The sequence below is a fragment of the Lissotriton helveticus genome, chromosome 2_2 (assembly GCF_964261635.1).
Source record: "Lissotriton helveticus chromosome 2_2, aLisHel1.1, whole genome shotgun sequence".
Lineage (NCBI taxonomy): Eukaryota > Metazoa > Chordata > Amphibia > Caudata > Salamandridae > Lissotriton > Lissotriton helveticus.
In genome coordinates, this window is record NC_136060.1 from 3,641,189 (window position 1) to 3,713,277 (window position 72,089).

Consider the following 72,089-nt stretch of genomic DNA (forward strand, 5'->3'; position numbering starts at 1 on the left):
GACCCCCTCTTCACAACAGGAAACTCCATCACCTTCAGCCACACCACCAAACTCCCATGGACCAACGATCAATGCGTCCACTTCACCTTCAGAACACCCACCAACTATAGGCACCAGCACCTACTCCCACGAAGAAAGTGGACCAGAATCACCGATGACCAGCTAACCTCATCACTCAGCAACTCCACCCCTACCATTGCGTCGTAATTTAGCAATGATTAGTTTAAGCATTAGCAGAAGACATCTTGTATTTAGAGACTATCTTGTCCGTTTACGGAATCCATTTTGTATTTCTGTCTGCCATTTTGTTTGCCATGTGCTCTGTTCTACCTTCCTGTTAACTGCTCTTGAAATCTGCCTAGAGACAAGATATATTTATCCTCTTCTGCTTAGCACATGCTCAGTTGAGCATGCAGCTGTCTCCAATTTGTAACTGTCAAGATGTGTCCACCAGAATTAGCTAACTGTCAGCCCTTCCCACTTGTTGCTAGCACACTCTCTGTATGACCTTATATGTATTTGAAACCAACACTCTGTGCCTTGTACCGCCTTCATTTCAGCCCCTGTGTGGGTATAAAAGGACCAAGCTCCTTCTAGTCAGTGTGCTACCTCATACTATACCGAAGGGTGTTGTGTGAATGTAGTTCCACCTCATGAGGTTTAATAAACTCTGTCTTTTCTATTCCAGTTTCTGTGCCAACTTCTTATTATTGGTCTTAAGACTCTAAGCAGAGAAGGGAGAATCCCTTGTACTAGTAGGCCTGGCTGGGCTTGCTACCACAATTGCGGAAAACGACGACCCCAACACCGCAGCCTGAACCTTGCACAGATGGATCATTGACAGCGCCAACACCCTAGCCCCCCTCAGGAAAAACAACAACATCCATGCCAAGAAAGCTAGATGACTTACCACTGAACTTCGAGAGTCCAGATGCACTTGCCGCCTGCTTGAAAAGGACTGGAGGAACACCAAATCAACAGAAGCCCACAACAACTTCAGAACCGCCACCGAAGTCCACCACCAACTCATCAGAAAAACGAGGAAGAAAGCGATCGAAGACAGAATCTCCACCCATGCCTAGAACAGCAAAGAACTCTTCAACATAATCAAGGAGTTCACCCAACCTACCAGCGAGTCCACCGACGTCCCCCCTCACAAGACTTCTGCAACAAACTAAGCACCTTTTTCACCACAAAATCAAGAGCATCTACAACAACTTTGATGAAGACAACCAACACACTCAACCCCCACCAACCACCCCGACACCATGAAGCCAGCAATCAACAACTAGACAGCCCTCACCACCAAAGACACAGTGAAGATGATGAATGCAATCCACTCCAGGGCCCCCACAGACCCTTGCCCCCACCACATTTTCAACAAAGCCACCGACACCATCATATCCATGCTCCGCCGCACCATCAACTGCTCCCCTGCAACCGCATTGTTCCCTGACGACTGGAAACACACAAAAATCAACCCCCTCCTCAATAAACCCTTGGCAGACCCCAGCAACCTCAAAAACGACAGACCGATATCCCTGCTCCCCTTCCCTGTGAAAGTCATCGAGAAATCCATCAACAGCCAACTCTCCACTTTTATCGAAGAACACAACATCCTCATCTGGCTTCAGAAAAAACCACAACACGAAAACCGCCATCCTTGCCACAACAGACGACATTCGCACCCTACTGGACAAAGGAGAAACAGCAGCCCTCATCCTCTTCGACCTCTCAGCGGCGTTTGACACAGTCTCTCACTGTACCCTAATACGCAGACTCCATGACACAGGAATTCAAGACAAGGCCCTCGACTGGATCCGCTCCTTCCTCTCCAGCAGAACGCAGCGGGTCAGACTCCCCCGTTTCCTCTCCGATACTACACCAACCACCTGCGTAGTCACCCAGGGGTCCTCCCTCAGCCCTACGCTCTTCAGTGTCTACATGGATCTGCTCGTCCACATCGTCAGAACATACGGACTCAACATTGTGTCATACGAAGACGACACCCAACTTTTGAGAAGGCTTGGAAGCTGTCGCCAAATGGATGAAAAACAGCAGCCTCGAAAAAAACACCAACAAAACAGAAGTACTCATCAAGAGCCCACACCCCGATGCCTGAAATGACACCTGGTGGCCCCCCGTTCTCGGAAGTCCGCCCACCCCACGGACCACACACCAACCTACGATTCATCCTGGACTCCGAACTCAAAATGGACCGCCAGATCAATGCTGTCTCGTCCTCCTGCTTCCACGCCCTCAGCCTCCTACGTAAGACCTTTAAATCAATCCCCCTCAAACACAGAAAGACGATCACTCACGCCCTGGTCACCAGCAGACTCGACTACGGTAACTCACTCTACGCTGGAATAAACAAAAACCTCACATGCAAGCTACAGAACATCCAGAACGCAGCCGCCAGACTGGTCCTCAACCTGCCAAGACACTGGCACATCTCCTAGCACCTGCTCACATGCCACTGGCTCCCCATTGAAGCTAGAATCACCTACAAGATGCTCACCTACACTCACAAGGCCCTCCATAACACCAGACCAGCATACCTGAACAGCCAACTCAAATTTCACGCACCCCAAAGGACCCTATGATCAGCCCAGCTCTCCTACGCCATGGTCCCCCGCATCAGAAAGACCAGATCAGGTGGCCGCTCCTTCTCCTTCCTCGCAGCCTAAGCCTGGACCGTCCTCCTGCTCCACCTCAGACAGACAACATCTCTCCCCATATTCACAAGAAACCTTAAAACCTGGTTCTTCGACAGACCCCCTCCTTAATGGACTGGAACCTGCGAAAACCCCTCCACCAGCGCCTTGAGACCCTTCCGGGTAAGTAGTAGCAAACGCATGATTGATTGATTGATTGATTCCCAGTGCACTTTGGGTAGGAGCCGCTGATGCCCTTTCACGTGCCAGGAGGTGCTTTTTAAACTGCTCAGGGATCCCGGAGCGCACGAGCCCATTAACACAACTACTGCCTGTGGGGGGCCAGCCAGCCAACCAGAGCTTCACAAGGGACTCCATCCCCCAACGCCCTTTGCGGCAGAAGTCGCTGATGCCCTTTAATGCACCAGGAGGTGCTTCTTTAACTGCTCAGGGCTCCCGCGCTGCGGGACGTGCGCAGGCTTGTCCGGGCCAAGGGCAGGCCCAACCATGCCCAGCGGAGCCCGGAGGTGGCCGGGCCACCCCTCTTTCATTAGGACTTTCTTGAGGACTCCTCTACTGTCCACAGGGTGAATGTGTTTGCTCTACCCTCTTTTGACAATTTACTGTTTACATCTGTCCTCAGGGCTCGGGTTTCACGTATCTTCCCCACTCCGTATTTTGGTAAAACTACATCGATTGTTGACAAGTTTAAGGAAAGAAAAGCAGGGCCAGCTCACTTTCCATTGCCAGCCTTCTCTACTGTATTACCTTGTTTACCTTGCTTGACTAATTGACCTTCCACAGTTGTTTGCTTGGAGTTGATTTATTGCTTCAGGCAGGAGCAACTACTACTAGTAGTACCCTGCCCTTTTCTTTGTGTATGAGAATTTGTAAGCTCGAGTGTTCACCAGTAATTGAAAGCATCTTCCAAGCCTAGAGTTTGCCCAGCCCCTAACAGCAGTACCCGCTGAGATTTGGGATTGATTCCCACAGTCCTGCTGTTATTCTTGTTGTTACTCAGTTAATATTCTGGGATTGATCTGTCACTGACTTGTTGCTTTTGGTTGTTAGTCTGGTATATTTGCTACCAACTTTGAGATTGAAAAGGCTACTTTGTTTGGTGCCTGCATCTATCCGTTTTATCACTCAAATCCCCCAAATATTTGTGTAACAGCTTAATAGCCAGACATCTGTGGGTATTTATTGATCTTAAATGTGATATTTTCCTCACACACCATTGCAGACACCATAATCCAAAATCTAGTTTGCTAATCATTATAATGGGGAAAGGAAAATTGTCTAACTTTGAGGGAGGAGGGGGGACCAAGGGGTCTCGTCAAAAATCGAGCTGGTGCAAGCAGGCTCGAAAGATCACAACTAACAACTGTGTATTGTATCAATCTAATAGTGGAATACCAGAAAATTTTAACTCCTGACTCTAATATAGCCATCTCGGCTAATCCACAACCACCAGAGGGACCCTTACATTCCCATAGTCCCACTCCATATCCTAAAAAACAGATTCCCACAATGTTTACCAAAATGAGGAGTAGGAAAACGTTGCCCCCTCGCGCAACCAGTCTACATATCCTACAGACAGCCATGGGATTCCAAAGACAGCTTTGTTCTCACTCCCCACTAAGGTTGCAGATAAATCTCGGAAAAACATTGACATTGACAGCTACACTAACATTTCCATATCAAACAGGTTCCAACTACTTCAAGATTAGCATAACATCCAGCAGGGGCAAATACCGGTGTTAGAGTCAGATCCTCTCCTGTTAAGCCGGACCATAGAACCCACAAGTAAAGATTCTATGGAATGGGGGCCCTCTGGAGAGATGGTGTCGCAGAGCGAGGACACTGCTAGGATTATTTTAGATTTGAGGGTAGAAATATCCTCATTAAAACCATTAATTTTAGCACTCAATGTACGAGTCAAACTTCTGATTATTAGAGGCTCTTCTGAAGAACGCTGCCTAGAACAGCCAAAGAGGCCTACGCAAGGGCCACCGATTACTTCAACTAGTATAGTACCGCTAATGTCCATTCCTACCTTTCCCTGCAGAATATTGACTATTAAAAATAGATACGGCACCACACATAACAGAGATTGTACAAATGAAGGTAGGGGCTGCCAACCAAGCTGCAGAAAATATCAGGTACAAAGTGGCGTTAGGCCCATCTTTATGGCAAATGTACCAATAGTTACCCCACGTACGAAACACGAGGGGAAAGACTCCCTGATAAATAAATCCATACACTGAATTAGCAAGGTGAGGGGGTGTAGATCCATCATTAGTGAGAATATTTTATAGGCAAAGAGAATACCACATCACAGTTTCTCCACTGATTCTATTGAACTACATTTCAGAGATGCAAACTTAGCCCATAACCTCATAGCCCTTGAGGCAAAATCATGTTCACCTACTCAAACGGCCATCAGACTAAAGTACAACCCCTCCAGCTCCCGCTTTGTCTCCTCATTAGCCAAAAATTGGCAAACGAAAACATTCAACTTTCCTCATCAGTCCCCTCAAATAGTAAGGGTAAGTACCTGGGGATCAAACCGAGCCAAGATATATATCCACCACCATCTTTCCTAAAGCCAGGTACTTTAGAGACTCCCATATTGCAGCAGCCCTCAATTGCTACCTCGAGAGAGGAGGCCTCAATATGGTCAGACAACATTGTAGACCAAGCACCGGGCTCTAGGCTAAACGCACCCCCTGTCCCCCAACCAGTACATGAAAGAACACCCTATTGACTTTGTATATTATCATGGAATGTTGCAGGGGTGAGGCCTAAGCTGGCATTACCACACTGGTCCCAGTATTACCACCCGGTCAACTAGGTCTGTCTTTATCCCTGGCTACGTCACCTATTGCTGTCCTGCAGCTCCCAGTAGATCCGGACGACCAGCTGATATGGGTAAAATGTACTCCCAATGTAATACCCATGAACTCAGGACTGAATGTTCGACATTCTAGCCATTCACATCAGGGGTAAGAATTGTACGGGACTTGATCTTTTTAACGTTTATGCCCTGGGTACCAAGGCTAGTTGTAGTTCTCCTACCATCATGGATCTGGAAAACAATCTAGAGGAAAGGGACCAAACTACACCGGTAATAGTAGTAGGTGACTTTAATACCACCTTTGAACCCCTGGATACTCATGATATAACTGATAGTGATAATGTGGATGAGATGTGGTTTGTTCCTCCTTTAGATTTGCCACCCATTAAAAAATGGACTTGTCCAGCCCTTCAGCTCCATGCTGTGACTCTTGAACACGGGCTTAGAGCAGCCAATTGTCGGACCATCTCCCATAGGAAAGGGGCCAATACTTTTAATAGAACCACCAACATGAGCTGTATTGATTATATTCTCTTAGATGTTAGACTGTGGCATGAGGTGATGGACATGGTTGTTGGGACAACTGTTGATAGTGACCACAATCCTCTCGAGCTGGACATGTCACCCTTGTGGGATAATAATTTAGGCCACCTGCATTCACGCCTTACCACCAAGGAGATAGACCTGACAAACAACAATAGGCAACTTAAGTGGGCAGGGGTAACCATTGACACATCAAAACTACAGGCTATGAAAGAACAATTGCTATAGAACACCAATGAGCTAATTATCCTGCTGGAGCAGCATGTGGGTTTTACATCAAGAATACATCACACCCACACCCTTTTTTAAACAGCTATTTACATTATTTAGTGCACCGCCAAGACCACACAGCAAATCTAAACTAGCCAGTTCTCATCCCTCCTGGTTTAACCAGGAATGTAGGAAATTAAGAACCCAACTGGCAATGGCTATTAGAGCCAACAATGTGGCAGATCTGAAAATAGCGAGGAGGTCCTATAAGAATGCACAGACCAAAGCACAAAAAGGGCTGGCAAGAGGACTGATGGCTCCGGATCAAGGATGCCTGCCAGAATATGAATGTGTGGAAGTTCTGGCTCCTGGTGACCAGGGGGGACTCAGATAGAGCAATCCCCCCCCCACTAATAACATCGCCCCCTCTTCCTGGTAAGAACATTTCTCTGCAGTCTACACTACCACTGACACCCTTGTCTCTGAAGTCTTGATTCCCATTTCGACTACTGTCAAGACCCCCATTTGTTTACCTTAGAGGAAATATTTTACAGCATACACTCAGTGATAAGTAATAAGGCTACGAGGCCTGATGGCATCCCTGGTGACATTTTCCCCGAAGGCACAGCTAATCAGCCCAAATATATATGGGCACTTGCAAATGGTATCGTAGCCAGTGCAACAATACTGCCTTCATGGAAGGAAGCAGAGGTCAAACCGGTATTAAAAAAGGGAGACCGCTCACTACCCTCCAATTATAGGCCCGTTTGCCTGATCGATGGTAACCAAAAGGTCTTCTTCTGTGCCCTTCTTACTAAGATCACAGATTGGATGGAGGAAACTAACATCTTATCTCCCTACCAAGCAGGGTTCTGAAAGAAAGTAAGCACCATTGACCAGGTTTTTCATTTTTTATTACTGGCCTGGGAGACAGTCACCACAGAGAGGGGTAATCTTTATATTGTGTTTATAGACTTGAAGTCGGCCTTTGATCTCATCCCCAGATATAAGCTATGGCAAGTCCTGCTAGAAATTGGCTTGCCACCACCACGCCTTTATTTTTATTTTTTTTATGAGTTTTATATTCGCTGGCTAGACCCAGACGTATGAGAGAGCTTTGCAGAAGAAACAGCTAGTTGCAAGTTACAAAATAAACAGTTAGTTACACAATGATTACATCGTAGGGAATTAAGAGGGGTGAAGAGTTCCAAAAAAGGGATCCACTGGGGCGTTAAAAAGACTTGAGGGAATAAGTTGAAGACCGGCGGCAGGATTCGAATTAAGAGTCAGTGGAGAATTCAAGATGGAGCATCCGGGTCCAGGACCCTCAAACACAACTTAGTGACAAAATGGCGGGAAAACGGATGAGAAAACAGTTAGTTCGAAAAACCAATAAGGGAACCTACCCTTGGAGCATGACTGGAAGGGAAGGACTGTCACAAGATCTGGCAGGGAAAGGTGTAGGAAGTCAACAGTTCTCGGGTCGACGCAGACCGGAGGCAGTCAAAGCATACCATGAAGCAGCAATCTCAGAGGCGGAAGGCAGCAGTCGGATCAGGAGGGCAAACCAGATCAGAGGAAGAAAGAAAAAAACGGCCCACAGACAATGGCAGGCAGCGATTTCTGCACCCTTGTAGTTGTTCTGTCGGGTGACAAGCATCCTGCATTCCCACCACAGTCCAGGAGAGGCGAAGGGAAAATGCTAGGCAGCCGCAGCTCAGGTCAGGAGGCAGGCAGCGACCAGAGTACTGCTCCCCAATGATCACACCAGAAGCATCCAGGGCAACCCCATCAGGCATCACAGCTATGAACAGGATTCGCCATCGGCAAACCCCCTGTAGTTAATTGGATGGAGAGGGGAAGAAGGAGAATGAATCAGAGGGGTGAGAAATGAGTGTCCAGTCCAGAGATAAGGTGAGTCAGAGCCGTGGAGGAAATGTAGGCAGCTGCGGGGACCAGTAGGGCACGCCTCCTAAGGCTCGGAAGGCAAAAGCAAGCTCGGGGCGCCACGCTGTATCTGGCTGCATAGACAGAAAATCATTGGTGATGAGGAAGGAAATAGGAGCGTAGAGACAATGACAACTGTGCCCCATGTCTGGCTTGGTAGGTGACAGTCCAAGCCAGTCTCCTCTATAGCCAAACGAGTAGCTCCACCGGACATCGGCCATAATGATCGACTCCCTGCCGTCAGGACTTCAAGACTTCAATCGGGGTACATCCGAAGGAAATCAAGACTCAGTTGGGGGAGTTAGAGAAGATGAAGACCGCAGTCCACATGTTCCAGGTGACTGGAAAGGGTCCAAGGAGGCAGTAAATTCGAGGGATTAGAGTCCATAAAGGTGATCCCTGGCCGGTACCTCCCGGCCGGATCTCATCACCTGTCAGCCATCTTGACAAGGCTTTGTGTTGGGACCTACCTTGTTCTCGCTCATCAATAATGGGAAGGTCCAAAATTTAGCAGAAGTTCCAGCTGATGCCCCCTTGTTGGGGAAGGTCAGAGGCACAACTCTGCAATTCGCTGATGACACTCTGCTGGTCTCAGAGATCCCCAAAGGCCTCCAGCAGTTGTTAGACCGCTTTGATTCATTTTGTGGGGCAAGAGGCCCGGAGGTCAACCCATTGAAAAGTAAGCTGTTATTGTTAAACCCTCACAAATCTTTCAAAGGAAAATAAACACTTGGTGGGATCCCCCCGCGAGAGAAAGTAGACAGCTTTGACTATCTGGGTGTTACTCTCTCTGAGGAAATGGCCTGGAAGCACCATATAGCAAAGCGGATTCTTCAGCAGAAACAGACCACTGGAGCCTTGCTGAAGGAGCATAGACGCTCCCAGTCAAGACCAATAGCAGTGCCACTACAGATTTATGACCTCAAAGTAGTAGGCTCCGCTCTGTATGGGGCTGCACTAAGGGGGTTCGAGAATATAGAAGGTCTATTAACAACTGAGAATACATTCTTGAGATCCCTCTGTTCACTACCCCAAAGTACCCCACTTCTTCCCCTCAGGTTTGATAAGGGTAGGCAAACCATTGAGAACAAGGCACATCTTTGCTCTTTACTTTTGTGGCTATGCCTGAAGCAAACCCCGAACTAGTTCATTATGTAGCCGTGGCCAATGAAGTTTGTAAACTCCACCGTTTTAATAAAATGCTCTGGTGCGCCAAAGTGAGATCCCTATTTGCAGAGATAGGTTTAGGGAATTCATGGAACACCAACAAACCCTGCCTTTTACCTAGTAAAAGGCTGCTTAAATTGCAATATTGGAGTTGGGTAGCCCAGACTAATACATTTCAGTCACACAGTGGTCGTCTCACAATTGAATTCATGGATTTATACCCCACAGTGGACACAAGCATTATCTGGAGGCCATCACAATTCCACAGGATAGAAAGCTGTACATGCAATTTAGGTTTGGGTCACTTCTAGTGAATTCTTTTATAGCTGAATGTCATCAACCCATACCAGGGCAGATACATTGCCCAGGATTCACAGAGACCTCCGAGACAATTGCACTAATTTTTGTCCTGTCCATTGTATACTTCCCCAGATGCAAATGGTTGGCACCTGGGAGGAGGAGCTACGCGCCGGTCCAAGATGGCCGCGTGAGAGCTCGTCTCAGCCGGACCTGTCCCCCTAGCCACACTATCCTGACCATCATCCTGATCACTGACCCTGCTGCTGGTCTGCCGAAGGCTCGTGGAGCATCCTGAAGTGACTCCAGCCCCTCTGTACCATCAGGGGCCGGAGCTACACCTACCACCTTCTGCGGCCTGGCTGTGGCCCTGAGCCTGGGTCTGGATTTAAGAGGCGAGCCGACATTGGGCACAGCGGCACCGGGGACGGTCACCAGAGGTGGCTGATTGGGCCATGACTCGGAAGCACTGGCGATTGGAGGCAACAAGGAGGGGAGCGGCGATGGAGGGGGGCTATCGTGAGGCCCCCGATTGGAGTGCGTGGTGGCAGATTGCCCGCAGGGGAGCGGAGCTCGTAGAGGAGTGCCTGGCCCGGTGAGGACGATCGGGGGAACGAGGTGTCGGTCACCCTGTTGGCGGTAGCAGGCGGCGGCTGCACACCCCCGCTATGTTGCTGAACATCCCTCCGCCGCTGTTCTCATCGCGTCGGAGGTACTAACTGTTTTTGATCGTGAGGGGGAGCGGCTGACATCGGGACCGGCTCCTCCCTGTTGCCGTCAGCTGGTGGCTGGACCCCTGCGGGTCTGCACCTGTGTTGGACTGCTGCAGCGGGCTTGCCCGGCATCTGGGGGCCAAAGGCTTGAGTTGTGGCTGTGCTGGATGTTGGGGGCAGTTGAGGAGCGAGGAGGCCCGTGCCTGCTGGTGAGACTACGTGCCTCCTCTTGTGGGCTCCTGGTGGGCCACCGTTGCCGCTGTGTCCTCTCCTCCAGCATTGGACTGCCTGTGGGGGTGCCAGTGGATTGCTTGAGTGACGCTGCGGACTTCCCCTGTTCTGGGCACCAGTCTTGCGGAAGTCTCGTCGGTGGTGGTGTGTCCCCACTTGGCCCTGGTCTACCTGGATGATTAAAAGAGGCGTGCTTCAGGACTGTTAACCCCATCTTTGCCCTCAATGTGACTATACTGTGGGTGCATGGTCCTTGCTTCCTGGCCCTGCTGTTCCTCCTGTTGCCGGCTCTGGCAGTCCGGCTGCCCTTTCTGATTGGCTGCCCATAAGTGTATGATGCTCTTGTGACTCTGCTTGTCCCGTGACTGGGGCTGGGGCTGGGGCTTGGGCCGGTTCAGTGCATTGTCCAGACGACTGTTGGTGCCCAGCTGGGTATAGTTGCCATTGACGGAGCGGGAGGTATGTCGCGCCCCAGGGGTTGCACATCCGATGGTGTCCAAATCAGATGCAGATAAACCTCAGTCCAGATCCGCCAAGATATCTAAGCAGACCCAAACCAACAAGCTGGACCGCTACACATTGCCCAGGGGTTCTCCTCCAGACTTGAGGCAGATACAGTTGACCGGGGGGGGACTCTTCTGGCTTGCCGGCTGAGCCGACGCTGTTTGACGTGATGGCAGCGATTGAAGGTGTCAACACTGGGTCAACAGATGGAGTCACTAAACAACAAACTGGATACAGTCACTATTGAGGTCAATCTCATTCAGGCGGACCTCACCAAAGCAAGCGAAAAAGTAAAGTCCCTGGACATAAAGACCGCCAGCTTGATAGGTGATGTGGCTCTGCTCCAGCGGGAGGTGCGGACCTGAGGGCCTCTTGTTACCTGAGCGGTCAGTAACTGGATGACTACAAAGGAAGAGCACAACGCAACAACATACACATTTTTTGTGTTCCTGAGAAAGCCGAAGGCAAGGCGCCAGACCTGTTCGTCGAGGACATCATCCTTAATCATCTCAAGCCCAAGGGACTGGGTAACTTTTTCACGATCGAGCATGCACATTGGGTCCCGGGTGGGCGACCCAGGCCTGGGACGCCCCCTCGCCCGATGTTTGCGAGGGTCTTGAACTTCAGGGACAGAGACGGTATCGTACAGGTTTCCTGTTCAGGGGACCCCTGCGATATGAGAACGCTACTCTTTCCTTTTTTCCTGACTTCACGCAGACTGTCCAGAAACAGCGCCAGAGTTTTCTCACAGTAAAGAAAAAGCTCAGAGACAGAGGTTTGAAGTATGCAATGATGTTCCCGGCCCGGCTGAGGGTGGAGGTCGGGGGGAGGGCCTGGTTTTTTGACAATCTGAAGGTTGCATCGGTCTGGTTGGATAGTCGTCCCCCGAGCGGGCCGGAGGGCCGGGATCGTGACAGCAGAGGTGGCCTTCGGGAGCAGGAATGATGGAGACTGCAGAATTTATGGGACTTTTGAGACCTGTCAGGTAGTGGGGTCGACCCACGTGTATATCATTTGGTTTGAACCCATGAACAACGGGCTGTTGCGGATGTGGGGAGGGGTCATGTTTCATGGGGCTGGGAGGGAAGATGGGACACCGGCATTCCTCCTCCTCATTTCTACCTTTAGTTAGTCAGTAGTTAGTAAATGGGGCGACAGGCACACTGCCAGTTGGGGATGGGCGAAAGCCATGAGCAGGGGTGCAGGGAGGGGGGGTGGTGGTTGGGTTTGGCAGTGATCCGGGTTCTCGGGACCTTCCCGTGTGTGGATATGTTTGGTTATTGTTTCATGTTTGTATCAGGAGATAATGTGGCAACACTTCCATGCCAGCTTAATGTCAAATGATAAGAGGGGATCGGGGATCAAAGTGCTCAGCTGGAATGTAAACGATGTGGGCAACAAAATCAAAAGGGGGATGGTTAGTCAGTTCATTAGACGTCATTCCCTGGTCATGGTGTTGTTGCAGGAGATGCACCTTGTCGGGAATAGGTGTATGTCCCTCCACAGGGGAGGCTACAAGCTGGTGGCACATGCAGGGTTCACGTCTGGGTCGAGGGGGTCGGCATTTTGCTAAAATTCTCCTTCCCTCTGACAATTCAAGCTACTTGGTCTGATCAGCTTTGTAGATATGTTGGCATCTCGGGTCAATCGGAAGGGAAAATTGCCACTTTTGTTTCCATCTATGTCCCGCCAGGTTTGCAGGCGGATACATTCCGAGATTTGGGCGCAATTTTTTTAACGTTGCCTTTGGGCATTCTGGTTCTGAGAGGCAATTTTAATGCTGTGGTCAATGGGGAAAAGGATAGACACCCAGCCAGAATGCTGTGGCCGGCGCAGAGGTGGCTTCCTGATTACCTGGATACAATAGGCCTGGTTGATAGTTGGAGGCAGTATAAATTAGGCGGCGTGCAGTATACGCACGTGTCGGCCGCACACCACAGTATGTCCAGGATAGACTATATTTTAATCCTGGTGGCCCAGGTGTGTGCGGTCCGAGAGGTGCAGCACCTTGGGAGGGTTATCTCAGACCATTCACGGTATGGTTACAGCTGGACTTTGATCGGGTCCCGGCCGGCAAGATTGCCCCCATCAACCCTTGGCATTTGAGATATCCCGCTGTAAAGAAAGATATAGTCAAGGCCATGGATAGGTATTTCCAGGACAACCAGGGCACAGTGGATTCGGCCCAGTCCGTGTGGGAGCCGTTCAAAACCGTGTTCAGGGGAGAGGTTCTATCCCTGATAGTGCAGAAAAAGAGGGAGCGGCAGTCAGAATTGCTGAAGGCGGAGGAGGCAGTACTAACTCTATATAAGGAAGTATCCCAGGCTGTTACTCCTGAAGGTCTCCACCGTCTTAGGTTATGTCAGGACGAGTTTGGGAGCCTCGCAAAGGAGAGGGCCAGGGCGCAGTATGGTGAGACCCAGAGTAAGATATATGAGCTTGGAGATAAGGCAGGAAAGTTAATTGCTTAGCTGGAGAGGAGAGAGTGGGCGTTGCAGTTGGTACCTGAATTGCAGGGAGATGACTCTGATATGATCATTGACGCACAGACCATTGACGACAGGTTTGCAGACTATTACAGGGAGGTATACTGTTCCAAGGTGATGTACACAGAGGAAGACAACAGGGAAAGATTAGAGACTTTAAACTGCCCAGGCACTCAGTCGACGACCGTAAATATCTGGATTCCCCGCTCACGAATGACGAGGTAGTGCAGGCTATCAGAGGAGAGCGCTCTGGCAAGGCCTCGGGACCGAATGGTATTCCTGTTGAGCTCTACAACTTGAGCTCCAACAGACTTGAGAAAAGGGACAGCTCCCGTATGACCAACGTATTGCCAATATAGTGGTCATCCACAAGGGGGGAAAACTGAGAAGATGCTGTTCATCTTATAGGACTATCTCACTTTTAAACATCGAACCTAAGGTCCTGGTGAAGCTGCTGGCCATGAGATTGACCAAGGTTATCACCACCTTGGTGCACCCGGACCAGTCGGGCTTTATGCCGCGCCGGAACACTGCCCTTAATCTGCGCCTACTTCACGGGGTCTTGGGCCGGGCCACAACAATTCAGAAATCAATGGTGCTAGTGTCACTAGATGCCACTATGGCATTCGACAGAGTCGAATGGCCTTACCTTTTTGCGGTTCTGGAGAAGCTTGGCTTTGGAACAGATTTTATTGACTGGGTGCGCCTTTTGTACTCTGTTCCATTGGCCTGAGTAGTGGCGAACAATCGCATGTCCCCCGACTTGTCCTTGGGCAGGGGGACCAGACAGGGATTCCCCCTGTCTCCACTCCTATTCGCTCTGGCCTTGGAGCCATTGGTGGGGTGGGTCCGACAGGACCATTGAATACAGGGGACGAGATGGACTTTGGAGTGGGAGGATAAAATCTCACTCTACGCTGATGATATCCTGCTTTACCTCACCAACCCAAAGTGGTCTTTGAGCTGTTTTTTGGATGTGTTGGCTATGTTCGGAAGGTACTCGGGCTTTGCCATTAATTGGTCTAAGTCGGTTCTCTTCACCCTTACAGGGGACCCACTAGAGGTCCCTAACGCTTGCCCGATACAGGTCGCCCCAGAGGACTTTAAGTACCTTGGTATCTATATCAACTCAGATCCTAGTCTCCGCTATGCCAAGAACCTGTCTCCCCCACTGGCGCAATTTAGAAATGATGTGGCATGTTGGAATGCGCTCCTACTCTCCCTTTTAGGGAGGGCGGTTCTCTTTAAAATGTTGGCCTTGGCCCGGTTCCTGTATGCATTGCGGAATGCAATGGACCCCATCCCGGCATCCTATTTCAAGGAAATAGAGTCCCTTCAGAGGCAAATACTTTGGGATGGTAAGCCCTGCATTGCATTTCTTAAGCTTACCCTCCCCTAGTATGATGGGGGCATAGTCCTGCCAGACCTCAAGAAATATTACTGGGCCTTACAGTTTGCGGCAGTAAACCATGGGATATATTGAGCCCCGTATGACCCTGGGTACGCCATGGACCATTGGGACTACACTAGAGCGCTATATGCTGGACCCCGCAGATTTCCCCTCACAGGACCTACGGCACATGCCGTCCAGGTATGGCACGAGGCTAACAGGCACCTTAAGGGAAGCTCACACTTGCCACTCCACTATTGAGTTCTGAAAAGTTGGGTCGCCTGTGGAAGTCGAAAGGCTTTGACAAATGGGACCTCATTGGTATCACGCACATACAGGACGTTTGAGGGGGGAGGGCACGATACATTAATTTGCTTCCCATAAGCTACAATATCACCTGTGTGATAGTGAATATTTCCATTATTTACAGGTTCGGCACACACTGCTTACACATATCCCCGGGGGCACCACGATTCCCGAGGCCGCTCCCCTAGAAGATAGAGTGTTAGATGGCCATCTTCCTGAGGAGGCTATCTCTTTGCTGTACAAGAAGCTCATTAACAATATGGAAGACCCGCTGGTAGTTCTTAGACGGCACTGGCAGGATGATGGGCTGGAGATAGATGATGAGGACTGGCGGGAGGCTGTGGCAATTCCAATGAGGCTCCAACTGGTGCAATAAAAGATCTTACATAGGTCATACGTCACCGGGCCCCGATTGATCCATATGGGCCACTCGGAGAATAGGGAATGCAGGAGGGGGGTGGGGAACTGGGGACCTTTATGCACATCTTGTGGCATTGTACGAGAGTACAGGAGTATTGGGGAAGGATCCAAAGCACATTGCGAACAGTCCTGGGTACAGAAATACAGTTGGAAGCCCGCAGGTATATTCTGAATGTATGGGAACCAACCATTTTCTCGGTGGATCCAATTGACGTTTTGAGCGTGCATTTGATGTCTAATTTTCGGAACTACTGAATGCATTAATTTAGTTATTGTCTGTGCTGCTCTAGTTACCCTCACCGCTCTTTATATATAAGTATGGGAACCAACCAACCTTAATTTGTATCAGAAGCAATGGCCAACACTGTCATTCATGATTGCGAAGCGCAATATTGCGCAACTGTGGGGAGCTCGCCAGCCGTCTAGTGTGGAAAAGTGGATGGAGGATTTGGACTGGTGCATGTTCAGGAAAAGAGCAGTTTACTCTACCAGGGGTTGTCCGGGAAAGTGGGGTAAGATCTGGGAAGCATGGAATCACTATAGAGGGGATATCTATACCCCCCCCGACAGGTCCTGAGGAGACGGAAGAGCGCACGTCCCCTGATCCATTCACTGTAATATACGCACAGTATTCTGTAGGTATGGAATGTCTTTTACTGTCCGATACTATTCTGTAATGTGTCACATGATATCTTTTTTTGCTTTTGTTTTAATAAAAAGAAATAAAAAAAAAGGTTGGCACCTGTTTGTAGGCTGTTGGGAACACGATGCCATCAGGAAGCACAGCTTGTGCAGTAGCTACGTTTCTTGCAAAAATGTGGATAATTAGAAGGCGCAAACTCAAGAAATGAAAAGGTCTGTCTTAGCGCTCTTCTTTTTTACATTTTCAAATTCACTAGTTGAGAACAAGGCAGCAACATTAGGATTTCTAAAAATGTTCATTGTCCGATCTTTTTATTGTGATTTTATAGTGGGATCCCAAATGCACTTTAACAGATTCTGTCCCTTGGCTAACTCTACTTTTTAAAATCTTTTTAACATTTTCATTCTTTATTGCTAACTACTTTTACTATGATTGCTTCTTTCCCTGACCAAGCACATATTGCAAACTCTTATGGATCCTTGTCATGTAATCAAACCAGATGTTCTGTACAGTAAGCACTTGCACTTTTACGGCTTTAACACTTATATTGTATCAATGCAATTTCACTTATCCGCACTATTTTGCACTGTAAGCATTTGCACGTTTATGGTCAGAACGACCGAAATGAAGTTTGACTTGACTTGACTTTCCCCTTCATCTCTGTACATTATCCTCTCTGCTGTGTTTCAGGAAAGCACTCAATACCTGGCTGTTAACTGATCCCCCTCTTTCTGCTGGGTTCACAGCGACTGGAGACTGTCACTGGTGATTAGCTGCTCTTTACAAATCCTGTTTGATTGATTGATCGATTTATGTATTTTGGAGACAGAATGCTTATGGGTACTATGGCAGACTCAAGAGAATTGGAGTATTTCTTTAGTTCTTCTTCAACAATGTCTTCAAATATTATGGCTAATTAGTCGGTTTATTGGAATACTTCTGCCCTAAAAGGCACCATTTGCTTCAAAGTTTCAGAAGCTAGTTAAGGGGTAAATCCCTACAAATGTATTTACTATAAGGAAGGTTCTCAATCGGCAATTTAGGCTTGTGTACTTTATATGGTCCTGAAAGATAAGAGCAAAATGTCCGTAGGATCTCAGCTAAATTATTTTATAACGTTCTTGTAAGGTTTAGTTGTCTAGTGTAGGTCAATTTGTACCCACAAGTTATTCAATCAATCAATCAATCAGGACATTTCTTAAGCACGCTACATACCCGTGAAGTCTCAAGGCGCTGGGGCGGGGGGGTGCTGCTACTGATCGAAGAGCCAGGTCTTTAGAAGTCGTCTGAAGGCCAGGAGGTCTTGGGTCTGCCGTAGGTTGGTGGGGAGGGTATTCCAGGTCTTGGCAGCGAGGTGGGAAAAGGATCTGCCGCCGGCGGTTGATCTTCGGATGCGCGGCACTGTGGCGAGGGCGAGGCGAGCGGAGCTTGCGGGTAGAGGAGTAGAAGCTGAGTCGTTTGTTGAGGTACACTCTTGTTAATCAACAAGAGTGAGAAAGAAATGATGTTCCTTGAAGCGGTTTAATGCAGAGAAGGAAGTTTTATTGAAGATTCAGTGAAACACCTCTGACACCGCACCTGCCTTTGCTCCAACCCTCTCCTCTCTTTAATCATCACCGTCCCAAGATTCTAATACTAATCCAGAGCTCCATGGATACAAAGGTTCCATGAAGCATCATGGTGCACACATTCCATTATGGACAAGAAGGATTTAGGACAAAATGTCAACTTATTTCATAATAATAATAATAATAATAATGATAAGCTTTATTCGATTTTCATAAAAAAAATCATAAAAGCACAACACATACATCAAGGTATAGTCAGAATTAATATACATTTACGTAAACATTAACAGTTAAAAAACAGCCGCTGTAATAAGCACATTATTAAAAAGAAAATTCGTACGAATACAATGTGATATAAAGTGCAAATGATACTGTCTAACATAATGAACATGGACCCAGGCAAGAATGTTTTACCACATGGTTTTCCGTAACAACATAACAGCTCTTAAAAAACATGATACCGCAAAAATTACATGCTCATCTTCAAGTTTTGATAATCTAAGAAAGGCAGGCCTACAATTTCTTACACCCCACCGTTTTAAAAGAGGTTTTAAATAAAGTTTTCTGGGGGAGGAATAAAAAGTGCAAAAGAACATTATATGCAAATTAGATTGCAGAGCGGTATTATCACAGGTGCAGGGCAATTTAGAGGTAGACCAATAATTCATCTCCGGTACAGATACCATGCGAAAAAAGGTCCCAAGGCGAAGACGGGACAAAAGCATTCTGTTATATGGGCTGGGCTCCACAATTAGATACGTTTGCATGCCTTCATTGGGGGTGACTTCTTGAAAATTTAAGATGGTTTGTTTATTCTTTTCAGCATTCCATCTCAAAGTTTCCAGATGGGTGATTAAAGTTTTTTTGAGAGCTGATCTAGATATACCCTCCAGGGTTCTAGGATTTACATAGTATTCTAGGAGACCCAGCTCATTTAGTAAGGATTTTACATACGACAGCCATCGGAAGCTTGCAACCCCGTCGAGGGCCAGGCAATCTTCCAAGAGGTCCCTGTTAAAACTAGCTTCCCCTGTGGTCCACACCTTGTGCCACAGGAGAACTGGGGCCATCTTGATTATATCACTCAGTTGTTTAACTCCTGTCTCTATGTGCGTCATAAATGAGGATGAGGTTTTAGCAACACCTAGGAGATAAGTGATGAATTGATTCTCACAGGCCTGCAAAGATTGATCCTTCTCAATGCCCCAAAGTCCGGCCCCATAGGTGGCTGTGGACACACACTTCACCCGATATATCTGCACCAGCTCTTTAATGGGTTTACCTCCCACTCTGTTGGAAAAAGCGCCTAAAGCGCCTATGGTGCGAATGAAGGCCAGCTTCCTCGCTTCAATCGCCTGCTTCCAACGGCATCGCCTGTCAAACAGTATGCCCAAGTAGCAGAACTTATCTACAGTGGCTATATTCTGTTTGTCCAGGGAGACATTACACGGCGCCCTCCTGCGCTTGTTGGAGCATGGCATGGTATATGTTTTTGAAATGTTCACTTTCAGTCCTCTATCCTGCATATACCCTGCAAATATTGTCACAGCCCTCTGCAGTCCCACTTGGGTGCGGGACATTATTGCCGCGTCATCGGCGTACAAAAGAATTGGCGCCGGTGACCCTTTCATGGTAGGGTAATCGTTTTGAAAAAGGGAGAGGTGATGGCCCACTGAATTTATATAATAAGTAAAAAGCCTTGGGGCCAAAATGCACCCCTGTCTAACCCCTCTTGACAGGACAAATTTATCAGTAGTTTCGCCCTGCTTACCGTATCTTACTCTTGCCCCACAGTTGTGATACAACTCTCTGATTAATGTAATTATGCGTGCATCAATACCCATCTCGGCCAATGTTGACCACAAAAAGATATGGTCCACACAGTCAAAAGCACAACTTAAATCAACAAAAGTTATAAAAAGTGACCCATCTCTAGCCTGAGTGTATTTCGCACATAAAAGCGCCAGGTTTAGACACTGCTCAGCAGTCCCTATGCCCTTCCTAAAACCATATTGGAAGTGTGAAACAACGTTGTGCTCTTCCTCCCAGTCCTGGAGCCTTTTCAAAATAATCCTCCCTGCTAGTTTCATAAGGCCGTCCAATAAAGATATAGGCCTGTAGCAGGTCGGGTCGTCCCGCCTGCCCTTTTTAAAAATGGGGACCACTATTGCGTCCGACCAAGTTTCGATAAACCCCTTTTGATTGCCCTTGTTCAGGACATTAGTGAGCAGAGGGGCCCAGAAGTGTGGTTCAGCTTTGTACACATCTACCGGGATACAATCCGGTCCTGGTGCTTTGCCTGCTGCACTGTCCCTAATTGCATCCTGCACCTCACCTACTGAGAAAACAATATCGATCGGGAAAGGGCAAACTGAAAAATGGGTGTCCCTCCTAAATTCTGTATTTTGGGTGGACATTAAAGTCAGCCCTATCGAGGTGGAGGCGTCAACGTCAACAGGCTTTGTGTGCTTATATAATTGCCTGAAGTGCGTGAGCCATCTGTCGCCCGTTATAGCCAGATCGATTTTATTTCCACTAGGATTTGGTTGGTACAAAGATTTGACCAATCTCCAAAATTTAGTCGTATTTTTCTGGGAGGCTGCCTCTCTTAATGTGGCCCAAGCTTGCTTTTTTAAGGCACGGGTTCTTTCTTTTAAAACGAGTTTATATGCTTTCCTGGCGCTGCGAATTAAGTGGGGGTCCCTCGGTCTAGTAGCCAAAACTTTTTTAAGGGCTTTTAGGGCTTTCGTACACTTCCCATCAAACCACCCTTCTCGGGATTTGTAATTGTTAGCTGCTCGGGTCAGCAAATTTTTAATCCGAAATTGGATATTGGCAAAGGATGACATAACTGAAGCGGGGTCCGCGTCTTCCTCGAGGCAAACATTAACATCCTTTAAAGAGTTGGCGATTAGCTTATTCAAAAATACGCTGGGGACGATCTTCTCCCATTTTACCACATAACCATTGGTTTTGGCTAGTTCTACCCTATATGGATACATGCGATGGGTAGGATTTTTAACATTTCGCTCTTTTACTTTTACGCCAATGGAAAGGGGGTAATGGTCGCTAAATACATCCTTGCCAACCATCCACGAGGTCAGGAACCCAAGATTGGCAGTGGTTATCAATATAAAATCAATAGTTGAGTTACAACCTCTGCCAAAAAAGGTTGGCTCAAACTGCACGGGTGCGGAACAAATCTGGTTGGCAAAACCAAGATCAAAGTTAAAAGCAAAGGTATTTAACAGGGTCCCCCTCTTTGAGTGAACAAAATGAGTTGGAATTTCCTCACCATGATCTGCAAGACCACACAAAGGAGAACCAGACTGTGGGCAAATTGTACAGTTGAAGTCCCCTGCCCAAATTATTTTTGCCCCCTTAAGGCGATCCACAGAATGCAAAATCAGACATGACATGTATGACATGATGGATTCCAATTCAATATCAGACATATTATTGTAAAAGTTCGCCAGTACAATATTCTCTGACATGCCCCACTTAAAAGATAAGATTTGGAAGTGGGTATTAGAGATGAATTTGTAGATCTTAACATTTGCTGTTGTTGAGACATAGACACAAAGGCCCCCCCTATTATGACCCTGAGCTGACAGCGTGGCCGAGGTGTAAAAAGTTTGGTAACCCAGAAGGTGGACTTCTTCACAAGACCAAGTTTCTTGGAGACAAATGATGTAGTGAGAGTGAATAACCTCTAACCAGGCTTTGTTATAGGCTTTACTTGCTAGCCCCGCAACATTCCATGAAAGAAGTGAATTAGAAACGGGAACGTTGCTAAAGCCCCCACGTGGGCAGCCCGCTTCCACACAGGATGGGTCTACTTGCTGAGTTGGAGTAATACAAGTAAGGGAAAGAATGGGTGGATTAGTAGTGGAACAATTGAACGTGGGCAAAAGGGCCGAGTATTGAATGGGGCCAGTTAACAAGGGTTCACCTGGAGAATCCGTCCCCGCCACCAAGATGCCCTGTCGGCTCTTAGGCTGCTTTTTAGACAGGCCGGATGACAAGAAGTGGGCCGATACGCGCTGTCTGTACTGCGGGCCTACAGCAGGCTTAACTTTATTAATCGGTTTGTGAAGTCATTCATTGTCATCTAAGCCTGAAAGTGGCTGGTAAAAATTTGACAGGGGTATATTCCAGAAATCTTTGGGGTTGTCACGATTTAGATCGCCCCATTGCCGTCTGGGGTTATGAAAATTTCTCAGTGGTGGGGGGGCCTGACTGGGCTGCAACCAGAAATCATCGATATTGTCATAATGATTCCGGCCCCTTGGTGTTCGCCCAGCGTCTATGCCATATGGGGCAGTTAAGCTATGCGAGTTTAAAGCAGAGGTGTGTAAAGGGTAGGGAAAGGTGGTGTTATGGCCCGTTAGGTGTTTATGAAAAACAGGGATGTTGGGCCTACAAGGGGCTTTTGACCGGGGTGGTGGTTGTCTCAGCAAACCCTCGGGATAGAAATAGCTTAAGTTGTGGGATGAAATTCCCCCCTCTCCCGATCCAGGATACCAGTCACTTATGTAAGTGACCAATCTGTGGTCTTTGAAATTAACTAAGATCACATCTCCATCGATGTCCTTGGGTCTGCTACCTACCCAATGACAACGCCTGGCCGAGACGATATCGCCATTTAAGTGTGGCGGGAGAGGTCTATTTCTCCTCAACCAATAGATGTCCTTGTTTTTTAAATTGGCCTGATGTTCAGGATTACCTTCTGGCAGGGGCGGAACTCCTGTGAGTGCTATAACATAGTTTATGCACTCGGGAGGTAGATCAACGGTATTCGTTGGTCTTCTATTAGATTTATTTGTTACAGTATGAGGGGTTATAGAATTAATACTATTAGTGAAATTCGTACAATGGGGCTTTGTAGTGGTGTGAGATTTTCCAGTGAGCGGGAATTTATCCAATAAAGTGGTATTAATATTACTGTTATTTCTATTATTGAGATTGGGGTCTCCATTCTTGGGTGGTTTTGATGGCCCAGCTACAGATGGTGCGTGTGCCTTAGGGATACCGGTTGCCATCTTGGGTGGGTTCGATACTTTAGTGTGGAGTGGTAAATCTGTCTGGGCGTTCGATTTGGGGCAAGATGTTCCGTTATGTTCTAGTAAGATTTTATCGACCTGCTCCCCTAATCTTTTGATCCTTTCAGTAAGGGGAAGGATCAACGCCTTAATGAGGCGGTCAATGTCATTCAGTAACCCTGCGTAGCTGGGTACCGAGATTGAGTTAGCGGTCATCTCTTTCACGGGATCTACAGTCCCTACCTTATCCGGGATAGTAAATGGAGTATGTGGGACTTGAGTGGGGGTAACGGTTCTCCTTTTAACTATAAGCTTCCTTCTTCGCTTCCTTGGGGGGGAGCCAAAAGGGAATTTAACAGAGGGGATTTTGGGGCTCTTAATAGAGTCCCTTGGCGATGATATTAGTAACTGGCCCTCAGAGATACTCTTAGTGTGATGGTCAGGTCCAATTGGGGTAAATACGGGAGAAGGTATGCCTGTATCATAAAGGAGAGCTGGTACCACAGAAGGAGTGCTCAAGTCAATGATCTGGCTGTCAAGTACCTGGGAACAATTAGAGTCGAAAATAGTAATAAAGTCCTTCTGTACAGGGGGACTGGTCTGGAAAATGAGGGGTATACCTTCTAAGGATAGCGAAGTGTTGACAGGATCTATTGGTGTAGTAAGCTCGATGGGGGACGATAAAGTTTTAGTGGGTGTGTCCGGGGGCTGAAGAGGTTTTGATTTTAATTTTTCGATGGAGAGACGACGACCCACACGTTTCTCTGCCAAGGTAAGCTCCCGGTCTACATCCGTCTTAATTTTGGCAAAAAATTTATCCAAAGGACCAAGCAAGGGGAACCCTTGTGTGGCCGACACTAGGGTAACCTCAGAGGAAGGCATCATCAAGGACATGTGAGGACGTATAAGGCAAAGGGCAGGATTGGGGAGCACTAGTATAACTAACAAAAAAGGAAAGAAGGCACTGAGGTTGAAAAAGTACAATTATGCCGAGAAGTGAAATCCCAGAGGAATGCAACAAAAATCAAAAATGGCCAACTTACAGTCTGTTAAAACAGAGAGCAAAGGGAGTGAGCCCGGCCCGGCCACTGTCGGCCCCGGACGGCCACAGACGGTCCCGCCCTTGTCCCGGGCTTCTCCCGGCGCCCTCCCGCGCGCTCCCGCGCGGCGGGAGCGGAAGGTCCTCTAAATATTTGTCCACTTGCCTACCGAGAGGGCGGGGCCGGCAGGGAGAGCAGCCCAGCTGTACTAAGGGCGCGCGGGGACTCCTGGTCCTCGGAGTCCGCCGCTGACGCTCGCAGCCCTGCCGGTCAGTCTAAAACAGTGCCCCTTCTCAAGCCTCAAAGCGCTACAGGCCGCGAAGCGGGAGCCGCGTAGCGGGTCCGGCGAGGCGGGGCGGCTGCAGCAGTCTCCTCAGGCTTCCTCAATGGGGTGAGAGATGCGGTGAAAGGGCTCGGCGTTTGCACAGGAAATGCCAACTTATTTCTTTTTTCATTTTCATGAGAAATTTGTAAAAGGAAATTGAAATAGAAACACTCTAAAACAGTGGCTTTCAAAAAATGGTGCTGGCTTTTCCTATGGAAGTACAGTTGAGTCTAAGAGACACATGACTGTGGCTACGATAAATCTTAGCTTTGTACATGTTGTTTAAAAATAAGGAATACCAATTTGATCATTCAAGAACACTAAGACTTGTGAGTAATCCTTTTCTACTTCTTTGAGTTGTCTCATTAAAACTTTAAAAAGCCACAAGAGGAAAATAGATACTGAAAGTAAAATAAATCGTATGCTGTTACGAGGAAAGTTGGGTCCAGATTCGAATATTATTTTATAGATCTAAAAGGCAAATAGTGCAATTTTTCCTTAAAACAATGTACATGTCAAGAGAGTGGAAAAGAACGTGACTCAGCTGCAATGTAAATCTGCTGGGCCCTAACAAAAGCAAACTAAAAGACAAAAATTAAAAAAGGTAAACTGCAAAGCGGGAAGAAAAACAGACTAGTGCGGAAGAGAACTACAAGGAAGACACCTGATGGGGATATAGCAAGCAAAGCCATACATTTCCAGGGAGTGCCTATGCACAAAACATTTGTATTTCATATGAACGGTGACGCTCACCCTGACAACGCAATGTTAAAGTAAGAGGGGTGACAACAGAATAGAGGCGAACCCCATAAAACAAGAAGAATTAAACTGAGATAGTTAAGAACACCGTTGCATTATGAACCAACGGTGGACCAATCCAAAAGCACATTCTGTGTATTATATTTTAGTAGTAAATGGGTCTTCCACAACAAAACAAAAGGTATATATGTCGGTATGCATGCAGACAATGCCTAAAAAAGGGAAATACAAAGGCTGTGATCATTGTACGTTAGCAGCAAGCATTTAAATACACATGTATTAATGCACAAGTTATAAGTAGATATTTTCAAACGTATTAATGCATGGCACAATACAATACAATTAAATGAAGACATACACGCTGAGGCGTGAAGGTACAAATGCACAAACACTATGGAGCATCAAATAAACACACATTAATTTACTGTATTCATGTAACACTTTACGAACCGCCAAAACAGTGAGAATGTTACTATCCACACTCTAATTTTTCATTTAAACTCATGTTACATTAATTCCTTTAGGCGTGTAATATTTTGAAATCTATTGGAAGAATATAAGAAGTTAGAGGAAATCAAATAAATTAATAAGATTGTCTAGACTGTAAACGTGTAAAATAGGTTTAATACTAGTTAATGTATTCTGTCTTATTAAAACAAAATGAGAATGCGTTCCATCCGCCCTACAGACAAAGGTTTTGCTGTAGATGTATTATATTCAGAGCAATTGAATGCAAGATGACAATAAGGAATCTTGTGAAAGTTCGAAACAATTTAGTGAATTGCCTTCAGACTAGTTAATGATATAAATGTGGAGAAAAAATTATACGAACGTCAATTTAGGCCTCCTGGTGCTAAATAAAGCATAGTTTCAATATTTTCTCAGGTAATGTATAATTGTTTGTTTATATGAAGTTAAGCCATCGAGTATGCATGTTATTGCATTGCTTTCAGCGTAGTTGAGTGCCATAAAAGTGTGTGTGCAATTGGGTTTCATTATTGTTGTGTTTAGTGCATTACATTTTCCAAACATTTGCTTTGTTTAAAATGTGTGAAAATCTTGAAAAGTGCAGTACTCTAGACTTTCAACATAACATAGCTTTATTGATAGGTTTCCATGTTGCAAACTCATCTATGATGTTTCTCTTACTGCTTGAGGAGACATTTTGAAGAATTTAAGTAGGAGGAGAGCAGGCTATATACCTTTCCTCTCTCTGTATTTCAATATGTAACAGCACTAATAAGTGAGAAGGCGAGAGTACTGAGCTGTATGAACAAATGTTTTATTACAACGACGATCTAAACTCTAGTAGTTTCTGTTTTCATTACAGTTTTATATTCGCGAAGGAAGCACGAAAATCCAGGAATGTGTGTCACTCTGACTAAGGTTTCCATCACTGAACACTGAGAGCACTAGAGAGTGTCCAAAGTGTCAGATGTCCCTGCTGTAGTATTGTATGTTATAGTTATGTAGATACTAGATAGCACTCTACCATGACGAGACAGTGAAGCCCTTTGCGGGTGGTTAGCAGCTACTCCATGGGAATACAATGCTAGCGAGTTGCCATGCGTAAGAGATATCATTTGACTTGGAGTTTTAATGCTGTCATGCTCTTGTATATATGTTTTCCATAAAAATGTGGTGTGCAATTCCATATTTGAAGGTTTTGCATTGGATGGTATGCTTTAGACAATTTGGAATGTTGGCATTGTATCATATGCATTGGCATTATGTAGGGCTGTGTATGTATGTATCCAGCAAAGACACACATTTGCATCATCTGTCTTTTCTAACATTGATGAAATATGAACAATGATAACAATGAGCTGAGTATTGATTAAGAATAACAACAATATTTAATGGAGAAAAAGCAATGCCGCTTGTATTATATGCAATATGAATGGCCACTGTGCATTTGGTTGTTGGAATAACCAATAACGAGTCACCTTAATATGCATCTTTACAGGACGTATCAAAACTTGTGAATACCGAACAAAAGTATAACTTCCCGTACATGCAATCTCAATGAAGTATCTATTAATGCAAAAGTACATTGGGCGCCAGGCTGGCGATTTCTTTCTTTCGGAATTTTCCTGGGGGTCGGGAGCCATTTTAGGGTTTTTTGAAAGCCGATGACTGCATCGGACTCCTCGGTCATGATTTTCAACTCCTGAATTGTATAGCAGCAGTCACAAGTGCAGAGAAAGGAAGGTTGAAAAGTGACATACATGAGACTGTACGAGAGCAGAAAAAAAGATAAAAAGAAGCGATTGGAATTAAACTGAGATTGAAAAGGGATAAGGAGAGAGTATGGATGGAGGGAGTATGGCTGAACTGAACATTTTTTTTACATTTGGCCAGAGCTGCTTTTGCTTACCTATTCAGCCACATGAATAATTATCCTCAGCTCTGTAGTCAAAGGTGAAAGTGTAGCACGTGGTTTGACAGAGATGTATCCCTGTGTTCTGTAAACTAATTTGTAAGCTTTGACCCACACACCGTTACCAGTAACTCTTCAAAGACCATCGAATATTGACTCACTATTGTTATTACCAGTTTCCAGTGTTTCTGGCTGTATTTATCCAATTTGAATGAAATTAAAAAAGGAAAATATTTCATATCAGAACCAAGGTTAAAATTGTCATAAAGGTAAAGCTGACCAAGTCTACGACGGCAGAGAACAAACAGAGAAGAGACACTTTTGGATCAGGAACACCTTTCCTAAAGGGAGGGCAGCTATTGCTAGACTTCTAACAACTTAAACTTTCCATAAATCAATCCAATTGTTTTGATTGAGAGAACACTTGTGCAGAACGGGAAGTCGATTGTAAGGGCTCATGGATCTAGCATGCAAGAAAAACTCTTGTAGATTTGCTTCACTTGTGTTGACAGTGCTCCTCTCTCTCAGCCGCATCCCAAGTCTCCTCTCCCAATTAAACTCCTGCAGGCTGGTCATGCTCATAAGAGAAGATCCTCACTGGGGCGAGGATGTGGCCTGAACACCAGACCTGCTGACTCTGGAGCTGGGGAACCAGGTTCGAGCCTCAGGTCGGCTCAGCATCCTGTGATTATTGGCAAATCACCTGATTTCCTTGTGCCTACCAAAAACACATGTGTGTTTGTGTAACATAACGGGTAATCATGTAAAAGCACTCCAAAACCTTTGGGTCGAGTTGAGTATTTATCGCGCTGCACAGTTCCGATGGGGATCTTTGTGATGGGTCCAGTTCATGCAGCAGCGGGTTTGGGTTGTGCAGCAGAGGAGATGTGCCAGTTCGGCTTGATCCAGAGAGGCTGTCAGGGCACCTTAAGCCCGCTACCATGGGTCCATGAATGGCCAGGTAGACTCACAAATTGACGGAGTCCACTTGCAGGTGCAAGGTGGTTAGAAGCCACTTGTGTCCCTGAGGCTTTATTTCAGCAGGCAGGCCAACTAGCCATTGGACTCACTCTGAGTTCTGAGTTCAAAGAGGACAGCAGGTCAGCACAACAGAGCAGCAGTTCAGCAGAGTGGCAGTCCTTTCAGCAGCACAGCAGTGCTTCCTGACAAAATATCCACATGTCCAGAAGTAAATTGGTAAGTTGTTGTCTGCTGTCAAACATTTATACCTAGTTGCCCCCTTAAGTGGGGGAGAAGCTTCTAGAGGTTGTTCCTTTGAAGTCTTCAAGCATTCTGCCCCTCCTGTACTGGCTCCAGCCTAACTACAGGGGGTGTGCAGCCCTTTGTGTGGAGACAGGTTACAGCCTATTTAAGTGTAAGTGGCGCTGTGCACAGCTCCTCCCTCTCATCCTGCCTGTGATTGCTCTTAGTGTCACACCTAAGCTCCCATTGCATGTGGCTGTTTAGCAGCCGTGGCCGGCAGTGGGAGTAAATGCAGGGGGGTGACGTGGGGAGGGGGAGGGGCAGGGTGGAGGGTAGTAATGTATGAATTATGGAGTTTTACAGGTAAGTAAACATTTAAACAAATAAAACGAATTTCGTTGCGCGCACTGCATGGCATTTTGGGATGCAGTGTACTCAACGAAATTTGTTTTATTTATTTAAATGTTTACTTACTTGTCAAGCTCCGTAATCCATACATTACTACCCCCCACCCTGCCCCTCCCCCTCTCCACGTCACCGCCCTGCATTTACTTCCACTGTCGAGCGGCTGCTGTATAGGAGGAATACACAAAGCCCAACTATAACCCACACCCAGTCATGTGACCCAACAACAGACTGCAGGCACCAAATGGCTAAGGTAGGCCAATGTCAACTTTCTAAAAATGCATATCAAGAGGGTGTGCAGTTCCTAGCGGGAGGGGTGGGGGATGGACGGTCTTTCTTCGTGATGCCCTCACACACCTCGAAGGATGTCATGCTTCATCATTGGGCCAAGCTCCTCGTCGGGCTGGCCTGCAATGCCCAATGTGCTCCCCTAAACGGGGCTCTTTGGCAGATATCTTTTGAAGAAGCCGTGAGGTGCGTGCGGGTATGAGGGCTGGGTGGTGCACAGGGGACTGCGTTAAAATAAGTCTAGAGCAGTTCTAATCTTATATGTTTTATTACTGTGGTAACTCAGGCTTAATTAAAATATATGGGTGCCCTAAATAAATATAATGTTCCTACAGGGCTGTCGTGGTATTGTGGGTCAACATGTTTCGTGCCTACTTTGCCCGTAACGGGTCAGATGGCACTTCATGAGGACCGAGAAAAACTAAAGGTGAGTGGTGCACTATCGCCAGTCTGGTTCTTGTAATTTAGTCTGATAACCAGGCGCAGTAAGATGTACCCTTGTAGACTTATACCGGGGTAAGGAGACCTGGTGGGAAAAAGAGGGAGGGGAGAAAAATAAAAACAACCAATGGGGAGTTAAGGTAGGCAAGAATTCTCGGCACAGTGCTCTTTTGGCAAATACAAGTTGTAGTCAAACAGCTCGATGTGACAGTGAGGTAGCGAGTGCATGCATGTGTGGTCTTGTCGTTATGGTACCCAGACTACTCTGTTGAGTTCATTGTGTCAAAGGATTTATTTAGCACAAGTGCACTAGTCTGCACCAAGTATGGCGGTAGTGGCAGATAGGCATTCAAACAGACATTAGATGGTCAAAATAGTTATACCAAGCTTGCAAAGTACGCTAAGGCAGCAATCATACACGTATGCGGGGAGGTGCACGTACACATATGCGGGGAAGTGCACACACTTTCACTGTGCTGGTATTTGTGAAACAGAACTAAGGTTTATATATGTCGCCGTTTTTTAAGCCCAATCCACGGCGTGACTGGTGCCAAACGTCGCAGTATGCTTAGGCGGCAAGGCCAGCCTTCAGGCAAAGGACACACGCAGAGTACTACCAAGCTTGCATCGTATGCTAAAGCACCAGTCATACTAGTATGCGGGAGGTGCACGTACACGTATGAGGGAAAGTGCTCACACTAACACTATGCTCGTGTTCATGACACAAAAGGTATATATGCAGCAGTTTTTTGGCACCAAGCCGCAGCGTAACTGGTGCCAAATGCCGATCCTTCAGGCAAAAGACACATGCAGAGTGGTGGCTATGCATTGGTGATCAGAGTAAATGTAAGTTTGTGAAATCAAGTAATGCGCGCACTTAAATTAAATTAAAATTAAAATGGCGAAAGTTTGTCACAAAACAAGCAATAATACGTGGCCTATCGATGTCCAGATGGCGTAGGTAAGTCAGGGAAGCAGTATACTCACAAAGTGTGGCAGCCGACTTTCGTCTATCCTACCCTTGCTCTTTGCCCCGTGCTGGCTACTTCCGGGTCCACTGCTTTTGTTCACAGAGGGTCGTCAGAAGCGTCCCAGAGCTAGAATGATAATCGGAGCTGCCATCTTAGGGGTAGTGATTTCAACGCAACTTTATCAATATGTACAATGTGGTAGTTGTGCTTACATCCACTGAACGATCAAGGGGGTTCTTTTATAAATACAACAGGGGGGTATGTAAACAGTGTTTGAAGGTCGAGGATGTTTCGGTCAATTATATTATGCAATTGTAGAACATGCCTTTGCCTCATGTATGGAAACAAAACAAATATGCATCAATCAGTCATGCGTATTGGGAGAATGTTGCCCAACGAAAAAACACCTGAAATTACAAGATGTAGCTAAGTGGATGAAGATTGTGCTGGCGTCTCAGGAGGAAGTGTGATGAGCAAGGCCTTGACTAATAGGGCGGGAGCGAGGTTGATAAGAGGGATTAGTCTCACAGAGGGCCAGTGTTTGAGGGGTCAACTAGGGACCATGCGGGGTGTTTAAATGTGCATATGGCATCACTATAACACTGGAGGGCTAGTGGGAACGATAGTGCCCTGTGATGAAAGTGTGGTATTCTGCATCATCTTTAACAGCTTAATTCAGCCCAAGGGATATCATCGTTGAGACCCCGGTTGTCGGATTAGAGTATGAACACTCAGTTTTGTTCCTTCCTAAACAAAGCTTCTTTTGAGATGTTTTGGAAGGCTTCCAGGATGGTCCAATGTAGTTCATTTGGGGTGTGGTTATGTTTGACATAGTGTGCACACATCTTTGTATTTGTCTTTCTGCATTTAATGTTGCTTCTATGTTCAATGATCCTTGTTTTTGCTCTGCAGATTGTTATGCTTATATGCTGAAGATGGGAGGGGTAAGTGATTAAATAGACACAGTTGCGTGTCTTACAGTATGTATCTTTGTTTTGCCTCCATGTCCAAGTATTTGTTTGTGAGATGGTCTTAGTCGATTTGGCAAGGGGACAGACTACACATTGTCCGCAGGGGTAGTGGTCAGTAACTGGTGGCAGGTTCCATAATGTGTTAGGTGGTGATGGTGCACTAATTTTTGGTCTGGTGTTGATGAGTAAGTCTTTGATGTTTGAAGTGCTTTTAAAAGCAAATCTGGGCTTACTGAAGGACTGTTTGCCTACCTGGAGAATTCTCCAGTGTTTATTGATGACCCTTTTTATCATGTTGGATTCTGATGTGTAGGTCATGACACATGTGATAAGGTCAGACTCGGGTTTGGAGTGTGTCTCAAGAAGAGCCAATCTGTTGGTGTTTCAGACTCTTTTCTGCGCATTTTTTATTCTGCTGATTGGGTATTGTCTGTGCACTAGGTGTGTACTCAGTTCAATCAATCAATCAAGCCATTTGTATAGCGCACTACTCACCCGGGAGGGTCTCAAGGCGCTTGGGGGGAGGGGTATGCTACTGCTCGAACAGCCAGGTCTTGAGTTGTTTCCTGAAGGCGAGATGGTCCTGGGTCAGCCAAAGGTGGATGGGGAGGGAGTTCCAAGTCTTGGCAGCCAGGTAAGAGAAGGATCTTCCTCTGGCGGTGGCTCTTCGGATGCGTGGTACGGCTGCGAGGGCGAGGCTGGTGGACCGTAGCTGGCGGGTGGGCGTGTAGAAGGTCAGGCGGTCGTTGAGGTACTTGGGGCCCAGGTCGTGGAGAGACCTGTGTGCATGGGTGAGGAGCCGGAACGTGATCCTCTTGTCGACGGGGAGCCAGTGCAGGTTCCTCAGGTGGCTGGAGATGTGGCTGCGTCGGGGGACATCCAGGATGAGTCGGGCGGAGGCGTTCTGGATGCGCTGGAGTCTTTTCTGTAGCTTGGCTGTGGTTCCGGCATAGAGGGCGTTTCTGTAGTCCAGTCGGCTGGTGACGAGTGCCTGGGTGACAGTCTTCCTGGTCTCGGTCGGGATCCAGCGGAAGATCTTGCGAAGCATACGCAGGGTGTTGAAGCACGATGAGGAGACGGCGTTGACTTGTCTGGTCATCGAGAAGGAGGGGTCCAGGATGAAGCCCAGGTTGCGTGCATGGTCGGTTGGCTTGGGTGCGGTGCCCAGGGCTGAGGACCATCAGGAATTGTCCCAGGCGGAGGGCGAAGATCCCAGGATGAGGACTTCCGTCTTGTCCGAGTTCAGTTTCAGGCGGATGTCCTTCATCAACTCGGCGACGTCTTTCATCCCTTCGTGTAGGCAGGTTCTGGCGGTGTCGGGGTCTCTGGTGAGGTAGAGGATCAGCTGGGTGTCGTCGGCATAAGAGAAGATGTTGAAGTTGTGCTGGCGTGCGATGGCTGCGAGAGGTTTCATGTAGATGTTGAAGAGGGTGGGGCTGAGTGAAGATCCTTGCGGGACGCCGCAGATGACTTTGGTGGCCTCGGAGCGAAACGGGGGGAGGCGGACTCTTTGTGTTCTTCCGGCGAGGAACGAGATGATCCACTCCAGTGCCTTCTCTTGGATACCGATGTTGCTGAGGCGCTGGACTAGGGTGCGGTGGCAGACCGTGTCGAACGCAGCGGAGAGGTCCAGGAGGATGAGGGCCACTGTTTCCCCCTTGTCGAGCAGGGTCCGGATGTCGTCGGTGGCTGCGATGAGGGCGGTCTCGGTGCTGTGGTTGGCTCTGAAGCCGGACTGCGAGGGGTCGAGGGATCCGTTCGTCTCGAGGAAGGCGGTCAGCTGTCTGTTGACGATCTTCTCGATGACTTTAGCAGGAAAAGGGAGGAGCGAGATGGGGCGGAAGTTTTTGAGATCGGTGGGGTCTGCTGTAAGTTTCTTCAGGAGGGCACTGATCTCGGCGTGCTTCCAGCTCTCCGGGAAGGTGGCGGTGTTGAAGGAGGCGTTGATGATGTTCCGGAGTTGGGGTGCGATGGTGGAGTCGGCCTTGTTGAAGACGTGGTGTGGGCAGGGGTCGGTCGGTGATCCGGAGTGGATGGTGTTCATCGTGCGGGCTGTGTCTTCGGTGGTCACCGTGGTCCAGGTGCGAAGGGTGGTGGTGGGGGGCATTGGTTCGACGGTTGGGTGCGTGGGTCGGGCGCCGAAGCTGGTGTGGATGTCGGCGATCTTGCGGTGGAAGAACGAGGCGAGGGAGTCGCAGAGGTCTTGTGACGGAGTGATGTCGTTGGTGCCGGTGCTGGGGTTGGAGAACTCCTTGACGATAGTGAAGAGCTCTTTGCTGTCGTGGGCGTTGTTGTCCAGTCGTTCCTTCAGGGATTTCTTCTTGGTGGTGCGGATGAGCTGGTGGTGCTTGCGGGTAGCGTGTTTGAGGGCGGTCATGTTGTCGGTGGTCCGGTCAAGGAGCCAGGCTTTCTCGAGGGTGCGGCAGGTCTTGTTGGAGTCCTTGAGTTCGTCGGTGAACCAGGATGCCTTCTTGCTTCTGGGTCTGCTGGGAGGGTTCTTTAGTGGCGCAAGGTCGTCGGCGCAGGCGGTCAGCCACTGTGTGAAGTTGCGGGCTGCTTCGTTGGGGTCCGTTGTGTTGGCGGGTGGGCTCTGGCTGAGGGAGGTGGTGAGCTGGTCTGCGGTGATCTTGCTCCAATTCCTGTGAGGTACCTGTTGCGGGTGGTGGTGGGTCGTGGATCTTTTGAATCTGAAGTGGACGCAGCTGTGGTCGGTCCAGTGGAGTCCGGTGGCGTGGCTGAAGGTGATGTACTTGCTGGAAGAGAAGACGGGATCAAGCGTGTGGCCGGCGTAGTGGGTGGGGGTGTTGACCAGTTGCTTGAGTCCGAGGTTGGCGAGGTTTTCTAACAGGGCGGTGGTGTTGCGGTCCTTGTTGTTCTCCAGGTGGAAGTTGAGGTCCCCGAGGAGGATGTAGTCAGTGGAGGGGAGGGCGTGCGGGCTGATGAAGTCTGTGATGTCTTCGCTGAATTGTGTGCGTGGTCCCGGGGGACTGTAGACGAGGGTGCCTCTGAGGATCGTCTTAGGGTCGGTGTGAATCTGGAAGTGGAGATGTTCGGCTGTGGCGAAGGAGTCGTTGGCGTCGGTCGTGATGCGGATGGTGTTCCTGTGGACGATGGCGATGCCACCTCCGGTCTGGTTGATGCGGTCCCTCCTGATGATCTTGTACCCGTCCGGGATGGCGATGGCGATGTCGGGTGCAGAGGAGGCGTTCATCCAGGTTTCCGTGAGGAAGGCGACGTCCGGTGATGTAGCGTCGAGGAGGTTCCAGAGTTCCACGGCGTGTCTGTGGACGGAGCGGGTGTTGATCAGGATGCACTTGAGGTGGTTGCTGTTGGTGTTTGTCTTGGCGGGTGCGGGGCAGGTTCGGAGGCAGGTGAACTTGCAGGTGCAGCAGGTGAAGGGTCCGTGGGTGCGTCTCGGGGTGGCTCGGCAGCAGGCGTGGGCCCGGCCGGCATTGAGTGCGTTGAGAGTGGCGGCGTCGTAGGTCAGTCGGGTCGTCTTGCCTCGGCGGGGAGGGCCAGGGGTCCTGCGCTGGGCGCGGGCCAGGCGCGGGCAGGCGCAGACGGGCTTACCTTTGGCGCACCTTCGGCGCTCAATCGGCGCTCCCGTTGCGCGGGTCCGCTGCGCGGTCGCTCTGGGGGCGTCATAAGAAAAGAGCCGGGAGGGAGGAGCAGCTGGGTGGCGGGAGCGGGGCGGCGAATGGAATCACAGGGGGGCGGGGCCGCAGGGAGGCAGCGGCGGAAAAATTCCAAGAAGCAGCGGGCAGCGGGAAATTCCCAGGAGCAGTGGGAAATTCCCAGGAGCAGCGGGCAGCGAGCGAAGGAATCTGCAGGCAGGAGGCGGCAAAGGCAGGCAGGAGCGGCAGCAGTGAGTGGGGCGACCAAGCCCTGTGGAGGGCTGAGCGGTCACACTCTGTGGTCCCCTACGGTCCCCTTAAGTACGGAGCCGGGAGGGAGGAGCAGCTGGGTGGCGGGAGCGGGGCGGCAAATGGAATCACAGGGGGGCGGGGCCGCAGGGAGGCAGCGGTGGGAAATTCCAAGAAGCAGCTGGCAGCGGGAAATTCCCAGGAGCAACGGGAAATTCCCAGGAGCAGCGGGCAGCGAGCGAAGGAATCTGCAGGCAGGAGGCGGCAAAGGCAGGCAGGAGCGGCAGCAGTGAGTGGGGCGACCAAGCCCTGTGGAGGGCTGAGCGGTCACACTCTGTGGTCCCCTACGGTCCCCTTAAGTAAGGAGCCGGGAGGGAGGAGCAGATGGGTGGCGGGAGCGGGGCGGCGAATGGAATCACAGGGGGGCGGGGCCGCAGGGAGGCAGCGGCGGGAAATTCAAAGAAGCAGCGGGCAGCGGGAAATTCCCAGGAGCAGCGGGAAATTCCCAGGAGCAGCGGGCAGCGAGCGAAGGAATCTGCAGGCAGGAGGCGGCAAAGGCAGGCAGGAGCGGCAGCAGTGAGTGGGGCGACCAAGCCCTGTGGAGGGCTGAGCGGTCCACGGTTCAGAAGCTTGTCTTTTGAAATCCTCCACTTTACAGCAGTTTCTTCACATACGTAGAAACTGTCCGTATGGAAGGTTCTCCCTTAGAGCTTTTGGGTGGAAGCTATGGTGACAGTGGCTATCAGTAGTTTTTTTTTAAGGGATGGTGTCCAGTATGTCTTTTATTTTGTTGATCAGGAGGTCGAGGAAGGGCAGTTCTTGCTCAGAACTATTGGCTGTGAGTTTGAGATAGGGGTTAAGACTATTGATCCAAGTTAGGAAGGCAGGGATGTTATTTGCGTCCCCCCTCCAGAACACCAGGATGTCATCTATATAGCATCGCCACATTGGACATTGTCCAAGAAGGGGTTAGAGTCAATGAGTACGTGCTTACCCTCAAAGTCTGACATGTAAAGACACGCCAGACTTGGGGCAAAGGTGCTGCCCATAGACGTTTTCTGGGTCTGGTGGGAGAGCGTCCTCAAATTGAAAGACATTTTCTGTAAATGCAATGTCTGCACATTCCATGACAAAGGTTATGGGGGTAGGTGAGGTCCATAAATTGTTATGAAGGATTTCATCTACTACCTCAAGCATAAGCTGTTGAGGAATGTTAGTGTAGAGGGCCTCTACTTCTAAAGTCAAAAGAATGTTAAGTTGAGGGCCCTCTAGGTTGGTTGCCTCTATCCACTTGAGGACGTCTCTGGTGTCTTGGAGGAATGTGGGTGTGGTTTGGGCCAACGGTTGGAAGAAGCGGTCACAGAACTTAGAGAGGGGTTCCAAGACTGACCCTATGCCCAAGACAATGGGTCTCCCGGGCGGGGTTCACCACCTTGTGGATTTTGGGCAGAGGGTAGAAATAGGACAGTCTTGGGATGTCGTTAGTAAGGCAATTTGCTTCATTTTTGGTGATTCACCAATGATTGAGAGCAGAAGAAACCAATGAGTTAATGCAGGTTGAGAGGCGTGGTGTAGTTTCCTTTGTAGGGGGTGTAATAGCGGACAGCCTGAAGTTGGTGTAGACATTCGGTCCTATAATCAGTGGTGGACATAATCATGATTGCTCCACCCTTGTCAGCCTCTTTGATTGCAATGGCAGGGTCGTTAGCCAAGGTCTTGATGGCCTCTACTTCTTGTTTTGATGTATTTGAGAAATATGCACTGGAGCGTTTTTCCTATTTCTTTCAGGACAGCTCTTTTAAAGGTAAGGACATCTGGGGGGACCATGTTGAAGTTTGGGGTAAAGGTGGATGGTTTTCGTAAGACAATGTCGACCGGTTGGGATTCTGGTTGGTTACTGAAATAAGCTTTCAGGCGTATTTTCCTGAACAGATTTTGTTATTCGGAATTGGTGCAAAGGTTGTCAATTTTTAGGGTTGGGACAAATCCCAGACCTCAACGCTTCCTCCATCTCAATGCACACGTTCACACACTCTCCCCCCTACTCCACCCCTGGCCCCTATCATGATCCCCATCTCAGCCCTTCCTCCATCCCAACATACACCATCTTACTCACCCCCCCTAGCCTCTACACTCCCTCCTTCCCTTCCTCCTTCCCCACAGAACCCCACTTCAACACCCAACTCTCCTCATTCACCGTCCTCCATTTCCCCTAGCCAGGCCTCCTCCTTAAGCTCAGCATCACCCCTATCCCCCACCCCTCGCCCTTCGCCCTCTCTGACCTCCTCTCCGCCTCCCACAGATAACTCTCACCCCACCCCTTTCCCTGCTCTTGCCCCAACACCATCCGCTCCCTCTCTCGACCCTAAACTTTCCCCCCCAGCCAATTATTACCATACTCCCTCCCCTCCCCGGCCCCTACCTCATCCCACTTTTCATTTTTAACTCAGACTCTTTGTAACATTGAACACAATATCTTCACCTTGACTACTGAATTTATCAGACTTAGGGAAGAGTTCAAAAACTTCAAATCCCCTGAACATAGAACTCCCTCATGGGCCTCTTTATACTATGGACCTAGCAAGTACCTGTATCCCAAACCTGTGGAAATCCACCCACCTTCTCAACCGCTCACACAGACCTCTTCGCACCTCAAATGACTACTCCGCCTCCAAGTTAGATGACATCTGCGACTCATACCGTAATAAGCACACACTCAAAGATTCTTCCATCCATCAAACCTCCCTGTTATTATAGGGATCAGCAGAATCCACTCTCCTCCTGAATGCAACCGAACTGACATCTGTGCCACTTACCCTAATAAACCCTCTCACAAGGATTCTACCTCCCCTCAATCAAACATCCCTGTTATTATGGGGATCAGCAGAACCCACTCAACCCCCGAATCTCCTAGACCACCCCCCCAACTTACCACCATCCCTCCATGCCCTCCTCCTAACTCTAACCCTAATCCCCTATCCTGCATGCTCATGAACTGCCGCTCCACTGTCAGACACGCGACCGAAATATCCAATACCATCCTTTGTGAAGATATAGACATCGCCTTCCTCACAGAAACCTGGCTTAAGGACCACTCAACCCCCTTCCTTGTCCTGCTAAACCCCCCTGGTTACTGCATTATAAGAAAAGACAGAGCTGAATGAATAGGAGGTGGTCTAGCAATCATTTTCAAAAAAGAACTCAAAATCTTCCAATCCAAGACCACTGACTACACAACCTTTGAATATCTTCGAGCTGAACTTAATTTTAAAGGGCTCACCTCCAATACAACTTCACAATATCTATCACCCCCCTGGCGAACCTCTGCCCTTCGCAGAAGAACTATCTGACCTCCTTACACAATCACTACTTTCTAACTCCAAAAATCTATTTCTTGGTGACTTTAACCTTCACTGGAATGAACTTGATGATTCCACTATTAGCCTTCTCGCTAATCTTCTAGAGATTAGTGACCTCAAACACTCCCCGACACACAACAAAGGGACTACTCTCGAAGCTACCATTCGCAAATGAGGACTTAGCCTCCCTATCCAACATCATCCCTACTGATTAGTCTAATCACCACCTCATATTGTTCAAAATCTCCCCACCAACCCCACCCGTCCAAACCAGAAATAACAAAATTATGATTACGACTAGAAATATTAAGCAAATCCCTCCAGGTACACTTGAATCTATACTCCAAGCCCAATTCTGTCTCACCCCACCCTCTCTCAATGCAAATGAACTCACAGAGCACTACATCATATTAGCCTCTGAGGTCTTAGACCAACTAGCCCCTCTCACAACTAAAACACTGAGAAATATTCCCTCCAAATCCTGGTTTACCTCTGACCTCAACAATGAAAGACGCTCACTTAGACTCGCTGAAAGAACGAGGAGACATCACCCCTCTCCTGCCCACCTAATCCTACTTAGAAACGCTAGAGCTACCGACAAAAAACACATTTTCTCTGAAAAGACTTCCTTCTTCCGCGCAAAATTCTCCCGTGCAAAAAAACATCCCAGAGAATTATTCAACATTGTTAGAAACCAAACATCCACACCCCACCCAAACCTTCTTGCATCCACCACCAAATGCGGTGAAATTGTAGGCTTTTTTAGCGAAAAAATTTCCAAAATTGATAAATTCTTCCTGATTACCCACCCCTCCCAACCTCCCAATGTCCTCCTGATGCGACTCAAATTCCACTCTCCCTCATACCCTCACCCCTCGCACTGTCCCTTTTCCCCCTCTCTTCCACACTACCTGAAGCTAGCCCCACTGAACCTTTGCTTAAAAACAATGCCTCTTGGCATTATTTTAATCCTGTATCTGAACTAGAAATCTTTAACATCATATCCAAAGTTAAACCATTGTTTCATACAAAAGACCCACTGCCATCCCACCTCGTCTATGAACTAAGGCACATCGTCGCCCCCTCCTGGACCAATATAATCAATTCCTCTCTTTCCACAGGGTGCGTTCCTGTTTCCCTCCAGCTTGGCCAGGTCTCACCCATCCCTAAAAACCACAAAGCCGACCCTAATGACCCTAATAACCTCCGCCCCATCTCTAACCTCCCCTTCCTCTCCAAAGCCCTCGAAAAATGCGCCCTCCTCCAATTAGATAAACACATTGACTCCTTCTACCTACTAGATACTCTTCAATCCGGATTCCGCAAAGGTTGCAGCACTGAAACAGCATTGCTCAATATAGTTGATGATCTCCACCTCGCCCTAGATAAGGGAGAATCCAGCATACTCATCCTTCTCGATCTTACTGCTGCATTTGACACAGTAAACCACTCAACCCTACTTAAGGTACTCCAAGATCGTTTCGGCTTAAACGGCGCTGTCCTTAATTGGTTTACCTCCTACTTCCAACACAGAACGCAACAAGTTAAAATACAAAACCATCTCTCCTCCCCCACACCTGTAGTACTTTGGTGTCCCTCAAGGAACAATTCTCTCTCCCGCACTCTTCAACCTCTTTATGGAACCCCTGACCCTCGTACTACAGCAATCTGGAATAAATTACCACCTACATGCTGATGACACCCAACTGTACTATAACATTAAATCACATGCCGATATTCTCCACCTCAACTCTGCCCTAATCAAGATTCAAGCTTGGTTCTCCTCCAATTACCTTAAACTCAACCCCAGCAAGACTGAAATCATCCTCTTCACTCCTAAGAACAATCCTCTCCCCATTCAGTCTTGGATCTCTGACCTTAATGCCCTCAACTACTCTCTTTCCCTTGCCGAATCAGTTAAATCTCTTGGCATCACCATTAACTGAGAGCTAACACTCAATTCCCATATAAAAAACTCGGCAAAGGGAGCACGTCTCACACTCCGACATCTGAAAAAAATCAAACCATTTATCCCCGCTGAAGATTTCAAATTTATTGTCCAATCGTTAGTACTCTCTAAAATGGACTACGGAAATGCCTTAATTGCCGGAATGCCTAAAATTCATCTTACCCCCCTTAAATCCATCCTCAACTTAGTGGCTAGGCTCACTACGGACTACAAACGCTTCGATCACATATCACCTGCCCTCAATGCCCTCAATTGGCTTCCTATTGAAGGAAGTTCCTCCTATAAAATAGCCTGCATTACCCATAAAGCCCTGTACCAAAACACCCCACCTTACCTCTCAAATAAACTCAAGAAAGCAGGTTGTGCCCGCCAGCTGAGAAGTACCATCTCCCTTCTCCTTTTCCCCCCGCTTTTTAAAAAGCAAACCTCAAAATCCCGCTCCTTCTCTGGAAAGGCCCCCAGCATCTGGAATGACCTGCCTAAAAATCTACGTGTAAACCCCTCCCTATCTCAACTTCAAAAAAGACCTTAAAACACACATGTTCAGCAAATACTGGGGGTCTTAAGCCCTTGTGTACTGCACTTTTTACACCCTCCCTCGCCCAATTTTCTCTCCCACACTCACCGCTTACCCCTCCTTCCTCCTTCCTCCACCATCTACCCCTTACCTTAAACCTCTCCCCAAACCATATATGCCCTGTACATTAAATTTACGAGATAACCTCTCCCTTCTCAACCTCTCTCCACACTTCCCACCTCACCCCCCATTAAAATCCCTTACCTGTTTTTCTTCGCAACTTAATTCAACTCCCATCTCACCTTTTTCATGCTCCATACCTGCCAGCGTGAGCCTGTTAAAATAACCTAGCTGAATGTGTATTGTATAATAATATGTTACAACATCCTCTTAATGCTATACCTTCTTGCTGATAATCCTTCATCTGATCTCTCCTATAACCTTTTTGTGCATTATGGTATTTCTGTATAGTTTACCTGATATTCTTGTCCTGTATTCTTGAATATCATTCCTACTATGTTAAGCGCTCTGATACCCTTGGGTGAAGCCAGCGCTGTATAAAACTTCAATAAATAAAAAAATAAAAATTCACAAATGATTTTTCTTCTCCAAGTGGCTTCTCAACTCCATGTGCATATGTTGTGCTTTGTCCTGCCATTGTACTTGCTTTGGCTGGTTCTGGCTCCCTCTACTTTTTCTGCCTCCCCCTCTGCTCCAGCCTCTGCCTAAAAAAGGTTGTGGTCGGGAGGGGCCAAACAGTGGTTGAGGCCCATGATGAAAGTTCGGATATTGCCACATCGGTGGGCCCTGGTAAGAAGATGGCGGCGGACCCTGGTAGGAAGGTGATCATATCCATACAACATATTCAAGGGTGTTCTTTGTTGCTGATGAGGTTGGTGGCCGCCTCTGCTGTCGGTGCTGGAGTTGCTACTTGAGGTCTTGGTTCTTCCGCCTGGATTAGAGCTGTCAATTTCAATTCAATTTCAAAAATGCTTTATTCGGTATGTATGAATACAACCATGTAGGAAAATGCAAAAGAAAATATAACATATTCATCATTAAATTACATCAAACTCTAATTTCAAATACTAGCAATGCTATATAAAATAGTCATTCTACCGCACATGTGCAAAAAGGCATATTAAAGTGCATATTAATACGTTCACCTAATAATACATGTGCAAACTGGCAATAATAAAGTGCATTTAGTATGTGCTATTATATAGTGCAGTATGAAGTTCTCATTTTCCAGTGCATGTGCAAATTGGCAAGGATAAAGTGCACGTTAATACGACATCTAATAGTACAGGTGCAAACTAGCAATAATAAAGTGCATGTATATCTAGGCCATATGTTGAGTTCATACAGTTATTGATTTCCGTGCAAAGATGCATTTTAAGATATATGTAGCCACGTAAAAACATATGTCTGGGCTCTCTAAATTAAACATCAATTGCATCGCTGTTTTAGTGCTGCGCGTATTATATTTTAAAAAGATGGGTTTCAGATAAAACTTTCTATAGAAAATATAAAATTTACAAAACAGCATAAAATGACAGCTACTCTGCTTGGATATACCGTCACAGGGGCATAAGCATGTTCCATGTTTCTTTGTTAGTGGGAATGCCACTAGATGGTGCACAATTCCTAATCGTAAACGTGACAATACAAAACGGTGAGCGCTTTTGGTAACAATAGTGAGGTATGATTGGAAACCTTCATTGGGGCTATATTGTAAATAAGAGGAGAACGTGCTTTGTTTTACATATTTGATCATTCTGGTAATTCTTGTGTGTCTCAGGAAAGTGACTTTAAGTTCCTTTTTTGATAGTCCTGACCCCGCTGTGGGTTCATCAAAAATATAGCATTCATAAAGTGTCTTATACCATGATTGAATGTGACATAAACATGGTATATTTGAGTGGCGATCGAGCTTTAAACAGTCATTAATCACATCCTGAGTAAATTTCGTTTCATCTTTAGACCAGATGGATCGCCATAGTGACAGTGGGCGTAGGGCAATTAAGTCCTTAGCGTAATTTAAGCCCACTTCCCTATGTATTATCTCATTTATTAGAGCTGTCATCAGATGAATTATCTTCTCCTGAGGGGGTAAAGTCTTCTTTGAGGTAAGGGTATATCTTTTCCTTGCTGAACCTTGTTATGTCCTTTTGAAGTTTGGCAATGTTTTGCCTCATTAGGTAGTCTTTATTGTCATTGATTTCTCTGGTGATTTCAGCCAGTGTGGCCTTGAAGGCTGTGCTGGCAATGGTGCCTTCTGATGTGCCTCAGCTATGGTGATCTTCATGAAAAGTTCATAGTTTAGCTGTTTTGATTACCAAAACCAGCAGGTCCCTGGTGCATTTCCAGGCCACCAGGGACCATTCTTCCTTGAACTACTTGTCCTCAAGAAGTATTCTTGGGGTGTTGGGGACTATTAGATCATTTGGGGCTATGTTGGCGAATAGATATTCCGTCATGATGGCCCCATGCATGATGCTCTACATCAATTGTTGTTTCATGTTGGTGATTGTGGTCCAGTCACTGCTACAGCTGCTCGCAGCTGCTCCTCCATCCTGGTCGATTATCGATGGTCTTCTCAATATTTCAGAGACCAGGTCGTCGCCAAAAGTGAGTCCTTGGTTTTTCTCCTTTGTGTTTTAAGAATGTGTGCCACTTCAAAGGTAAGGGCAAGGGAAGGTCCCACGGCTGAGCTACCATGCTAAATATATCAAAAATAAGTGGGGACCGGAAGCTATATTTAAACAGGTCCTGCACACAAGCTCCAAATTGAACTGTTTATCAAGAGGGTGTGCAGTTCCTAGCGGGAGGAGTGGGGAAAGGGAGGTCTTTTTTTGTGATGCCCTCACACACCCCGAAGGATGTCATGCTTTATCATTGGGCCAATCTCCTTGTCGGGCCGGCGCTGAAATGCCCGATGGGCTCCCGTAAACGGGGATCTTTGGCAGAGATCTTTTGAAGAAGCTATAAGGTGCGTGCGGGTGTGAGGCTGGGTAGTGCACAGGGGGTAGGTTAAAATAAGTCAAGAGCAGTCCTACTCTTCTTTATTTTAATACTGTGGTAGCTCAGGCTTAATAAAAAAATATGGGTGTATACTGTTCCTACAGGGCTGTCGTGGTATAGTGGGTCACATATTTCGTACCTACTTTGTCCATAACAGGTCAGATGTCACTTCATCAGGACCAAGAACAACAAAAGGTGAGTGTTGCACTACCACCGGTCTGGTTCTCGTAATTTAGTCTGATAACCAGGTGCAGTAGGATGTACCCTAGTACATTTATACCGGGGTAAGGAGACCTGGTGGGAAAAAGAGGGAGGGGAGAAAATCAAAAACAACCAATGGAGGGTTAAGGTATTCAAGAGTTCTCGGGGCAGTGCTTTTTTGGCGAATACAAGTTGTAGTCAAACAGCTCGATGTGACTGTGAGGTAGCAGGCGCATGCATGTGTGGTCTTGTCGTTACGGTACCCAGACTACTCTGTTAAGTTCATTGTGTCAAAGGATTTATTCAGCACGAGTGCGCTAGTGTGCACCAAGTATGCCTCTAATGGCCGCTAGGCATTAAAACAGACATTAGGTGGTCAAAATTGTTATACCAAACTTGCAACGTATGCTAAAGCAGCAATCATACACGTATGTGGGGAGGTGAACGTACACGTATGCGAGAAAGTGCACACACTTTCACTATGCTGGTATTTGTGACACAGAACAAAGGTTTATATGTAGCCATTTTTTTAAGCCAAAGCCATTGAGTAATTGGTGCTAAATGCCGCCGTATTATTAGGTGGCAAGGCGAGCCTTCAGGCAAAGGACACACGCAGAGTAATGCCAAGCTTGCATCGTATGCTAAAGCAGCATTCATACACGTATGCGGGGAGGTGCATGTACACATATGCGGGGAGGTGACAACTTTAACTATGCTGGTGTTCGTGAAAGGTATATATGTGTCAGTTTTTTGGGCCCAAGCCGTGGCGTAACTGGTGCCAAATGTCGCCGTAAGCTTTGGCAGCAAGCCCAGCCTTCAGGCAAAAGACACATGCAGAGTGGTGGCAGTGCGTTAATGATCAGGGTAAATGTAAGTGCGTGAAATCAAGTAATGCGTCCACTTAAATTAAATTAAAATTAAAACAGCGAAAGCCGATGTGTGAATAATCATAGCATCGTGTTTTAACTCACCCCTGGTATGGGAGCCTTCAGCTAATGGGGGAGGCGGAGCACGTTGTTGCTCTATGGCTGTAGAAAGAGTAAGTTGGTCACAAAACAAGCAGTAATGCGTGGCTTACAAATGTCCAGACAGCGTAGGTAAGTCAGGGAAGCAGTATACTCGCAAAGGGTGGCAGCCAATGTTCATCTATCCTACCCTTGCTCTAGGCCCTGTGCTGACTACTTCTGGATGCACTGCTTTTATTCACAGTAGGCACGAAACATGATGACCCAGTATACCACAACAGCCCTGTAGGAACATTATATCCATTTAGGGCACCCATATATTTTATTAAACCTGAGCTACCACAATATAAATCATATAAGAGTAGGACTGCTCTAGACTTATTTTAACCCACCCCCGTGCACTACCCAGCCCTCACACCCGCACTCACCTTACGGCTTCTTCAAAAGATCTCCGCCAAAGAGACCCGTTTACGGGAGCCCGTCGGGCATTACAGCGCCAGCCCGACAAGGAGCTTGGCCCAATGATGAAGCATGACATCCTTTGGGGTGTGTGAGGGCATCACAAAGAAGGACCCCCCTTTCCCCGCCCCTCCCGCTAGGAACTGTACACCCTCTTGATATACAGTTCAATTTGGAGCTCGTGTGCAGGACCTGTTTAAATACAGCTTCCGGTCCCCCCTTATTTGTGTTAACTTTCTAAAAGTGACACGTTAAAAATTCTAATTTAAAATCTGACTTCAACATAAGTTGGGATTTTTTATTTCACTTCCACAAACACCATTGGAAATTAGACTTATAAAATGTATTAAGGTACCTCCAATATTATCCTACGGGAGTGGTAGGCCTTTCAATATTTTTTAACTACCAGGATATGTAAAACTTAAAAGTACATGTCCAACTTTTAAATACATTGCACCCAGCACCCTGGGCTGTCCAGAGCCTACTCTAAAGGTGACATTTATTGAAAAGGAATGTTTGGACCTGGCAAAAGGTTTATTTTTTGCCAGTTTGACATGGCAGTTGAAAATTGGACACACACAGGCTTCCATAGCAGATGTGAGGCATGTCTAAAGTGTTAGTTAAGTGGATGGCACAATCAGTGCTGCAGACGCACTAGTAGCATTTCATTTGTAGACCGTAGGTACAGGTAGTACCACTTTACTAGACACTTAGAAGTAAATGAAATGTGCAAATTGTGTATAGTCCAATCTTACTATGTTATATGGACGGATCACAAGCACTTTAACACTGGTTAACAGTGGTAAATTGCACAGAGTCCTGAGGCCTGCAAAAACTAAGTCAGCAAAACAGGAGGTCTGAAGGCGAAATGTTTGGAGAAAAACCATGCCATGGATGCCAGGACGAACACTAATCATGGCAGAAAAAGGACCACTGCTAAGTGTAAATCTAAATTGACAGAACCCTAATGGCTCATTGGGTTAAAGAAAGTTCTGAAAATGGTTAAACACAACCATCCCTACAAGCTTGGTAATAAGGTCTCTGTGAGAAAGGACAATCAATGCTAGCTTTGGTTGTGTCAAATGAGGGTTGCAGGGCTGACACTAGGCCATGAAGTACCTGCATTGTTGCTCCAGGAGATAGTTTTAGCGCTAGAGCACCAATCAGCTTGGAATAGGTGTGCACGAAAGGGCACAATGTCTAACAGGGCTACCTCTACCTGGTGGACCCTTGATTGTGGATGGCTGCGGGACCATGATCCCTTAACAGAGATCCACCCATTAGACACCAGGGAAATCTCTTTCGGGTAGAACTGACACCTAGTTATAAACTAGTGTCCCCCAGGGCACAACAGTCTTTCTGCCACCCCTCAGTGGCAGAAGAGGGATTTTACCCCAAACTGCTCCCCCCTTCAGGGTGAGACAGAAGGCGCCTGAAAATTGGTATAAGAAAAAAAAACAGGATGAGCTTCCCCATTCAGGCACTGGGCCCTTTTCTCTAGCTATAATAGCCGCAGCAGTTGTCTCAAAATGTGGTGCTTTACCTCATATGCTCATCCTGGGGGACAGAAAATCCACTAGATATTAGCAACAAAGCATGCTCCCACCACAGAACACTCTCAACAGTCTTTCTACCCCCCCCCCCCATCCCAGAACATTTCTAGCAGTCTTTCTGTCACACCAGGGGGGACAATTTGGAGTTTAAACCTCAATCCCGCCCTCCGTAGGGGGAAGCCCACTAAACACAAGGGAATATTTTATTTTATTTTACAAAAAATGATTCGAGTGGACGACCAATGCATCGGCCCGGGTCCCCACCCCTTATGCCCCAATGGTCTCTAATTTCCCAGGAGAAATACAGGGAGGCTTGCCCTCAATCTGCACAAATGGGCAGAAAGAACACAGGATTCCAGGGACATGTTTTAAAAAATGTGGTGGGATGTGACCCACCCTGATATCAGGTCTCACAGTCATTGCAAAATCCCCAACAGTCATTCTGCCCTACTTGAGCCTAGAGCTCCCCTGTCCATATGGCTAGTGAGAAAAATAATAATTCTTTGGGGCATAGTTTTGATACATGTTCCGGCAAAGAGGGAATACATCCCAGTTTCCTCTGAATTGCAATGGTGAATGGCTGCAGGGAACCCAACAAACACCGGGCATGTCTGAATTCTAGAGTGCCAACAAATTCAGGGTGGATTGACTTGCATGGATCCCACTCTCTGTTCCTATCTAAGGGTGCCATACAAACCTTTGGCAAAAAATATTTACTTAAAGTTCCTGTGAGGGAAAGTTTAGAGATTTGTGGGGACACACAAAATTCCTAACACATAGCATGAGTGTGCTCATCTGTGCTTAATTTATGCTGGTGGTTTCTAGTGCACTCACTTGTCAGTACCAGCTCTAGTGACAGTCCATGACATGGTGGCGCTGTCTGAGATGAGCACAACAGCTGTGTTTATTATGACGAATGGCATTGAAAATGAATAATACTAGCCTATCAGGACATAATTATAGCTGCTCTATGTGGCATGAAATATACTGAATCGTCACACTTGTAGGAGTGTGATGGTTAGGTGTTATGTTGGTACTGCCCTTGGCAGCACTGGCATGGGCATTCCGAGATGCAGGCTGCAGTGGACTTCAGAGAAGGGTCCTGGCACTTTATTGTTAACACATTAAGCACTGGTTGGCATAAAAAGAAGTTTGGAGGTGGGAAAACTGAAACACAATGGTCCTCACAATTAAAATGTAGGGCTCCATTGTAAGCCACATACTCGAGAATATAATAATGGAGTGATGTTCCATTTCCAACCAATTTACCATTTAATACTGACTGCATTTCTACATTAATTATAAGTGCTTAGCATATGGCTCTAGAAATACCCTGGGCCTGTAAATTAAATGCTACTAATGAGATATAACACTCATTGTACCAACCACAAATGTAGCACTGTAAAGAATGGCTCCAGGTCTGCCCCTGAAGGCTAGATATTCAGGTTTAAACTGCCATTCAACTAGGTAAAATAAACATGTTGTCAGGCCTATACCTTCATTTTAAGTACTTACAGTTCATCCCAAATGTAGACCTTAAATGTCCATAGGATAGGGTGCATGGTCTTTAAGAAGTAGGGCATGTATATTTAACATTTTACATGTCCTGGCAGTGAAAAACCTACAAAGTTTTCTTTCACTGGCAAAGATTCCTTCCCATGAAAAACCACTGGCTGAGACAATAACTGCTAAAACTATGGGTGGATGTGATTTGTGTATTCTGTGAAATGTAATTACACGGAATTGCCTACAAATACTGTGCCATTCCGCTAAATTAAACTACAAGAGTAATACTGTGTTTAGCTCTATTTCTTAGTGCAAAAGGCCCTCTCACATACAAAATGCAAGCAAGGATGTATTGTTGTGCCAAGAAATAACTAAAAAAGCCAGCAAGAATGCATTTTTGTACTAAGAAATAGTCATAAATACAGCAGAACATGATTAGCATGCTCGAGCAGCCGCTCATGTTCGCTCAATTTGCTCTTGGGCTATGATTTTCCCCCAATTTACTCCTGGCATTTAGCACTGTTTTCTTAGCACAAAATCAATCAATCAATCAATCAGTGCATTTGTAGAGCATACTACTGACGCATGAGGGTCTCAAGGCGCTAAAGCAGGGGGGAGAGCTGCTACTGCTCGAACAGCCAGGTCTTGAGAAGTCTTCTGAAGGTCAGCAGGTCCTGGATTTGTCGCAGGTGGAATGGGAGGGTGTTCCATGTCTTGGCGGCCACTGGTGGTCGTTTGGTGGATGCGTGGGACAGTGGGGAGGGCGTGGTTGGCGGAGCAAAGCTGGCGGTTCTGGGCGTAGAAGGAGAGTAATTTGTTGAGGTATGCTGGTCCGGCATTGTGGAGTGCTTTGTGAGCGTGGGTGAGGAGTTTGAAGGTGATCCACTTGTTGAGAGGGAGCCAGTGCAGGTCTCTCAGGTGGACAGTGACATGGCAGTGGTGGGGGATGTCGAGGATGGACGTGCGAAGGCGTTCTGTATGCGTTGAGGTCTTTTCGGGAGTTTGGCTATGGTTCCCGCGTAGAGGACTTTGACGTAGTCCAGACTGCAGCTGACGAGGGCCTAGGTGACTGTCCTTCTGGTTCCGGTGGGGATCCATCTGTAGATCTTGCGAAGCATGCAGAGGGTGTTGTAGCAGGAGGAGGAGACGGCGTTAACTTGCTGGGTCATTGAGACTGATGAGTCTAGGATGAACCCCAGGTTGCGTGCTTGGTTGGTGGGTGTCGGTGCTGCTCCCAGCGCGGTCGGCCACCAGGAGTCATCCCAGGTGGATGGGTTGGAGCCGTGGATAAGGACCTCCGTCTTGTCTGAGTTCAGTTTCAGGCAACTGTTCTTCATCCATTCGGTGACGTCCTTCATTCCTTCGTGGAGGTTGGTTTTGGCGGTAGTGGGGTCCTTGGTGAAGGAGAGGATCAGCTGTGTGTCTTCAGTGTATGAGAGGATGTTGAGGTTGTGTGATCGTACGATGTTGGCGAGTGATGTCATGTAGACGTAAAAGAGGGTAGGGCTAAGTGATGATCCTTGGGGTATGCCACAGATGATCTTTGTGGCTTTGGATAGGAATGGGGGGAGGCGGACTCTCTGGGTTCTGCCAGAGAGGAAGGAGGTGATCCAGTCCAGGGCTTTGTTGCGTATCCCCGCGTCATGGAGGTGTGTGAGTAGGGTGTGGTGGCAGACAGTTTTGAAGGCGGCTGAAAGGTCCAGGAGGATGAGGGCAACAGTTTCACCTTTGTCCATCAGGGTCCTGATGTCATCGGTGGCGGCGATGAGGGTGGTGTTGGTGCTGTGGTAGCTGCGGAATCCGGATTGGGATGGGTCCAGGGTGCTGTTCTTTTCGAGGAAGTGGGTCAGTTGCCTGTTGACGATCTTCTCAATGACTTTTGCCAGGAACGGGAGGAGGCAGATGGGCCGGAAGTTCTTGAGGTCCTTAGGGTCAGCCTTGGTTCTTGAGCAGAGCGATGATCTCAGCATGTTTCCAGATCTCTGAGGAGGTGGTAGATTCGAAGGAGCTGTTGAGGATCTTCCGTAGATGGGGTGCGATGATGGAGCTTGCTTTCTTGAAGATGTGGTGAGGGGAGGGGTCGGATGCTGACCCTCAGTGGATAGTGTTCATGATTTTGATGGTGTTGTCTTCATTTACATAGTTTCAGGCGAGCAGGAGGCTGGTGTGGCAGGGGGGCGGTGAGTTTGGGGTATCGGTGGCTGTCAGCGGGGTCTGGGTATTGAAGCTGTCTTGGATGTCTGCGATCCTGTGGTGGAAGAAGGTGGCTAGAGAGTTACAGAGGTCTTGTGACGGCGGGATGTCGTGGGAGCTGGAGCTGGGGTTGGCAAGTTTCTTCACAATGTTGAAGAGCTCTTTGCTGTTGTGTGCATTGTGGTCAATGCGTTCCTTGAAGGAGGTCCTTTTGTCAGTTTGAATGAGTTGGTGGTGCTTGCGGCTGGGGTTCTTGAGGGCAGCATGGTTGTCCAGTGTCTGTTAGGGGGGCCACTTCTTCTCAAGTCTTCAACAGGTCTGCTTGGATACCTGGAGGTCGGTGGTGAACCAGCTGGCCCTTCAGTCGGTGCGTCTGTTTGAGAGTTTTTTGATCGGGCGAGAGTGTTGGTGCAGTCGTCAAGCCATTGTCTGAGGTTGAGGTCAGCTGCATCGGTGTTGGTGTGGTTGGTTGGTGGGTCTTGGACGAGGGTGGTGATTAGCTAGTTTTCTGTGACCTTGTTCCAGCTGCGGTGGGAGATTAGGTGTGGGTGGTTGTGCGCGATGTGTTTCTTGAAGGAGAAGTGGATGCAGTGGTGGTTGGTCCAGTGGAGTTCGGTGGTGTGGCTGAAGGTGATGTGGTTGCTGGCAGAAAAGATGGGTCAAGCGTGTGTACGGCAGAGTGGGTGGGAGACATGACAAGCAGTTTGAGTCCGAGGTTGTCGAGGTTGACGAGCAGGGTGGTTGAGTTGCTGTCATTGGCGTTCTCTAGGTGGAAAATCAGGTCTCCGAGGAGGATGTCGTCTGTGAAGGCCAAGGCGTGCGAGCTGACGATGTCGGTGATGGAGTCGCTGAACTTTGGCAGGGGTCCGGGGTGTCTGTAGATGAGGGCCCCCCTGAGGGTGGTGTTGGGATTGGTGTTGATCTGGAACTGCAGGTGTTCGGCGGGGTGCTGAGGGTGTCTTCGGTACTGGTCGAGATTCTAAGGGTATTCTTGTGGACATCGGCGATTCCTTCTCCCAGTCTGTTGGTGTGGTCCCTGCAGGTGATCTTGTAGCCATCCGGGATGGGTATGGCAATGTCCGGTGCTGATAAGGGGTTCTTCCAGGTCTCCGTCAGGAAGGTGACGTCCAGGGAGGATGAGTCGAGCAGGTTCCAGAGCTCAACGGCGTGCTTGTGGATGGAGCGGTTGTTGATTAGTATGCATCTGAGATGGTTGTGGCCTGCCCTGGTGGGAGGGGTAGGACGTGCAGGTGGCTGGCTGGTCTAGCTGAAGCTTCGGCAGGTGAAGACTCTGTAGGTGAGCTTTGGGATGGCCTTGAAGCAAGTGGATGTGCAGCCAGCGTTGAGTGCTGGAGAAGGTTGGAGTTGTAACAGCATCAGGTGTTGTGGCGCTCGTGTGGGACAGGGGATCTGGCGCTGGGCACGGTCCAGGCGTGGACGGGTGCATAGGGCTTTCCTTAGGCGCGGCCGCGCATCGGCCACCAATAAGAAAGGAAGCTGGGTTGCGGAAGAGGGGAACGAATGGGCAAGCGAGGGGGCAGGGCCGCAGGGGACGCCGCAGCAGGAAGGGTAATTGTCAGAGTGCTAAAACATCAGAGAGACCCAAACAAAAGGAGCAAAAGCACTAAAGAGGCAGAGAAACAATAGACATGAAAAGAGCGGCAGACAGGCAAAAATAAGCAAACAAAGGGGAGTAGGCAAGCTGAGGCAGAAGTACTGGCGTGAACTCGCGGCAGCAGCGAGGGAGGGGGCATGGGCTCAATCAGGTGGAGCTGTGCGGCATGGGGAGCGACCTGCCTGGCAACAGCCTTGCGCCCGAAATACATACAAGGATGCATTTTTGTGCTAAGAAATAGTGGTAAATGCAGCAGAACACGATTAGTGAATGAATGCAGCACCCTGGAGTCACTAAACGTGGTCTTGGGGTAGGACTTTTCCCCGACTTACTCCTCACATCTGGCACAATTTTCTTAGCGAAAAATGCACCGTCACGTCCAAAGTGAATGCAAGGGTGCATTTTTCTGAGAAATAGTGCTAAATGCCTCAGAACAAGAGCAGGAGTAATCGCATAACTCTTGGTAATTCCATCCAAAGAGTAACATGGAAGTACCAAAATTACTCAGATTACTCAATCATAATTGATATTCTGCCCAGGCTTACTAGAAAAATGATTCAAGGAATAATTTAATAGTAGTTTTAAATCTAATTTAATGGTGAAATCAAATGTAACATTGCTATCTTGAAAAAGATACTTTGAGAAAGTTGTCAGTTTCCTGCCTAAGCCAAATTTGCCTTTCTGCCAGTATCCAGTTTCACCTGACTGTTGAATGGATGACCTGTGGCGGGATTTAGACTGTGGGGAAACCGCTTGGCATGGGGAAGTGGGAGGTGTCTTTCCTTCTTGAGCAAGATGGCCTGGGGACTCTGGCCAGACCCTGTCTGAGCTTCAAAGATGGATGCCTTGTCAGAGGCAGATGTAGCCAACACCTGCATTCTCTATTGTCCTACTAGTTAGCTTGGCTTTAAACCCAGTGAGGAGGAGCTGGTTGGGGCTGACCCAAAACTGATTTGGAGTGACCACACTGAAAGGATTGCCAATTTCCATTCCAACAATTCTGTGTGAGCACAGGGACATCTGACCAGGAGAAGGAAAGTTATGCCAAGTTGGTTTTAGGGAAATAGGTGTACTGTAGCTAAGCTTACAGTAAAACAAACAGGATGTGCTGAAAGGTAGAGTCACCACTGGATACTTTTATCCCAGATGTTAGGGAGTGGCCAGACACCCCCCACAAACTGGCCTGAGGTATAAACGTGGGACCTCCGGTACCATCTTCGGAACGCTCCTGAACCTGGGAAGAATCAGAAGGAGGACTGCCCTGCTATCTGAAGAGTCTAGAGGAAGACCAGACCTGGTTGCCTTGAACCCAGGACCCTAGAAATGACTCCAAGGGACAGTTGAGCTCCTGTTTGAGCTACAGGGACACAACAAACTGACCAGTATCAAGTGGACCTGCTCTGGACCTTTGTGCTGGTTACTGTTGGAGTGATTCCTCATCCCCAAGTGGTGCCCCCCCAAGTCTTTGACCCTTGGATGGTGTTAGGAGTGTGCTCTTCATGTCCCCAAACTGGGAGGTCTGGAACCTAGAAACATTTTGCCAACTTTCTGACTGGAGAACCGTTACTGACCAGGCCATTGACACTGAATCACCAGTCAGATTCATCTTGATGGTTTGAACCTTACCCATCTTCATCGATGACCATGTCAAGTCCTTGCTCATTGGCAACCTGCCATCCTCAATGCCTGTATCAGATCCAGCATTCAGCTTGTCTCACCACCATCTCGTTGACAAACACGCTTCAGAAAAATTTCCAAGTCCAAATGTAAACTTTCCACAGGGATTAACTGCTTCACACAAGATTTCCCCACTGTGCGGGCGAATTCCACATGTGCGCAGATTGGACAGCCTCCGGCCATCCAACGCACACACCCACCATAATGTCAGATGGCCAGAGGCCGTCCGACACGTGGAAGACGTTAACCTTGTCTCTGTATCTAACCCACACTCCATCTCAGTTGACTTTAACTTTTTCTTCAACTCAGTCTAGAATGACAACATAATTGCAGTTCGCACTTAGTGCATTTTGGCACTATTTTCAATTCACACTTTTAAAATTCATGCTTCCAGGTCTACTGATTGGATTTTTATTGTTTTGGTGTCAATTGCTTTCTTGTATTTGACTCAATTGTTCTAAATTGGGTTGGAATTCTTTCTTGCCTTTAGGTTAAGCCGGACTGTATGTGTGCAACTCAACTAAAGGATTAGGAACATGATTTATTTAATTACTTTTGTGGTCCTCACGCCCTGAATTAAAAATGATCCAGTTTTTTGCAATTTCTTTCTGGCTTACAATCAGAAAACAGTACCCGCTCTCTTGAATAAATGGCAGCTGTGCATCATTCTACCCATCACCGTAAAGACCATTAACCAAACACAGTATGTTATGTTGGTCAAAAGTAGAAGCGGAGAAACAGGAATGGATGAGAGAGAAAATAGAGACTCTGTTTATCTCAACTTTGATTTGCCACTATGCGGGTCACTGAAGTTGGAGGTCAGATTGGGTAACTAAAGACAAAACAAGATAGCTTAACCCTTTTGCTGCTAGGTCTCCCCCTCTCCCCTGTGCTAAACCTTCTTTTGGCTATTTGGGGTAGTTCGCACTTAGGCCCCTGTAGCTTCTTTTGTCCACATAAGATATGCATGCCAAATGTGCATCATTTTTTTCCAACATCCTAAGGATTTTAAAGGTACCCAGGGTTTGTGGATTCTCCTGGAGGGGGGCCACAAATTAGCCAAAATACAGAAAAACACATTTTTAAAAGAGGAAAAAGTGCTGCAGAAGTTTTTTTGCCCTGCAAATGATAACAACAAAGGGTTTCTGCAGCTGATATTACCATCTTCCCAGCTTTCAGGGAAAGGCAGACTTTTGTCAGAAAACCAACATATTGTACACAGGTTTGTCATTTTACAATTTTTTGTGCTTTCAATCTCCTTCCACTTAGTGGCAGAAATGGGTATGAAAGTAACAATGGATCCCAGAAAGCTATACATTTTAGAAAAGGTGAATACATTCTGAATTTAGCAAGGGGTCATTTGTGTAGATCCTTGCAGGTTTACCTATATAAACTAACAGTTGAAAAAAACATATTGAAATTGAATTGCAAAAAAGAACCATTTGTGGGGGCGCTAGGTGGCGCCAAACCAAGATGGCCGCACTGGAGTGAGGCTCCCGCCCGACCTGGCACTTTTCTCGATCCTGTAATATCCTGATCCCTAATATTGGACCGAAACCCTCACCACCGGCTCCATTGCAGTGTCCTGCACGCAACGGTGTGAAATTTGCTGATTTTGCGCACCCGGCTGCCTTGGGAGGCGCCGTCGCCACTGGAGCGGGAGGAAGAGGCGGAGCGAGGGCTGCCGATAGCCGGACCTGCACACTAGGAAAGACCGGGGATCTGCGGCCTATAAGACGCTACTGACGGACATCGGCTCGGAGATTGAGCTCCCCCTGTGACCGGCCCAGGAAGTCATTGCAGCGAGACCCCCGGCGCGGCGCTGTTGCGGTGAGCACTGCCTGTGGTTTGATACTCTTCCCGCCGAGGAAAGCGCTGTGCATCGCGCGCACCCGGGAAGACTCTGGTGGCCTGGCGGATCACATAGAAGGTGAGGGGGCAAGAACGGCTACGCTTCGCGCTGCCTTTTCTCCATCGGTCTGGCCCGGGTTGGAGGGATTCGTGACTGCCCCCTGCCTGCCTACCACATCACGCTCGTCGGAGCGGCATCCTACGCGGGAGCGAAGCTGCGCGGCCTACTCCGGCCTGGTCGGCCACACTGGCCTGTGCCACAGAAGTGACTCGCCTGCCACTCTACTCGCTGGGAGCTGCTGCGCTGGGGGAGCACGAGCCGCGCTCCTACACTGACCCGCCTCACCATACACGTGCTCTGGCGCGAGGGCTGCGAGTGGGCCTACAACTGCGGCCTGCGTGCATCGGGCCGGGGGCTGGTCTGCTGGGCCGCGGAGGTGCACGGATATCTGGCCTAGTTGGCGCCGACGCGAGGCATTGAGAGGCCCACTCCTTGGGAAAAGTCACAGAGTCCCCCACACAACGTAAGCCTACATACATCACTGCACAAGCTCCTCGTCTGGGTAGCGACGGCCCCTTTCTCTAGAAAGATCCAGCAGAATCAGATCACGCACCCCTTACATGGTGGAGGTTCTGTCGAGCCAACTACCCCTGAGTTTTGCTATTCCCACTGGAAGCCTGGATTAGCGGAAAGCGGGACTCCACAACGCGATCAGCGCCCCTACACCCAGCCCAGGCGACACGGTAAAACAGAAGACCACATCCTGCACAGCGTGTCTGCTCGCGCCCACCGCTGACAGATCTCCTCTAGTTGAAATTCTGGCGGCCTCTTCACTGGTGACGGCCCAGACCCCGAGGCGCGAAATGGGGCGCAATGATGCCAGGCAGTCCAAGATACCATTTGAGACCAAAAAACCGGCCAGGGGGACGCCGGAAGCGGAGGACAACCCCGCCGCACCGATCCCCCAGGAGGACGATTGGAAAACTCTCCTGCTTGGTATGCGGCAAAGCCTATCGACCATAGATGCCAAGATTGACACCATTAACACACGCATGGATAGTGTTGTGACGAGACTGGAACAGCATGACACCCGCATCAAAGAAACCGAAGACAGGATCTCTGTGCTGGATGACGGAGCATCGACGACCACCAGGCAAGTCACACAAATAGACAAACTGCTCAAAATAATTGCGGATAAAAATGAAGACTTAGAAGCGAGGTCCAGGCGCAACAACATCCGCGTCCTGGGCCTTGCGGAGTCCACAAACACTGGAAAAAGGGAGATTTTCATGGAAAAACTGGTGGTAGAACTGTTCGGGATGGAATCTTTCTCCCCCCCATCTAATAGTGGAAAGGGCCCATAGATCTCTTGCTGCGCCTCCTCCTCCTGGGGCGCCCCCGCGTCCCATCATCGCCCGCTTTCTGAACTACAGGGACAGGGATGCAGTTCTTCGTCGCGCAAGAGAGCTTGGTACCTTACCCTATGGCAACACGACACTTTCCTTCTTTCCTGATTTTACCCCCTCAGTACAGGACGCAAGACGCAAATTCGCCGTTGTGAAAAAGAAGCTCCAAACCCAAGAAATCCCCTATGCCATGCTTTATCCTGCGAAGTTAAAGGTCACTCATCGTGGCACACAACACTTATTTCACAACCCGCAACAAGTGGAGGATTTTCTTAAGCAGCATAGGAAGGAATGACTCCGAGATGAGAGGGAGGAACGACGGTCCAGATCACACTCTCCGTTATCCCAACAAGACTAACAAAGAGACCTGTATTCCTCATTGTACCGCCACTGGTAACGGCCCTCATCTGGACTAGATGCAACACTACCCGGTGAGGTAACACTCCTGATTTTTTTTTTTCTCTCACCGATCTACAACTTTAACAAGTGCCGGATCACCCACCTCCGTCCCACACCCGCAGTCTGGGCTTTTGTCCCAGGTGCTCGTGGGTGCAAGTAGGGAGGTGGAGGGCAGGTCTGGCGCCCCTTAGGCTACGCCTCCAATGGGCGATCCCCACAACACCTCTCCCCCTTCTGGGGTTAGGATGAATGTAGTTCTTGTATTGATTTTGGTTCTACTTGGGCTGAGGGAGGGTGGGTGGGTACTAAGTGCCCGGCAGGTTGGGGATGCCAGTGTGGGTGGGTGGAACATATGCACTGCCTCTGCGATCATTAATATGCCTGGTACATTGGTAGGGGTTGGGCATTTCAGGTTTGCGGGATGGGTGATGCTCCGGCCAGTTGGGGATGCCGGAATGAGGGAGGGGGGGAGTTGGCCCGTGACTTCCACTGTTCTCTACTTTTTAGTGGTGCATCCCGGGGAGGGGGGGTCCTATGGAGCGGGGCTGGGTAATGTCCTCATTTGTAATTATGCTGCTGCTTGTCTGATGTTAACTGCTACATCTACATGTCATATTTATTTTCCAATGCGGGGATGGGTGACGTAACGGATTCACCGCCAATGCTCCAAGTCCAGGTGATGTCATGGAATGTGCGAGGGCTTAATGACCCTAGAAAGAAGCGACAAGTATTGGGATACCTGGACAGACATGGAGTGTCTATAGCTCTCCTACAGGAGACTCATTTAGTGCCGACTGGGTCCCCTCTTTTCGCACCCAGATGGGCTTCATGCAAGGTCTTTTCATCTTACTCCAGCTATGCTAGAGGGGTCACGATCCTCGTACGTAGAGGGGTGGGCTTTACCCCAGCAGGCACGGACGTTGATCATGGGGGGAGATATTGCATGGTCTGGGGGAGACTGTACTCTCATACGGTGCTTATTGCATGCTATTACGGCCCCAACACAGACGACCCGTCTGCACTTCTCACTATGTGGGGCAAAATTCAGACGTTAGGTATAGCTCATGTAATACTTGGGGGGGACTTCAATACAGCTGTACAACCAGTTCTTGACAGGTCGCACCCACAATCACTACACTACACGCACACCCAACGCTCCTTACTAGACATTATGGAGGACCACCATTTGACGGATGCCTGGAGGTATTCGCACCCCTCCTTGCGTCAAGGTACTCACTACTCAGCAGTTCACTCTACATGGGCTCGCATAGACTACATATTCCTGACGGCGGGCCTTACACCCTAGGTAGTTCACACTATGCACCTAGCTCGGACTTTTTCGGACCACTCACCTGTCCTACTCTCCCTGCGCGTCCCCCATGAAGTTTCCCCTTATTTAAGCTGGCGCCTCAATCCTGCACATCTTACAGACTCCGCCTTCAAGACGGAGCTGGAGCAGGACATACAAGACTTCTTTGATCGCAACATTAACTCAGTTGATAGCCTTACTACCGTATGGGAGGCCTTCAAAGTCACCGTTAGAGGCTGGTGTGTCTCCAAAGGAGGGGGAGTACTCAAATCCCTTCGGGGGGAGCTGCGTAAGTTAGAATACAAAATACGCATGCTTGAGAGAGATATTACGCGTGGTACAAAGGAACACGAAGCGCGAGCTCAGCTCAGAGAAAAGATCAATGAGTACTCCGAGGCGGCGGATAGAGAGGGTCAATTCCTGGGGAAGCCCTTCGTGGCGCGAAGTTATGGTGAGGGAGACAGGCTGGGTAGGGCTCTGGCCTCGGCTGTAAGGCCCCCTAGACATTGCAATTACATCACCTCCCTGCTTGATGACCAACAGGTGCCACAGAGAGACCTACCTGGACAGCTTCGCGTACTCACGGACCACTACAAGACGCTGTACACCTCCCAGAGGCGGATGCCTCTGTACCTTAATGCATATCTTGATGACACAGCGATTGCATGGTTGGGCCCGACGCAACAGAAGTTCTTACACCTTGAGCTGGAGCTGGATGAAATAAAGGACGCCATTATGTCCATGAAATCTGGCAAATCTCCTGGGTCGGATGGTCTGCCGATAGATTTCTATAAAGCCTACATTCACCTGCTCGCCCCCATCCTGAAGCGGGTGTACTACTCAGCTCTCGAGGAGGGCGCATTGCCAACTAGTATGCGAGAGGCGCTGATAGTGTCCCTGCTTAAGCCAGGTAAGCCCCCTGAGCTTTGTGACTCCTACCGACCCCTGTCACTATTAAACACTGACGTTAAAATACTGGCAAAAGTACTAGCGATGCGCCTGAATCTTTTGATGGAGAGGCTGGTCCTCCCGGATCAGGCAGGTTTTGTCCCGAATCGTGCGACTTCACACAACCTCCGCACCTTGCAGGCGGTCATGCAAGATATTGATCCTAAATGCGAAGCAGCTGCGGTTTTCCTTGATGCCACCAAAGCATTCGACTCCCTGGAATGGGACTACCTTTGTCGCTGCTGGAACGGATGGGAACTCCATTTAGCTTCCTAGATTGGATCAAGCTTTTGTACACTAAACCAAGTGCTTCGGTCCTACTGAATGGGTCCCGTTCGGCCCCCTTCGAGATACATAGAGGAACCCGACAGGGTTGCCCGTTATCCCCAGTTTTATTTGCCATAGCTATCAAACCCCTTGCAGCCAAGCTTAGCCAGCATCATAACCACAGGTCCCTGATTTATCCGGAACGTCAGCTGCTCATTTCATTATATGCCGACGATATAACTTTATATGTCCATAAACCGCAGGATAATCTCAATCCCCTACTGCGCGAAATTACCAAATTTGGAGAAATAGCGGGGGTACAGATCAACTGGTCCAAATCAGCCCTGTTCCCCCTCACAGACAACACTCCCCAGTTCCCCCTTGACTACCCGCTAGTATGGGAGAATGACGAGATAAAGTACTTAGGAATCAACGTGACCAGGAACCGGGAAGCTCTAATCAGGGCAAACTACGGTACGGTCCTAGACAAATTGACGGACAGCATAACGAAATGGATCCATCTTCCGTTGTCCATGGCGGGGCGCATATCCATGATTAAAATGGTCATTCTTCCTAAGATGATGTACCTTTTCACCAACATTCCCTATAGTCCAGGCTCGCATTTTTTTCGTGCACTGGATTCCCAGCTCTCCCGACTTGTATGGGGGGGAAACAAGCTCGGCTCAAACTTGCGACGCTCATGTTGCCCTACCATCAGGGCGGATTTGATGTGCCGAACTTTCGGCTGTACTATGACTGTGCACAGGGCCACTTTGTTTCCTACTGGCTTCACCCACCACCCTTTATGGCGCACCTTGCTGTGGAAGATGGGTATATGAGACCAGAAAAACCGTCGGGGTATCTTTACACGGACGTCAGCGCAACGGATCGGGACCCCTCCACGGTAGATTGCACCGTCCGTGCCTGGCGCAGAATTGCGGACCGTATAGGGGCGACCCTTATGTATTCCCCACGCATGACCCTAGCGAATGACCCTGGAGTGAGTATTGCACGGGAGGAAATAGGATGTAAACTACTCTCCAAACTAGCCCTTCATACATGGGGAGATTTATACGAGCATGGTCAATTTCGTACAAAGGACCAATTCTTTGGGGAACACTCCCCTTCTGTTATGGACACATTCCTCTACACGCGACTACAACAGAATATCAAAACTGTTACACCAGAGTTCCCGGCTGAACCGGAAGTCTTTGCGCCCTTACATGCACTGCTTCAACAGGACACCCCGAAACACGTAGTCTCCATGCTCTACAAGCACGCGTATGCGTCCTCCGCTTCCCCAGGGCTACGAGCTAGACGAGACTGGGACGCGGACCTAGATTCTCCTCTCTCAGACGAACAATGGGAGGACAGCTGCTCTCACACGGTGTCAGTGACGGGAAATGCTCGCCTTAGACTAATCCACTATAAGTTCTTACACCGCCTCTATTACACTCCCGCCAAGTTGTGCCGCTTTGGCCTTCGCGACGATGACCGTTGCACCAGATGCAAACAATCCGGGGCGGACTTTGTGCACTTAGCGTGGTCGTGCCCAGCTGTTGCGCTATACTGGGCGCAGGTGCATGAGGCCATGTCCATGATGATAGGGATGGAAATAGAAAAATGTCCCAAAATTGCATTATTAGGGCTCCCCATCCCGGCGAATACCAAATACCGGAAATTCTCCGCACTGGGCTTCCTGCTTGCGAAGCGCCATGTGGCGTGCAGATGGGGCCGGGGCCGCGCCCCCAAATTCAAATTATGGCTGGCTACTATGTCAACCTGGCAGGACCAACTACATAATTACGCCGACTTGCTACGACATAAATTGCGCCCCAAAGACCTATGGGGCCCGCTTTCCGCCTATCTGCTCCGGGCCCAATCTAATGCTGAAGCTGGTTCTGAAGATCGGGAAGATTCTAGGCTAGCTGGGCAACCCTGTGAACTGCACGGCGCATCCCCTCAATCGCCGCGTAACGCTACAGCACCCCTATCACCCACCCGCACACTGAGCTGGGAAGCATTGACACCAATGCTCCTGCACGCGAGGTCCTGGGAGCCTGCATATGGATATATATGGTACACTCCGCTCCATCCCGGACCGACCATGAGACGGATATCTGAACCCCTCGGCGTCAGAGCTTGACACTACTATCCCTCCCCCCCCCGCTTCTCCCCCCTACTTTCCCTGGCACATTGCACACACCATGGCGCATCACGGTGGACTATCTCCCCCATACCCAGAGACAGGCACAAGCTATACACACAGCCCCCCCCCACACCCTTCCCCCCATGGGATGTACACGACTGGCCCTTATACCAAGAAGTATGCAATCACTCGCACACTTAGACCAATGCTTAGGGACATACCACGCCGGACTCGGCGATAAGAGGCCCTACCTACCACGTCCCCCGACTGGGGAATCCACATGGGAAGGGGACTGACCGCCTCAGTTCTGTAATGAGTTATTGTTAATGTTTAGAGTTCAACAAAAAGAAAATAATGAGACCTCAAGTGTTTAAGAATTGACATTACCTGATCAGTTGCCTGCGGTATTACGCCTCCTTTTACGGCTTTAAATACTATGCATCGCGGCCGGCCCGAATGGGTAGTAGGCGACATGCTGTGTACACTTCTAGCTCCTTGCCTAGGGTTGCGGGACATGCTTGATCTATATACTAACGCTGCCGGCCTGATTCATCAGGTTGTAGGCCACGAAGCTGTGTTCTACCTCTGTAACTTCAATAAAGGTCTTCAAAAAAAACAAGAAAAAAAAAAAAAAACATTTGTGCCTGTAACTTCTTCAAACAATGGCATATTTTTGAAAGCAATATACCGTTACGTCCGCTGGGCCCTTCTGGTTTGACCCAAGTACCTGTGGTACCCAGAGCCAATAATTGAGCTGCACCTTTCAATGGGTTTTCATTGTGTACCCGGTATATCGCAGTTAATTTAGTAAAATATAAATAGTGAAAAATAGGTATCAAGGACACCTATATATTTCCGAAATGGGAACAAAATATAGAGTTTAGAAGCAGTAGTTATGTGCACATTCCCGAAATTGCAGGTAAATTAGAGGACATTTTTCAAAGTGACTTCTTTTTTGCACATTGTCTTATGTTTGGAATACAGATATGCAGAGAATGTCAGTAGGTAATAACACTTGTTCTACAATTTTGTGTTCCCCAGAGACTCATGATAAAAAATGGTAGCTCACTTGTGTGGGTAGGCCTAGTGCCTGCAACAGGAAACAGCCATAAATGCAACATGCACATTTCACATTTTTCTAGTGAAAATGTGCCTAGCTGTGGATTTTGGACCCTAGTTCAGCCAGAACATGGAGATATCTAGCAAACCTGTAAATTTGTGAAAAGTAGACATCCTGGGGAATCCAGGATGTGGTGACTTGTGTGTCTCTCAAAAGGTTCTGATACCTAGAATCCCTTGCAAACCTTAAACAATGTAAAAAAAAAACATCTTCCTCACATTTCTGTGAAGGAAAGTTCTGGAATCTGCGGGGAGCCACAAACGGCCGCACACAGAGGATTTACCCAAGCCTACTAATAAAAATAGTACCTCACTTTTGTGGGTACCCTAGTGCCTGTGACAGGAAATTGCCCACATCGCAACTGGGGCACATCACATTTTTCCAGTGAAAACGGACCATTTTTTTTGCAATTAGTCTATCTGTGGATGTTGGACCCTCACCTAGCCAGCACCTATGGAAACCTAGTAATCCTGTACATTTTTTAAAACTAGACACCCAGGGGAATCCAGAAAGGAGTGGCTTGAATGGCTCTTATCAGCTTCTGTTACCCAGAACCGCATGCAAACTTCAAACTTTATAAAAAACACATTTTCCTGTGATGGAAAGTTGTGGAATCTGTGGACAGGCAAACACTTCTACCCACCGAGCATTTCCCCAGGTCTCTCAATAAAAATGGTACCTCACTTTTGTGGGTAGATCTAGTGCTCGTGATAGGAAACAGCCCAAAATACAATGTGGGTACTGTTGGACCTGTCAGCCTTAGGGTGGTCTTCCCCTACATTTTTGCCCTTTTGCCTCCCATTTTTACCTTACATTTTGTTGGACTTAGGACTCTGGGTGCCTCACCACTGCTAAACAGTTCTGAGGCGCAGGTGCTCTCCCCTAAAACAATGTGACGCTGGCATATTTGCCACAAGCCCCTGCTACTACAGTAAGGCTTAACCCTCCATAGGCTAACATTGGGAACCCCTCTTATGGGATAACGTCTGACGGGGACCTAATAATTCTGTCATGTTTAGTTTTGTTGGACTCAGGGCGGGGAACCCTTTCCAATGATATATGGGGTTTGGGCACTAGTACTTTAGAAATCCCACTCTTAGAAAGCGGACATTTTCCTGCCTACACTCAGTCTGGGCACTGCAGACTCCCCCCTCCCATCTGCACACTGATACATGCCTGGGTTTTGAGGTGGGAGTGGTGATTCAAACTTTCCCCCCTTGAATGGGCGGTGACCGGCTGCCCACTGTAGCCTTAACGGCCCTGTCTTTCGTCACTGTGACAACCAGGTCAGGGAAGGCAGGGAGAATCCAAGAACTCCCTGGACTCTTCCAGAAGCCCCTGCCCCCAGATACTACCAGAGACCTCTGTTCCCTTCTAGTAACTAGACTGTAGGGTATATAAGGGAGGGTCCTGGCCTCACATCTTTGTTACACTACTGGACCTAGAAGAACCTCTGCTGGAGTGAGGACTGCTGCAACAGGAGGATTGCCACTTGGAAGAATGCTGACTGCTCCCAGGAACTGCTACCCCAACCAGCTGAGCTGCCCTACTGCCTGCTGATCCTGCCCTGCTAAGGTGATTTGGAAATAACATCTCCAGAGTGTCTCCACAACCCTTTAAAAACTACCTCTGCAGAGCTCATAAAAGAAACCACGTGATTCCCCTCCACGAACTGCCTCCGCAGCATTTTGGGTATTACAACTTTTTGGGACTGAACCCTTTTTGATTTAAAGGAAACTGCCTCTGCAGCACTTGCAAGGAGGACCACGTATTTCATTCCTTGAAAGCTGCCTCTGAGCTTTCAGACTGCCTCTGCGCTTCTGAGCAGCCTCTGTACTCTAAACTCTGTCTCTTCAGCACGGGGTGTGGGAAGCCCTTTTCATCTAACACCTCTGAAGTCACCGTCGTCCCATGCAGAGCGTAATATTCAAGTCACCCAGCAGAGCGCATTTTTGGAAACGCTCTTGTAAGCACCGCCTCGGGCCTGGGTGCCCCGTGCGTGAACTGCTGACGACAGAAAAGGAGCCGTGCTGGGATTGGTGCCAGCGCGGGGTGTCGTCTAGCAACAGGGATTCCACTGGGGCGAGCCCCCGCTGATGTCAGCACCGAGCCGATGAAAGTCTGCGCCCGAGGTCGGAAGGGCTTGCCGATTCCCCGAGCAGCATCATTGAGGAGACCGCGACCTGAGGACTTCAGGACCCGGCCTCGCCTTACCCCAGGTAACTGCGCTGCATTCCCCGCCAAACGGCTAGGAACTGCATATCAACCCCACCAAAGGACATCTGACTGACGCCTGTGGGTTACAGATGGTGAATTCTTACTATTTTTGAACCGTGAACAATCTCTAGATAAAGAGAACTCTACTTCCTTTATTTGAAACTGGATTTATCTGATTGTTGATCTTGCCTGGAAACTGATTTACCTGCTTTTGGATCTCACACAATTTTAGATAAAGATTCTTTTATTTTTATATAAAAAAACGGTGTGGTGTCCCTTTTGTGCGTGTTTTACTGTGCTACTATTGGTGTGTGTTGCACAAATACTTTACACATTTCCTCTGAAGTTAAGCCTTCCCGCTCTCCACCAAGCTACCCTGTCGGACGCGGTGGTCCCTACTTGGACTAGGGTGCATACTCCGGCCAACTAGAGACTCCGGTTCTAATATTGGTGGCAGCGTTGGGATTAGTACTTGTGTTTGTGTAACACCACACAGTGACTCAGTGTACACCACAACCCTACGCCTGACTCCACTGAAACCTTTTTGTCTACCCTCTCAAATTGGCATTTTAATTTTTAAATTCTCCCTGATTGGCTGCTCTTTTTCAAAGTCCTATTTGCCAAGTCCCATTGGTTTTCTCTACGAACATTTGAGGTCCTACCTAGCAAGATGGAATTTGAGCTGGGCAACCTAGTAGCTTACATGGTGGCGCAGCTCAAAGAATTCTGTAAGGAGAAATGGGTGCCCTTCAAGCGAAGTATCAAGAAGGCAGAGCTTCAGAAAGCATTGAGAGCATGGGTAACGGCTCACCCAGAAGGATTAGGGGACGGTCAGAGATCAGATCACGACGCCGCAGGAGATCTTGACCTACAGCACTTGGTGGAAAATGACAATTTGTTACCAGGTACAAGGGTACCTTCCAGAGCAGGCAGTTGTTTATCAGTAAGGACCTGTCCTCAGAGGAATTGGAGGACGGGAGAGAAGAGAGACAGTTCAGATTGGAGCCAGCCAAGCTGGAGAAAGAAAAGTGGGCCATGGAGCATGATCACGAGGAAAAGCGACTGGCTATGAGATTAAAGTTACTTGCCCATGAGCTCGGCCTGAAGGAGCTGGAAATCCAAGCCCTAGAAGTAGGGGCCAACAGCAACAAGAATGGTGGCAGCGTACCTACTGAAGCTTCACGTGAGTCCAGGGTCTTTATGCCAAAAGATGTGATGGCCAGTTTTAAGGTGGTGGATATTATTGACAAGTGGTTAGCGGCCTATGAGGTGTCCCTAAGAGCCCATGGGGTCCCAGAGAGTCCCTGGGGCTGTGGTCTGTACACGTACATACCTCCAGAAGTTAGGCACACCCTCCATTACCTAGAAAAGGAAGACCAGACCAATTATTCTGTCATGAAAGCAGCATTGCTCAAAGAGTTCTGTCTTACCCCTGAGAGGTATAGGCAGACGTTTAGGAATAGCTACAAACTTCTCACATAGAACCGGGTAGATTTCCTGGACTACGCTAGTAAAGCTTTGGTGGCTGGCTGTGGGGCAGCATTGTGCATGACTATGAAGGGTTGTATGACTTGTTCTTGAGAGAGCACCTTCTGGAGAAATATTTCCAGAGCTGCGTGAACACCTGGTTGACCGCAAGTTGACCAATCCTAGGAAGCTTGCGGAGGAGGCAGACACCTGGGTCAGTACCAGTGTGTCCACCAAGGGTACTTGGGGGACTCCCAAAGGGGTGGTCAGGGTTCCAACCAGAAGAAAGAGGGGGGAGATAAAAAGAAAGAGTTCTCCAAAGACCCCCTAAACAATACACAAGGGAAAGAGTCTGGGTCTCAGCCCCAATTTGGATACCAAAAGCCCACTTATCCTGACAAAGTTCAGCAGCCCTGAATTTTCCGGTGCTATGAGTGTGGTAAAGTTGGACACTACAAGGGGGATCCCAAGTGTCGCAAGAGAGCATCACCTCCCACTGGAGGTAAAAACCCCGGGGTGGCTAGTGTAGCGCTTGGGGAGGAACTGTCCCTAGATAATGGGAGTGAGGGGGCAGGGCTTGTCCTAGTGTCCCTAGGAGACAGTGAGATGGTTCCTAAGGTCCATGTTCCCTCAAATACTACCAAGTATAGGCAGTGGGTCACCCTCAATGGTCGGGGGTGGAGTGCCTGAGGGACACAGGTGCCAGCATGACTATGGGAATGAATGAACTGGTGTCCCCAGAGCAAATAATTCATAATGCATTCCACCCAGTTGTGATGGCTGACAACAGAGAGGGTCACTATCCCGTAGCACAGGTTCCATTTGAGTGGGGAGGAGTTTCAGGGCTTCTAAGAGTGGCTGTGAGCCCTGCCATGCCAGTGGACTGTCTTTTTAGGGAATGACCTTGAGCATACTGCCTAGAAGGAGGTAGAGCTCAAAGCACATGTGGAGATTTCTGGGGTTACCAGAGTGGATCTGTGCTACCACATGGTCCATGGCTGCCCGGAAAGAGAATCAACCAGGGCTGGAGCCAGGAACAATGGCTCAGCAAGCTGCTAAAAAGGCAGGAGCCCGAGGGCGTGGGAAGCCCGCCCCAGGGTGGTCACCCCGTGAGATGGATGGGGCACCTGAGGAGGTCGCACCGGAGCCCACGGAGGGGGACGTTGCCCCCTTTGGGGACCTACCTACCCTACGAGTGGCAGGTAGAAGGAGGGCCCACCAGGGAGGAGTTTTGTCGGGCACAGAAGCAGTGCTCCACCCTTGAGGGCATGAGGCTACAGACCAAAGCTCAAACAGGAGGCAATGCTTCCAGGAAGTATCATATTTACTGGGAGGATGGGCTCCTTTACAGTGAGCCCAAGGCTCCTGTCCATGGGTCATCCAGGGCCTTAGTGGTCTCCCAATGCTACAGGGCCTTTCTTTTGGAATTGGCTCACGAGATCTCATTGGCAGGACACTTGGGCCAAGACAAGACCTTTGCTAGTCTTGTCCCACATTTTTATTGGCCACAGATGAGGATCTCCTCAGATACATTCTGCAGGGCCTATCTGACCTGCCAAGCTAGTGGGAAACCAGGGACCAAGCTAAAGGCTCCCCTGGAACCACTACCTGTCATTAGCACACCCTTTGAAAGGGTAGGTATCGACATTGTTGGGCCTATGGATACGCCGACTACTACTGGTGACAGGTATATCCTGGTTCTGGTGGACCACGCCACCCGGTACCCAGAGGCATTTCCTCTGAGAACCATCACTGCACCTGCGGTGGCCCGGGCCCACCATCACTGCACCTGAGGTGGCCCGGGCCCAGATGGGGATTGTTACCAGAGTGGGTTTCCCCAAAGAGGTTGTGTCCGACAGGGGCACCAATTTTATATCTGCCTATATGCAAGCCATGTGGAAGGAGTGTGGGGTTACTTATAAGTTCTCCATCCCTTACCACCCACAGACCAACGGTCTCATGGAGAGATTTAACAAGACCCTAAAAGGCATGATCAGGTTTCTGCCTGAGGAAAAAGTTATATATGCTCTTGCCCTGTTTGTTGTTTTCCTACAGGGAGGTACCGCAGAAGGGGGTGGGCTTCAGCCCCTTCGAGCTTTTGTATGGTCACCCTGTTAGGGGACCTCTCAGTTTAGTTAAGGATAGGTAGGAGAAGACTCCAAGGAGGCTTCCCCAAGATGTAGTGAGCTACATGCTGGCCTTCCACAGCCAAATGGCTAAGTTGTGGATGCAAGCTTCTGATAACTTAGAGGTCAGCCAGGTGGTGATGAAGGAATGGTACGATCAGAACTCTCACCCTGTGGAGCTAGAGCCTGGACAGAAGGTGTGGGTCATGTAACCCAACCACCTCAAACCCCACCATGAGAAGAGGTCTGAGCTCACCTTACTGATGGTAACTGATGGGGCCGAGGAAGAGGAAAGTGAACCTCCCCCGAACCTCTATGCTTCCCAAGAGAAGGACTGATTGGTGGAGGGAGTGTTCCTTTCCCCATCCTTCACTCCTGAGCAACAGAGGGACTGCCGCCAGGTCCTGGAGCAGTTCTCCTCACTGTTTTCCCTTATCTCTGGGATTACCCACCTCTGTACCCATGATATGGACACAGGAGACAGCCTCCCTGTCAAGTCCAAGTCTTACAGGCTGTCATATAAGGTGAGGGCCAGCATCCAGAGTGAAGTCGTAAAATGCTGGAGTTGGGAGTGATAGAGCCCTCGACCAGCTCCTGTGCCAGTCCAGTGGTGCTGGTACCAAAAGCTGCCCCACCGGGCACCACACTAGAACTTAGGTTCTGTGTGGATTACAGAGGGCTGAACTCTGTGACCAAGACTGCTCATCCCATCCCCAGGAAAAATGAGCTAAATTGACCAGCTGGGGGCTGCCCCATACCTGAGTACCTTTTACCTCACATCAGTGTACTGGCAGATCGCCCTAACTGAGGGGGCCAAGAAGAGGTCCGCCTTTTCCACCCCAGAGGGCCACTACCAGTTTAGAGTGATGCCCTTTGGACTGAAAAACGCTTCTGCCACCTTCTAGCGGCTGGTGAATCGGGTCCTCTCCGGTTTAGAGGCCTTCTTTGTTGCTTACCTGGATAACATGGATGTCTTCAGTAGCAGCTGGGAAGACCATCTGTGTCACCTCCAGGAAATGCTTCAGGCCCTGCAGCAGGCAGACCTGACTATCAAAGCCAGCAAATGGCAGTTACGGCAGGGGTTGGTAGTCTACCTAGGACACCTGGTGGGCGGGGGTAAGGTGCAGCCCCTACAGGCCAAGATAGAAACCATCCTGGCCTGGGAGCCCCCCAAAACGCAAACTGAGGTCAGGGCTTTCCTGGGCCTCACATGGTACTACTGCAGATTTGTTGTCAAGGGCTATGGCACCATTGTGGCCCCCTTGACTGAGCTAACTTCCATAAAGTACCCTAGGAAAGTAATCTGGGCAGAGGTTTGCCAAAAAGCCTTGGACTCCCTAAAGCAGGCCATGTGCACAGCTCCTGTGCTCAAGGCCCCTGATTTCTCCAAAGAGTTCATTGTCCAAACGGACGCCTCAGAGCATGGCATAGGTGCAGTACTTTTGCAACTCAATGAGGAGGGCCTGGACCAACCAGTGGCCTTCCTCTCCAGGAGGCTACTCCCCTGGGAACAGCGGTGGAGTGCTATAGAAAGCTTTCACTTCGTGGTGGTCTGGGCTATGAAGAAGCTTAGGCCATACTTGTTTGGCTCCCACTTCCTGATTCAGGCTGACCACCGGCCCCTCAGGTGTCATATGCATATGACTGACGAAAATCCCAAATTGTTGAGGTGGTCCATCTCCCTACAGGGCTTGGACTTCAGGGTGGAACACAGACCCGGAGTAGACCACACCACTGCTGATGGTCTCTATAGGTTTTTCTGCCTTAGTAATGAGAACTCCCTAGAGGTTGGGTAGTTCTCCCCATATTCACCTGGGGGGGGGGACACTTGTTGGATCTGTAAGCCTTAAGGTGGTCTTCCCCTACAGTTATTGCCCTTTTGCCTCCCATTTTTACCTTACATTTCGCTGGTCGCTGCCAAGTTCCTGAGTACCTTTGTCCTCATTCAGGGTACTGACGGAATGCTCTGATTAAGGGTGTCAAAAGAGAAGTCTGCATTCTCGATCCCAGAGGGCCACTTCCAGTTTAGGGTGATGCCCTTTAGCTTAAAGAATGCTCCTGTCACTTTTTAGAGGTTGCTCAATAGGGAGCTTGCTGGGAAGGAGGCATTCTGTGCTGCCTACCGAGACAACATGGCTGTCTACAGCTTGACCTGGGATGAAAA